General features: G+C 37.8%; 1 protein-coding gene across 1 annotated transcript; it reads left to right on the top strand.

Moving 5' to 3' along the window:
- Positions 1–12,646: 12,646 nt before the first annotated feature.
- Positions 12,647–69,117, top strand: LOC121487423 (histone H2B type 2-E1-like). The gene is made up of 2 exons (XM_041749143.1): positions 12,647–12,724; positions 68,863–69,117. The coding sequence occupies exons 1-2, from the start codon at positions 12,647–12,649 to the stop codon at positions 69,115–69,117; spliced, it is 333 nt and encodes a 110-aa protein (XP_041605077.1).
- The last annotated feature ends 2,972 nt before the right edge of the window (positions 69,118–72,089 follow it).

Below are 72,089 nucleotides of genomic sequence, written 5' to 3'. Positions count from 1 at the left end.
CGAGCCAAGTGATGGCTACATTTGCAGCATTGCAGTGCCCTCCCAGCTTGTTCCTTTGCTTCCATTTTGAACTCATTTGGTCTTTTCTCAACATAACAGCCAAAGTGATCCTTTAAAATATAAAGAAATTATATCATTACTCTTTTCAAAACCCTCTTGCCTTCTTGGTCTTACTCAGAGCAAGCCCCCAAATTCTTACCATGGTGCCAAGACCTTCTATGACCTTGCTTCTTTACACCTCTCACACTGTGATCACCTGCTACCTCTCTTCCCTTAAGTTCCCTCAGCTAGACTACACCGGCCTTCATCCTGTGTCTGAAAAATGCCAAGTATGCGGTGGTCTCAGGGCCTCTGTACATTTTTTCTTTGCCCAGAAGCTTTTCTTCGTATCCAAATTGCTTTTCCCTTTACTTTCTTCAGGTCTCAATTGATCATTCTGTATCTCCTTATCTTACCACTGAATACTTATCACTTTAGAAATATTAAGTATTTAAGTACAATTTATAAAATTAGACTGTTAGCCCCAGTGAGGACTAGGACTTATCTGTTTTTATTAATTGATAGTTTTTTGCGGACCTGGATAGATGCATCATACCTACTAGGAATGATAAATATTAACTGAATAGACAAATGATAAACATTGTGTACATAGAACTATGTGAGCAAGATTAAACACTTAAAGAAAAACAGGAAATTCATCACAATTTCTGGTAAAACTACTCAAAATGACGGAGGGTGGTCTGTTATTTCAATAATCTGAAGAGGGCAGTACATGGCATTTCACCTAATATTTGTTCGGAAATTTATAGTAATTTAATTTTTAGCAAAGACCCTAGCTTCACAGGACAATTAAGCACTTGAAAAAGAAGAGGATTAACATTAGTGAGACTGGAAACCCAAGAGGAACTTAATGATTAAATCAATATCACTGTTTGATCTTGGCCTCCAATCAGCCCATACCTGCCAGTTGACCCCATGGCAATCACGAGGACAGCTTTTGCTTTTGCTCTCACTCCATAAAGGCTAGTCATAGTCCTACACATCGAGAGGTGAGTAGTTTATAGCTGGGAATCGGTTTTTATTGCAATTAGAGTGGAATGAACCTGACAGATTAACTGGATCGGCGGTTTTCAACCATTCTCCCCCCATAGCAAGATACCTGCCAGGTAACATACATCACTCATTTGACTTGGCTGCATTGGTAATAGAGCCCATGGGCTCTGCACAAGTGCAATCACTACCTGAATGCTCTGTCCCCAGAGTCATTTCTTCTATCAATTTACACACTTGCAACAGCCTGGGAACAGTTTCTAGATGCAACCTGTCATTTTTCGAGAAGCAGTCTGAGGCCAACAGAGAATAAACTCACCCATGATTACAGAAATAGGAAATTAGAAAGCTCAGAAGACTAGGAGATCTAAAGGATTGAGAAAGACATTGTGCAAGCCTGGCATTTGTTTCTCTCATGGTGGGAGATGAAATACACAAAGGGGCAGTGGCCAGACCAAATATAAAACTACAACTCTGGCTCACAGCCTGGCACCACCAGCCCAGGAGGCTGACCTGCTATCTACAATAGGAGGCCAAACATAATCACACAATTGATCCAAAAATGGCAAGGACATGATTAATAACAACTTTTTGCCCTTTCTTCCAACTTAGAACCAACCAGTGAAAGTCAAATACGCACCCCTAACCAATCCCATAAGATGCTCTACTCCTATGTAGCCCATACTGACAGCCTCTAATCAGGGCATACCTGAAGCCATCCCTTCTGCCAGAAAATTCTCCCACTCTTCTGCCTGCCTTTGAGTTGCTGCCAAACACAAGTGATGGTGGCTGGCCCTTTGCTTAGGGCAAGTTTTGAATAAATAATCTCTTCTTGTTCTCATGTGAGTGGGCTTCACTTATTTCCACAGCTCTCATGGGTATACAGTATACACTGCCCATTGCTATGGACCCCATTCTTTGACCCCTACTAGAGAAGACACAGAGGCCTGTGTGCTGAGCTGCAACTAGTTTGCCGAGTCTGCACTGACATGGTAAGTCAACAACTGGTCTGGACTCTGCTGTCTTCATATTGAATCTCTCAGCTATTTATTCTCAGCTTGGTACCCAGGTTTTGTTATTGGCTGTCACTTGTTTGGCATCCTTGGTGAAATTCTTTAGCTTTAAACTTAAAAGCAACATAAAAACCCAATGATAACAAACATTCTGAGTAATAAAATCTATGAGACTTGGACAGGACTGAGAAATTAAAGTATGCTTTCATTATTTAATTTCATGTATATAAAATATCACTATGTTAAAAATGGCAATCCAATATTTCTAATGAAATCAGACTAAGATAAATTATATTAAACAGCATCTTGAGGGATGTGTGTATACAGGTGCAGAAGCTAAGTACTAACATCTTTTTTATTCCTAGCTTTATTGAAATATAAATGTCATATAATATTGCATAAGTTGAAGGCGTGCGACATGATGATTTGAAAATATGCATATATTGCAAATAGTTATGACAATGAGTTAGTTAACACTTTCACCACCACATAGTTACCATTTGTGTGTGTGTATGCCGTGAGAACTTTTAAGATTGAACCTCGTAGCAAGTTTCAAGTATATAACACAGTATCGTCATCTGTAGTCACTACGCTGGACATTACATCCCCAGAACTGACTCAACTAATGACTGGAAATTTGTAGCTTTTGACCAACTTGGATCATTCCCCCCTCCCCCTGCAACCCATAACCAGCAATCTACTCTCTGTTTGGACACGTTCAGCTTCCTAAGATTCCACATGTAAGTGAGATCTAGGATTTGCCTTTCTCTGTCTCACATATTTCATTTAGCACAATACCCACAAGTTCCATCCATGCTGTGGCAAATGGCAAGATTTCCTTCTATTTTATGGCTGAATGAGATTCCGTTGTACATATGATGTTACAGTTTCTTTATTCACTCATCTGTCAATTATCACTTAGGTCGTTTGCAAGTCCTACCTGTTGTAAATGAGGACTAACCTGTCTTGAATTCCTACTGGGTCCAGGAACTGCAGTGGTGCTTTATTACACATTATCAAATGACTTTGTCTTTCGTATTTCCATAATTCCACAGTGTGGGATGTGTTTGTTATTTTCAAAAAACTTTGCGTTATTTGAGTAGTATTCTTAGTGTTTTAACACTCTGCTGGAACTGCTGGCAGAGGAATTTTGGCTCACTTGGTGCATTTATTTAAGGCTGGTTCTGGGTAGACACTTTTTCATTCTTCCACGGCCTCTTGCAAGACACTTGCATATGATACACATTTTAGCCATTTGTTTTTCTACGTGGGCAAGAAACAGAAGTTTCTACAAAACATCAAGCTGATACTTTTATTTTTATTTGACCTTATACTAACCCCATGAGGCTAATCTTGTCATCTGTGCTTTAAAGATGAAAACAAGGATTGGAAAGATTAAGTAACTTGACCAAATCACGCAGCTGGTAAGTGGGGGATTCCAGATGTACAAACCTGCTCAGGCTAGCCCCATAGGCAACATACATCCTTTCCGCTTTGCCACACTGTGCATCAAAGCATAAATACACCGTTTGGAAGAGGCAATAATAGGACTTGATGAAATAATGATAACACAGAAAGTGTTCAAAAGAATACAATTTCTTGAGGAGACTTTTGCTATGGTGGAAAAGTCCTGAGATGTTTGCGTCTAGAGCACTCGCTCCAGGTCCTGGCTGCGACAGTAGGAATTCCGCACCGCACCTGCTTCCCTGGTTAATGAAGTGTGTGCTGCCCTCTACTGGCGCAGAGGAAACACGACAGCCCACGCCGTGTGTTGGCTCTGCATGGTTTCTAAAAACCCAAATTGTCAAGTTTCTTTACTTCTGCCCAGTATTAGACATTTTCAGTGGGCCTGGGTTCCTTCTAGTGGATTTCATCCCAGAATCACCTTATGCACTTCAGCTCCTTTCTTCGCTGATCTCACATGGCCGTGCCATTCCTATTCATGTGTTTAAGCTTTAGCAAAGGCATCTAGAAAAATTAAAGCAGTATCTATCTGCCTGTATGTAAATCCGGGAGATTAACAACTGGACATATATGTTAGGGTCAAGGATGCATTAGTCCCTGTTATTTTCTCTTAATATTGCCCTACATTACAGGTGACTGATACACAAACTTTTGAATCCATTGTTCTTTCCCATGCTGTATAAAACAGACTATTGATTCTCGGCAGGGCAACTTTAATATTCAGCCACCCATTTAATCATTCATTCATTAAATAAAGACTCATTAAAGTCTGTTTCGTGCCACCATGCTAGTGGTGGGTGGGGTATAAGTAAGAGTAAGCTATCTCCAGTTCAGTGGTATCGATGGGCATGTGAACAAATAATTGCAGCACAGTTTAAATAATACTATGTTTACAAAGTGCTAGGGGATCTCAGAAAGAATGAATAATTTTTGCATGAGTGTGATGAGGAGGTTTTACAGAGGAGGGTGTGTTCACACTAAAAGATGAGAAAGCATTGACGTGACTAAAAACAAAAAAAAAAAGGAAAATGTTTTCCACTGGAGCAATTCTCATGTGTAATGATGTGAAGATAGAGAAATATGGAAGGCAAAGTCAGAGCACCGAGTTCCATATGTTGATCATGTGGAGTACTCAGAGAGTGGTGTGAGTCTGGGACATACAGGAGGACAGAGTTACAAAGGGGCTAACTTTGCAGGAGGAATCTGGACTAGGTGTTACATGTATTACATATATAGAGGGAAGGAAGGAGGGAAGGTGTGGATGGATCCTACTCTAAATCCATGACTAATGTGCTGGTTCTATCTAGTTCAATAAAGTGAAAATCTGACTACTGCAAGGGAAATTTGTCAATGTAAATACCAATTTCACTCTAGAAAATGCAAGCCTTGGGTGATATTTTCCGAAACCTTACCAATGCCCAAGTTAAGTGGAGAACTACTGAATTCCACTTAACACTATATTATGTCACCATATACAGGCTTAACAAAATTAAACTGAATTTGAGAGACATTTTGCAAGTGTCCCTTGGATAAAAAGAGAAATAACCCACTGTTCACTCCCTTTTTGAAAACATAAAATTCTCCATTATATTTTGTTAGTATGAAACCAGTTTGTGGCTATACTTTATCTACTTTATACCTCTCTGATTTTTTAAAAAATAAAATTTACTTCAGAGTATAAAAGTAATATTTGATATAAAAGATTCAAAAAGGAAAAGTAGCTAAAAATATCCCCTTATATTCTTTTTAAGGAATGTGAAAATGTTCCTTAAAAAAGATTCTCATTTATTTTTTATTTTTTATTTTACTTTTTATTTTTATTTTTTTTAAGATTCTCATTTTTTAAGTATTTGTATTTGTACAGCCCAGGTAGCTAGCAGAACTTTGCTGCTAATAGTTTTCCATGCTACATGCTTTATGGTAAGACTTTAAAATATCTCATCATTTATAAGCCCATATGGCATCTGATTCCAGTAGCACCAATCTTAAGTAAATTTGGTATCCAGACGAACTTTCCAGGGCCATTGTAATTTATTGTAGTGAACTAATAGTTAATACAGGTTTAAAACAATACTACTTTTCACAGTCTGGTGTGGTTACTGCTTTATTTTCTTCACCATTAATTAATTTTCTATTTATAGGGAACCAGTAAAGTTGCTGTGGAAAGTCTGCCGTGTTATTATATTTAGCTAATGAGTTCTTTTAAATTAGTTTTACCTAAACTCTTATTAGAAAACTTTTCAATTAGGCAGCAATATCTTATTGGGTGCTAGGGTGTGGGAGAAAGTGATATGAAGGAAAGCCTCCTGTATTAACCAAAGGACTTACTGAAATTTTGTCAGTAGTAGATTCCTGCTCAAATCCTTCATTCTAAAACCTGTTCTCACTTTCTGCTTCTCTACTACTTTTGATATTAATATATACAAGACCTACTTAGATTCCATAAATGTACAATTTAAAAATAATATCAATTCCAAATTCACTTTTAAATAATCACCATCTATTCTCTTATATGCTGGAAACAAAACAAAAACATCCAGAAACAGGCGAAGAATGATGTGCCTTAATTCTTTTTCCTTTGTCTCTCCAATTATCCAGTAGTAATTCCAGATCCTATATGCTCTTGCTTTTTAAGGGCACTGCCTCCACTGCAGTTGATGTAGCTGAGAAGCTGGCTGGGAAAGCCAACCTAGTAGTCAAATTGGCTCTGCCATTTAGAAATTTGCTTACTGAAAGGCTAGTCTCATAAATACCACCTTTCCCCAGATGGAGCATGCCTCTGTTTCTAAAGCGGGCCTGAGTCAGTAGGTAAAAGCTCATAATTGATCTAAAAACAGGCCCTAAGCTAGATATTCAAATAGGAAGTCCTAGCAAGTGTCACCTGTTCCCGGTGTTGGGTGGAGCTGTATTCATTTTTCCATAAGGAACATTCTCCAACTGCATCACTTGATTAGAATAATATATGCTGCGACAGTTTTCCTTCCAGGAGCTGGGTAAGCATCAGTATTGTCTGAGATCAACCTACCTCTGAAATGAACCAATCCTGTTGTCTCTTTGGCTGATTTTGACTAGCCTTGGTGGTCCTCTGAATGATTGCAGACCCTGGAGATTCTTGGTATTGCTATAGATAAATATTAGACTTATCATTGGAAATGTGCTGTTTTCTTTGAAACTTGAGAAAGAAAAAGTGCTCTCTTGGGATTCCTTTATTTGCAACTCATCACCCCCACCCCAACCATCTGCTTCCACCCTGTTCTTTGCTCTACAAGGCTAATTTCTGTGGATTGTCTCAATCAATCTCCGTGGCTCCTCTTGATTTTCTATTGGATTGGCAGGAATGGGGGTGGGGGCAGGTGAGGAACTGAAAGAAAGAGAAGATCTGGCTTTTATTCCCCTCATCCTCCTGCTCAGCTCCCTCCTGTTGGCAGTGGGTCCCGAGGGGTGTGGCTAGAAGTCTCACCCAGTTCTGGTCACTGTCTCACCTTTTCCCTTCATGCTTGGTAGTGGCAGAAGCTTCCCACGATCTAAAGTTTCCCAGGGCCTTATGGGTTCCCCTCAACTCTGCTAAACCTTTGTAAATAGTCCTGTGGCAGACACACTCTCAGGTGACAAGTCTCTTCCCCCCACACACACAAATGGGTCATGCCCATATGTAATCCCTTCCCCTTGAGCACAAGTGGAACCTATCATTGGTTTCTAATCAATACAACATCTCAAAGGGAATGGAATGTCCCTCCTTAATTAGGTTGTATTATGTGAGGCTCTGCAGGCCTTGAAAAAGCAGCCCCGTTGAGCTGCCCACAGAGAATGGCAGAGAACTATGGGTGGCCTCTAGAACCTGAGGCCAGCCTCTGCTCAGCAGAAAAATGAGGACCTAAAACTCTAAGGGGGCGAATTTTCCCAATAACATGAGGGCACTTAGAAAGGAATCTTTCCCCAGTTCAAGCCCATGTTTCCACCAACACCTGGATTGTGAACTGGTGAGACCTGGAGCAGAGAACCATAGCTGTACCCAGATTCCCGATCCACAGAAACTATGAGATGATACATGCCACCAAATTAATGGCAATTTGTTCTGCAGCAGGAGCAAACGAATGCAAGTCCCTTCATTAGATGCTCTTTTGAGGGTGACATCTGTTTCTGTCCAGGACCCTAAATGCTACAGGTTGACCAGGAGTCAGCAATTATTTTCTGTGAGGGGCCCCAGATAATAAATATCTAAGCTTTGCAGGCCATAAATGATGGTCCTTGTGTATCCTCTCTTTTATATTCCCCCAACTATCTGAAAATGTAGTAGCCATTCTTAGCTCAGGAGTTATACAAAAACAAGCAGTATACTAGATTTGACACAGAAGCTGTATGTAGTTTACTGACCTCTGCATTTGACAAACATGTAGTATCTGAAAGATGTGCGTGTTGCTGTATCCTCATCAAAACCTATTTCCTCTCTACTTCCTGAGCACAAGTCTTGGCCAGACAATATTTCCTCAGCCTATTAAGCATGTGTGTAGCTACATGTGTGAGTTCTGTCCACTGGAATGAGGGTGAAAGTGACATAAAGCCATCAGCGTCTGACCATATAAGTGTCTCCTGCAAGCCTGCACACTCGATGATTCTCTATCCCCTGGATGGAGAGAAAGGGTCCAAGGTCCTACTGATGGAAGTCCCACAAATAGAGGGGCCCCACCTCTCAGCACCAAAGACTGCCTATAGAACACCTGGTTTAACTGGTATATGAATGAGAAATAAAATTTTACTGGGGCTTTAGCCATTGAGATTTGGCAGCCCATTTCTTTGTATATATCTTAAAGCTGAAGGTACCAAGAAGTAGCTTCTGCTATATGTATTTCCTGAAGAGAATGTTCCATAGATCCGTGTCATTGATAAAGAAAACTTTCCCAGTTTTATTTTGTGCAGGTATGGTCTGTGGGAATAAGCAAGAGTAGGAATGACCCAACAGAGTTAGATTGTGGCTCAGAAATACACATCAGATTAATAGAAGAGTCTACATCTAGAGAATGGCAATCCTGTGCCCTTGTTACTACTTTATGGCTCCTCCATTTCTAAGATAGAACTCTCCTCTCTACTGGGCTCCCTCTCAGACAGACTTCCCAGATCTCTGGACCTGCTCCATTTCCACAAAGCAAGGGCAATCATTGTACCCTCCCTCTCTTGGTACCCGCTTCTCCTGTCATCACACACTGGCCACTGGCCACTGGCTACTCCAGCTTACTCTTTACCATGGAAATCCAACCCTTTACATTTCTAACAACCGTCCATGAATAGCTTCTATTAAATGGCATATAATCACCCCCATAAAATGGATATGAATCTTTAAAGTCATTTAAATCTCCTTATTTTAGACCCTTTGAAAGGTAGCTCCTATTCAATGAAATAATTTCTCATGCAGGAAAATTATTGTACTTTGTCTGATTGATTCAGTTGGAATACGGTAGTGGGATTCTTTCTTGAGCTTGTCTTTGCCCTATAATGCAAAATGACTTGGTGGTCTTCGAATTTCTTCTGAGACCGTTGGCTCAGTTATTGACAACAACATCCTTGGGGGGTTGGAATCAATAGGGATACAATACAAAGGGCACACAGCTATTACACGTGGGTTATTGCAGCATACATCTATTTATAGAGAACTTCATCAATATGAATGATTGCCTTAAGCTACCACATTGTCTTTAGTATTCATCAATATAAAGCCTTCAAAGAATTCAAATGCCAAGCATATTAAAGAAGCATGTCTGGAACCCAAACTATTCAAATATAAAAGAGTCAATAGAAGGAGACAAAAGTTTCCTAAATAATTAATTACTAAGATCATTGCTAAAGTAACTGATCTCCTTTTCTCTGTCGCAATACAAAGAATGGTGTCTCTGACACACGAAGGCAAGGGATCCAGCCGAGGCAGTGCTTGTCCAGTAACACTAGGTGGCAGCAGTGGGTTTTTAGCCAAAATGCTCCTTTTTCCAATGGGCAGAAGTTACCATGATTAAGAATTGGGCAATTAATTGAAGAACAAGGACTCTGATCGCAAATGAAGACATGAGTTTTCTTTTAGCACATTTTTAAACAAATAAAAAATATGTCCAAATATTATCAGAGGGTGAGAAAGCAAATTTGCCATCCAAGAGGGTAGGTACTAGGAATGGTGTGATTATAGTGTAGGAAAATTGAATATAACACACATAAAACTTCTTTAAATATTAAAATAAATCTCTTGTAGAAAACAAACTATTCCTTTAGGAGAAGTAGTTTCATAGAAGACCTGCATTTAAAACATTAGCAATTGCTACCGGTTAGACAGTTCTTAGCAATTTGTAATTTAAAAGGGACAGACGTGTCAACATATGATTGATATTTGAAAGGTAACTTGAACTTTTGTTGATTTATTTTCTGTAATGTTACTCAGTATTTTTAACACTCTGGTGCAAATATCTTTTAGCACAAAGGAAACCCATTAATCTTTCTGGAAATAACTAAATTGTGGGTCAATTTTTGAATCAAGGAATAATGCAAGATTAACAATCTGACCTTAGTCTGGCAGAGTTAGAGCAAGAAATTAAGATAGGGTATGTTGTCGGATTCTTCCAAGGTTTTGCTCAGCATTTATATGAATAATTGAAAGCAAGTTCAGACTAATGTTACCAATGAAGGCAGGTTGATAAGGTGGATGGAGGTCTGGATGGAATCTGAGTTTTATTTCTGGCTCTGCCTCTATTTTATTTTGTGACCTTGAGTCAATATTGTAACAATCTTAGATGTCAAATGTTCATTGTTAAATACGTAAAGTGTACATATTGTTTAGATGGATTCTACGTTCTAATCTGGCATTTTAATCAGCAGATTCCAATTTTTTGCCCAATGACCAGTTAGCATATGTATTTATTACATAGTGCAAAGAACTTTGTGTGTGTGTGTGTGTGTGTGTGTGTGTGTGTATGCTAGAGGACTGAACTCATTTTAGACTCACAGCAAAAACAACATAGTCATAAGTGTTCTTCTTATGCAGGACTACACTGTGTATTTATTAATTTATTTTACAAATAGCTCTTGAGAATGTTGTTTGTGCAAGTCACCGTATAATGTTGTAGCCAGATGAAGGAAAAGAGGACAATAACAAGTGATTTTGTTATAACCACAGAGGATTATTTGCATTTTTGTCATTATTTTCTTTATTCTCATTTACAAAATGCAAATCAAGCACCTGTACATGAAATCTACCACAGGGAGCAATTTCACTATATTCATTAGGTCTTGGCTTAGGCTCCACAGAGAGCAAGCACTTTCAATTTTGCTAAAATGGAGAATATCCCTGAGGTGGCCCAAAGAGAGACTGGTAAAATTTAATCTGCTCAGTGTGTCACACAGATTGTACCCCAGACATGCTCAAAAACAGTGAGCTCAATGTGGCAACTTTCAGGTCTTCCTTGATTAGAAATATGTGATGACACCATCAACCAGTAAAATCACAGTTATGACCTGTCATGAAATTAGGGGTGACAGGAGTTTGAGTTTATGGGAGTTTAAAATTCTACATCTGACAACAACCAGCAATTATTGACTACCATATGCTAAGGTCTGTCCTAAGTGCTTCCACAATAGTATCTTGTTTATTCTTCACATGGGAATATGAAATTTGTCTGACTGTTTTATCGACAAGGAAACTAAGATGGGGGAAAGTTAAGAAATTTGCCATGGTAATAAGTGGCAGAACCAGGATTCAAACCCAGGAAATCTTGTTCTAAGAACTTGTTAAACCATCACTTCAGGTAAACGGTCTCAGAGCTGAGTCTCCTGCTGTGTAAGCATCAGGGAGAAAAAAATAATGGGACTTTGTGAGGAATGAATGTGACCAGTATAGCAGTTGTCTTTCAGGTTTGTCAGCCTCAGCACCGCTTTGCCTGTTAGGGAAAAATTGGAGTACTAATGCCCTAGGAGAACCATCAATCTGTAAAAACTCTTCCTGCTTCTCTGAGATCCATAGTGGAAAGGCCTCATGCTCTTTAGTCAATACCACATACTTTAAAAACAAACAAAAATCTCAACAGTTTTTGAAGGACTGTTTCATTATTTTCAGATGAGTCACATCAAAAATATTGTCATTTTCTCTGAAAGAATCGTTTCCCATCTCTCTTTATTACTCATGTCTCTTATTACTAATGTGTCCATAGTCAATACATCAATACTGCTCAGGAAACTTCTATTTGTCTCCTGTTAACTGTTACAAAGGAAGGAAGCACAGATTGTTAAAAAAAATAGCATAAACTACCGCTATTAAAAATTGCCTTCCCCAATACTACTTGGTATTACTTGCAAAAAAAGAATAAATTACATTGGTTAGCTTCTGACAGCATATGTATTCCACAGCTATAAATTGGTTGCATTATATATAATTCTCAAAGGTGTAGGAGAGAGTAATAACAAATTCCCAATTAATGGAGAGGTGCAGACTCATGGGAAACCATGTCATTTGACCAATGATCTCTTCATTGGGGGCAAAATAATCTCTTTGGCTTTCATGTACTGTGGAAGTTACATTTTTCCTTACCTCAACCAAAGCTGAATATCACCAGGGATGATCATTTAATTTCACATTTTATTAAAACACTTAATGCAAAGCCATGTTATAACTGAAGGCAAAACACAGAGCCTGGTGTAAGAAGCTCTTTTTCAGAACATAGTAATGAGAGAATTACCACATTAATCTATGTATAAAGGCCCTTTAGAGATTTTCATGCCTCCTGTGGTTTCATTTTCCATGGAAATGTGGAGTAAGAAGGCTTCAAACACAATTATTCATCGTTAAACATTTCACTTTTATAGGTACTGCTCTGTCAAGATGCCGCTTCCATGGCGACACACGGTGTGACACTTTGTTTCAGCTGGGTTCTTCATACCATACACCAGCAGTGACGCACCTTGATCCTGTGCACACAAAGCTGTCGCTCAGCCAGTGAGTATATCTTGGACAAATGGAGACTCCTCTGTTATATAAAGGGACATCCTCCAAGTAGCAACTCCATTATCCATCCGATAATTGTATCTGATTGATAGATTGTGGCAAATCAGAAGAACTCAGGGTAGGATTCTTATAATGCTGCTCACGAATGGCGGCCACCCAGCCTGGAATATCACTAGCCTCCTCAGCTCTCTTTGAAGTTTCAAAAAGGGGGAAAAGATTAAAGGTGAGACTAAAATTATTTTCATAAGTGTGTCTGCCCCCAGGAGTCTTGCCCTGTTTTCTCTGGTTCCAGAAATCACCCAACCAGATAATGAAGTGAGTTGCAGTAAGATGGAGCTTACCCTGTGAAAAGATGAAGCCGTATTCATCTGAAGCACCCTCCGTATTTTCCTCATCCTGGCAGATGCCTCTAGTTGACCAAGGTTTCAGCACAGGATTGTTATCAAGTCAACAGTCAAGGGTAGTTAAATGGAAAGAGTGTGAGAAGTTCAATGAGAGATGGTTAAAAAATAGAAGAAGAAGAAGCCTATGCAGACATACTTAGCAGCATTCTAAAGTTTTAGGGATATGGTACTAGGATCACTTTAAACACCTTTATAATAGGCTAGAATACTGTCTCCTTAGTAACAAAAGATAGTAGACTTTATATCAGCTAAAGCCAAATACAACCTGCTGTCCAGGCCAGTTACCAAATGGATCTTGTTGCTATTAAAATGATCACCAGGGAGTTCAAGGACTAGGGAGTCATTTGAAATTGCCTTGGAAAACATGTTGAAAGGATTGCCTCAAACCATTTTCCCTGGTGCTTGTTCTTTGTCCCAGTGCTCTAACATACAGTACATGATAAAATATATCCTGTATATTTATAGTGTGTCCAGAAAATGCCAAAGTGCTTAAGGCTCTGACATTGTTTTCATTAGAGATAGATACTTCAGGGAATGTAAATGCCAACTTTTCAAATTTGCTATGAGTAGAAAATCCAAATGGTGCCAGCTTTTAAAAATATGTTGTATTGTGTGAGGCTCTGGACCAGCTGCCTATGAAACAACACGGAGAAAGGCTCTTGTGGAAGATGCAAACAAAAGCACAGGAATGACCGTGGTCATACTTGCCAAGAGCCCGGAACTTGATTATTTAGCTAACCTCATCTTTCTTCAACCTCACCCATGCTAGTTAGTAAATCTGAGAAAGGGAAAATAGACCTACAGATTAGTAACCTTTAACATCACAATATAGCTCTTTCCTTTCCTGGGGCCTTCTTCTCATCCATTTGTACGAACCCGAACCCTCAGGAGAAGTGTTCCTTTATCATTTTTTTTTTTTTTTGGAGTCCTTGTGCACAAGGGGCCACAGCTTCTATGCTGCTAAAAAGTACCAGGCACAGCCTGCCCTCATATCTGTCCTTTGCTTTCCACTGGGAAACCATCACATTAAATCACTATAAGAGCAGGCCAGGCTGTCTGTTTTTGCACCCTCTAGTCCCTCTATCATAGACTCTATAAGAATTCAAGTCAATGCTTTCCAAATCATCCCCTGACTGCCTGTGAATGAAAAGCTTAGAGTCATCCCCCATTCCAGGTAGGAGGCCAGATGACTACAATTTTTCTTTAAGCAGAGAAGATGTAGTTATCCTTTCCTCAGCATGGGAATAATAGAAGGATGATAATACCTACTTCCAGTCATGGCAGAAGATGAGGATGGGCATGATAACGATGCCTCCTAAACCATAAAACAGTGCTTCTGTTGTCTTCAATAAACATGTATATCCCATATAGTTTGTGCCAGGTACTGTGTCAGATATTGGAAGTACAGAGAGGAATAAGAAACAATTCCTGTTGTTTACGGAATTCACAGTTTTCATAAAGGAGCTAGATTTATCAATACCTAAGATGGTACAGGGTTATGAGACCTTTGATGATGGTAGCCATGCAAACAGCATTATTGGAGTCACATAGATGAGGACTCCTACCTAAAACTGGGCAGGTCAAGAAAAGTTTCTGGAGGGGAAGATATCTGAGCTAAAAATTCCATAGTGAATAAAGTTAATCAAAGAAAAGATTTGGATCAGGGAGTGGTATCTGGAGTGGAGACCAGAAGGAGGATGGATTAGTAAAGAAGGAGGAAAGCAGTTCTAGTAGAGGAAGCAGAAGCAGGAGATTAAGTGACAAATTTGGGAGACTTCAAGTAGCCATGCATGTGTGATTATAGAGCGCACTGCAGAGGCAAGTAAGGACAGCCGAGGACGAGAGGCCAGCAGAGAGCTGACCCTGAGGGGCTCTTGGTATGAAAGAAGTTGGTTGCCAAGCTGAAGGTTATGAGGAGCCAGTGAAGAATTCATGTGGAGGAGTAACATGATCTTGCTCATTTTAAAAGATCACACTGCCCTTGAAATGGACTGTGACCCAAGTATAATGGAATTCAGAGGTGAATTGAGGACAAAGAGTGGGGAAAATCTTACATGGCATTTAAAGAGGAAGATACTTTTGATTCCTCTTTTAGCTATTATTTAGCTTAGGATTCTCACATTTTATATACATATTTTTAAGAAAAATATATTCACACTATCATTAATATTTTTAGAAATATCCTTTTTCCCCCTAGAAGGTGAATACATTTAAGCCAGGTATGAGAGAGAAGATTTTGCTTAATATCCTCAGACTTTCTTTTTAATAAAGATTTTATTTTTAACTAACCTTTACATCCAATATGGGGCTCAAACTTACAACTCTGAGATCAAGAGTCATATGCTCTACCAACTGGGCCAGCGACATGCCCCAAGATCCTCAGTCTTTCTAAATCAAATTATTGCTGCTGGAGCCCAGGAGAAATGAGCTATTTGAACCTAAATGTGGAGGAATCAGTTCACTATCCTATGTCTTTCAGGTCTAGGAGGAACTTTGGGGTACTTACACACTACATTCAGTCAAGTTGGTAGATTATGTTGTACTGGCTTCTTGATCAACAGATGTTGAGATTAGTGGCTAGATCTAATTCAAATGGAAACATTTTTCTTTATCGCTTAAATCTTGGCTAACATTCATTGATAACTGTATTAAAAGAATCATGAAAGCAGGTTGTGCCTACATAATCAGCAAATTGCCCATCTAAAGTTTCATTCAGTGAATCTGGCTTTCTTATGCGGCAAACTCAATTGACTTGTCGAGTGATCTGAATTGGCCATCAGAACAATAACAAGTTGCTCTTTTATATCAAGTACACATGGCCTAAGTTTATAGTTTTGCTCTCTAGTACTATCTCATCAAATACAAAATTTATCCATCAACTTAAATATGGTGGTCATAGTAGATATTTGTTGTGTTTTTGGTTAGGCAATACATAGTTTTCTCTTCCTAACTGCATCTCCATTTTCTTTGAGGAATTTATCTTTCCCTCCTTATGTGTCATCTTGGAAGGCTTATAACTTGATTACCTTTTCCTCTTGCTAAGGAAGCTGACAGGGCTTTGGAGGCTCTTTGTGGTAGATTTCTCTCACTGTTCTGTTGGGGAAAAGGAGGTACATCTGTGATCTAATTTGAGCTAATCAATTCTCCCTTCGAGTTTTGGATCTCAGGAGAGGCCCACACTGCTGAAAGGGACAGCTGGAAAAGAATCATTCCAGCTTTGGTGTTAGGTAAGAGCTATTCCCACTTCCAATACCTTCTGTAAGCTCACTCATTCTCATCTGTGCCAAGCCAGTTATTCAACCTTCCCTTTCAGTCCCTGAGCCCCTTCCAATCGTTCTGGTCAAGTCACTCTTGCTTGGGTCAGCTGTATGTGTTTTCTATTCCTTGCCATCAAAGAATCCTAACTGATAGATTGGTAATGAATAATTTGCTTTCACAGAAGCTGACATGCTTTGCTCATGACTCACACAAACTCTAACAATATGCTTCTGAAATATGGAGAAACCAAGGGTATTAACTCCGTTTTAAACAGAAGCAGCTAAAGTACTAAGACATTCAGGATTTGGTTTACGTCATGAAGCTCATCAGAAGCAGAATTAAAAATAAAATAGAGACCTATTGACTCCTAACTATGCCAATAATTAGTGGTGTAACCTTGAGTAAGTTACTTAATCTCTTTGGGCTCCAGTTTCTTCAACTGTAAAATTAGAGGATTGGGTCAGATGATCTCTAAGGCCTCTTCCATCTCTAAGATCATTTGGTTTTTCATCTGGGGTTCTTTTCTAGAGACTTCTGCTCCATGGTCAGAGACCCTAGTCCGTGGACAGAATATATTAGTAGCTGAGATATAATGTTCTTAATAAAATATATTTTAATCATCTGTGAAAGCAAAATACGAGAATAGATTTCTTATTTGCACTTCCATAGGCTCTATGGCTCTCTCTCCCTAATAGCAAAACTGTCCTTCTTTTCCCAAATAGAAATCTGAAACATCCTAAATGTTTATTGTCAAGGGAAAATCACTGAATTTATCAGAACCCAAACTGAGACCTTTTGGCTTTGCTTAGTGGTATATTTATATATTTAAAACAATTTTAAAAAAATAAAACAAACGTATCATGAGGCAAAAGTACGTTGGAGTCAACATTTCACTAATGTTCTCACATATGCTATCTTTTCACTTTCTGAGAGACATCATCCTCATGCTGACCATCTTAATAGCTAGAATTATAGTCTTGTAAATCTCAACTTGGGGAATACTTTTTTCTTTTTTTGAATATATGCTTTTTAAAGTCTTAGGTTGGACAGGATGATGAAACAAACTGCAGTGAAAATTTATATATGATTACATGTGTGTCTTTTTTTTTCTGCTCCCAATAAGAAAAGTGAAGCAAATGAAAAAAGCAAGTGAAGTACAATTGTAAAGTGGGAATATTTAATTGAAGGAATTGTTATCATATATTTGATAATCCATGTCACTTATAAAATAATGAAAGCACAAATGGAAGTTTTCAAATGGCTTTTGATATCATATTCCTCTGATGTTTTGAAGCACTCGGTTGAAGAAAGAATGGCTTCTAATTAGAAGAGAAATAACATCATGAATTGATTTTCTCATTTTTGATGATAATACCCAGAAAATTTCAACCAAATCCTATATAAGCAAAAAAGTACTAAATTAAACTTAAAAATTTATATTTTAAAAACTCAGTCTAAAATATGTTATTTTTTTATAATTAAAAGCTAGTAGTTTTCACAATTTTTTAGTTTGGGCTTGTTATGTCAGAAAAAGCACAGGTTAATACATATATACACGTGTACCTATATATATGTATGTATCATACATGCATACATACACACAATATGAAAGTATATACGAGAAGAGTTAATCCTGTTTTTTTTAATAAAGATTTTATTTGTTTATTCATGAGAGACACAGAGAGAGAGAGAGAGAGAGGCAGAGATACAGGCCGAGGGAGAAGCAGGCCCCATGCAGAGAACCTGATGTGGGACTCCATCCCGGGTCTCCAGGATCACGCCCTGGGCTGAAGGCAGCGCTAAACCGTCGAGCCACCTGGGCTGCCCAAGAGTTAATCCTGTTGATAAGCAATTAATCATTTGAAGCAGGTGTAACTGGCCACCAATGGCCACCATAAGACAGCTATTAAAATTTCAGAAAGTGATTTAAGAAAGCAAACAATGTCCTGCTTATCACTTTTCACATCCAGCTCCACAAGATAAAAAAAAAAAAAAAAAAAAAAGCTTACACATGTTCTGTATTAACTATAGTTGGTCTCAAGCAACAAAGAGCTCAAATTCCAAATTCATTTCCTTGGATAAGAACAGACCACTAGTTTACAGAACTGAAAATTCTAGATGTAAACAGAGCTGTGGACGAAGCTCTATCTAAGGCTCACAGCTTACAGGATGTAATCAGGACTAGCTGCTTCTTTCAAAAGGCTTGCCTTTAACTCTGAATCCACATGCTTATAGATTTAGATTCAGAGGTGAAAAAGACAAATCTCTTCCAGAACCTTCAGTAAAAATACCACTGTGACTTGGTGGCTCTAATTGGGTAACATCCAAGAATGCAGAGATCTGGTTGGCAAGGTTTGGATCACTTGCTTTCCCCTAAACTGAGGGTAGAAGTGGGCATTAACTCCAATGAAAGTACATAGAAAGGTGAGGAGGGGTGGATAAAAGTAATAGAAGAGTAAAGAGATGCTGGAAAAAGAGTAACAAAAAATACTTTCTCCCCACCATGATGTTATTTCTCTCTGCATGAAAAGACAGTGTCTCCAATGCTCAGTACTCAACATACTATTTGGGGCTCTTCTATCTTATTTAAGGATCTCATCCAGTTTCAGTCCTCAGACCTTACCCACAGATTTCCTTTCTGTGGTTTCAGTTATCTGAGGCCAACCACACTCTGGAAGCAGATGATCCCTTTTCTAAGAGATCATTAGGTCAAAAGTAGCCTAATACTCTGTCACAATGTCTACACCATTCACCTCACTTCATCCCTTCGTGCAGTCATTTTACCATCTCATATCATCACAAGATGAAGGCAACATTTTTTTTTCATTTTTTTCTATTTAAATTCTTTTAGCCAACATATTGTACATCATTAGTCTCAGATGTAGTGTTCAACAATTTATCAGTTGCATGTAACACCCAGTGCCCCTCACATCATGTGCCCTCCTTAATGCCCATCACCTAGTTACCCCATCCCCCTACCCAATCCCCTCTAGGAACCCCAGTTTGTTTCTATAGTTAATAGTCTCTCTCCCTCACTGATACCTCCCATTCAGTTTTCTTTCCCTTCCCCTATGATTCTCTGTGCTGTTTCCTATATTCTACATGAGTGAAACCATATGATAATTGTCTTTCTCTGATTGACTTATTTCACTCAGCATAATACCTTCTAGTTCCATCCATATCAATGCAAATAGTATTTATCCTTTCTGATGGGTAAATTTGCATTGTGTATATATATATATATGTGTGTGTGTGTATATATATATATCTTCTTTGCCCATTTATCTGTTAATGGACATCTCAGTTCTTTCCACAGTTTGGCTATTGTGGACATTGCTCTTATGAAAATTGGGGTGCAGGTGCTTCTTTGGATCACTAGATTTCTGTTTTGGGGGTAAATACCTAGCAGTGCAATTGTTGGGTCATAGGGTAGCTCTATTTTCAACTTCTTGAGGAAGCTTCATAACCGTTTTCCAGAGTGGCTGTACCAGCCTGCATTCCTATTAATAGTGTAAGAGGGTTTCCCTTTCTCTACATCCTCACCAACATTTGTTGTTTCCTGTCTTGTTAATTTTAGGCCAGGCAACAATTTTTAAAGTTTTAAAGGCACATTCTGATGCCTCTACAATGTAATTCCAGCCAGGATATTTAACCAAACTTTAAAAATTGCTGTCTGGATCTAAAGAAAAATACAGATTGAAAGTGAAAGGGTGGGAAAGCATTTATCATGCAAATGGAAGTGAAAAAAAAAAAGCTGGGGTAGCTATACTTAGACATTAGAAAAAATAGACTTTAAAACAATGACTGTATTAAGAAATAAAGAAGGACACTGCATAATCATAAAGGGAACAATCCAACAAAAGGATACAACAATTGTAAATATTTATGCACTCGACATGGGACCTCCCAAATAGAGAAGCAGCTATTAACAAACATAAAGGAAGTAATCGGTAATAATATAATAATAGTAGGGGATTTTAACACCCCATTTACATCAACGGTTAGGTCATTCAAACAGAAAATCAACAAGGAAATCAGTGGCTTTGAGAGACACTTTGGACCAGATGGATCAAACAGATATATTCAGAACATTCTATCCTAAAACAGCAGAATACACATTCTTTTCAAGTACACATGTAACATTCTCCAGAATAATTCACATATTAGACCACAAAACAATTTTCAACAAATTCAAAAAGATTCAAGTCATATTAGGCATCTTTTATAACCACAATATTATGAAACTAGAAATCAACCACAGTAAAAGATCTGGAAAGAACATAAATAAGTGGAGGTTAACTAACATGTTACCAAACAATGAATGAGTCAACTAAGAAATTGAAAAGGAAATAAAAAAACACATGAGACAAATGAAAATAAAAATACAACAGTCTAAAATCTTTTAGATACAGCAAAAGCTGTTCTAAGAGGAAGCTTATAGCAATACAAGCCTACCTCAAGAAGCAAGAAAAATGGGTAGCCCAAGCGGTTCAGTGGTTTAGCGCCGCCAGCAACCCAGGCCTGATCCTGCAGACCCAAGATGGAGTCTGACATTAGTCTCCCTGAATGGAGCCTGCTTCTCCCTCTGCCTGTGTCTCTGCCTCTCTCTTTCTCTCTGTGTCTCTCATGAATAAATAAATACAATCTTAAAAAAAAATTCTAAAAAAAAGAAGCAAGAAAAATCTCAAATAAACAGTCTAACCTTACACCTAAAGTAGCTAGAAAAAGAACAAACAAAGCCCAAAACTAGTAGAAGGAAGGAAATAATAAAAATTAGGGCAGAAATAAATTAAATAGAAATTTAAAAACCACAGTAGGTCAATGAAAACAGGAGCTAGTTATTTGAAAAGATCAATGAAATTGATAAACCACAAGCCAAACTCATCAAAAACAAAGCAAAAGAGAAAACAGAGGACTCAAATAAGCAAAATCAGAAATGAAAGAGGAGAAGTAACTACCAAAACCACAGAAATACAAAAGATCATGAGAAAATTTTATGAAAAAGTATACGCCAACAAATTGGACAATGTAGAAGAAATAGATAAATTCCTAGAAACACATAATCTTCCAAAAACTGAATCTGGAAGAAATAGAAAGGCTAAACAGACACATTACCAGCAATGAAATTGAATCAGTAATCAAAAAAACTCCCAAGAAACAAAAGTCAAGCATCAGATGGCCTCACTCATGAATTCTACCAAACATTTGAAAAGGAGTTAATAATACCTATTCTTCTTAAATTATTTCAAAAAAATAGAAGAGGAAACAGAATTTTCAAATCCATTCTACGAAGCCAGTATTACCCTGATACCAAAACCAGAAAAAAACATCACTGAAAAAGAGAACTACAGGCAAATGTTTCTGACGAACATAGATGCAAAATTGCTCAACAAAATATTAGCAAACTAAATCCAACAAAATGTTAAAAAAAAAAAAACATTCACAATGATCAAGTGGAATTATTCCTGGAATGCAACAGTGGTTTGATATTTGCAAACCAACCAGTGTGATACAGCACATCAACAAGAGAAAGGATTAAAAACATGATCATTGTAATAGATGCAGCATTTGGCAAAGTAAAACACCCATTCATGATAAAAGCCCTCAATAAAATAAATTTAGAGGAAACATATCTCAACATAATAAAGGCCATAGATGAAAAACCCACAGCTAACATCATACTCAATGGGCAAAAACTGAGAGCTTGTCCCCCAAGATCAGGAGTAAGATAAGAAATGTGTGGGAAATATCAGAAAGAGAGACAGAACATAAAGACTCCTAACTCTGGGAAACGAACTAGGGGTGGTGGAAGGGGAGGAGGGCGGGGGGTGGGGGTGAATGGGTGACGGGCACTGAGGGGGGCACTTGACGGGATGAGCACTGGGTGTTATTCTGTATGTTGGTAAATTGAACACCAATAAAAAATAAATTTATTAAAAAAAAAGAATGACCACTCTCACTACTTTTATTCAGCATAGTACTGAAAGTTTTAGCCACAGCAATCAGACAAGAAAAGGAAATAAAAGGCATCCAAATTCGTAAGGAAGAAGTAAAACTTTCACTATATGTAGATGACATGCTACACTATATAGAAAACCCTAAAAGACTACACCAAAAAATCTATTAGAACTGATAAATGAATTCAGTAAAGTCACAGGATATAAAATTAATATATAGAAATCTGTTCCATTTTTATACACTAATAATGAAGGAGCAGAAATAGAGATTAAGAAAAAAATCCCACTTATAATTGCACCAAAAAAATAAGATGCCTAGAAATAAATTTGATCAAGGAGGTGAAAGACTTGTCCTCCGGAAACTATAAAACACTGATGAAAGAAATTGAAGATGAAACAAAAACTTGGACAGATATTTCATGCTCATGGATTGGGAGAACATATATTGTTAAAATGTCCATACAGCCCAAAGCAATCTACAGAGTTAATGCAATTCACATCACAATACCAATACCATTTTTCACAGAACTATAACAAATAATCCTAAAGTTTTTATGGCAGCACAAAAGACTCCAAATAGCCAAAGCAATCTTGAAAAAGAAGAACAAAACTGAACAGCCCAGATTTCAAGATATACTACAAAGCTATCATGGGACAGAATAGACAATCTAGAAATAAATCCATGATTATATGGTCAATCTACAACAAAGGAGACAAGAACATGCAATGAGAAACAGACCGTCTCTTCAACAAATGGTTTTGGGAAAACTGGATAGCTACATGCAAAATAATTAAACTGGACCACTTTTTACACCATACACAAAAGTAAATTAAAAATGGATTAAAGACCTAAATGTGAGACCTGATAACCATAAAAAATCCTAGAAGAGAACACAGACAGTAATTTCTCTGTCATTGGCTACAACAGTTTTATAGATGTGGCTCCCAAGGCAAGGGAAACAAAAGCAAAAAATCAACTCTTGGGACTATAGCAAAATGAAAAGGTTTTGCACAGCAAAGGAAACCACTAAAAAAACAGACGACAACCTACTGAATGGGAGAAGATATTTGCAAATTATATATCCAGTAAGAGATTAATATCTAAATATATAAAGAACTTACACAAGTCAACACACGCAAAAAAAACAAATAATCCAATTTAAAAATGAGCAGAAGACACGAACAGACATTTCACCAAAGAAGACATACAGGTGGCCAACAGACACATGAAAAGATTTTCAACATCACCTATCATCAAGGAAATGCAAATCAAAATCACAATGAAACCTCTCTCTCCTTACACCCGTCAAAATGGCTAAAATAAAGAACACAAAAAACAACAAATGTTGGCAAGGATATGGAGAAAAAGGAACCTTCTTGCACTACTGGTGGGAATGCAAACTACTGCAACCACTGTGGAAAACAGTATGGAAGTTCCTCAAAAAAATTTAAAAAAAAATTACTAGAGGATCCAGTAATTCCGCTACTGTATATTTACCCAAAGAATACAAAAACACTCATTTGAAAAGATAGCATATCCTCAGAGTGGACTTGAATAAAGGCACATATCTCTTCATAATTATAGCTATGACATATTAGAAAGTACTTTAAGCCTTTCCTTACATGTTATCACAGATGAGTGGTTCCTTACTCTCCATCTGAATTTGAAGGTGATGATAGCTTTTATGAAGCCTCATCATAAACTGCATCTGAAAAATAAAATTTCCTTTTAGATTAAAACAAACCTAACAAAAAACAGCTGTTCTTTGAAGTAGTATGTTCATAGCCTCGTAGCCTCAGCACATACAAGTCTACTTCTAAAAGCAACATGTGGAAATCGCCCAGGAGAGGTTGCCTGTTATCCACTTGACTAACCACACTTCTCTCAGCATCCTTCATTCCACCATTAAATCAGAAGAGAAAGAAAATAATGATTCAGTGCCTACTTCAGGAAAATATGGAAATTAAGTGACAGCCAAGACTATTCAGAAGTGAGTAAAGTCCCCTTCCTGACACACATCATAATCAACACGAGTTCCACATGGTTTTATATTTAAATATTAAAAAATGAAACCATAAAGCCATTCCCTAAAAGTAAATGTGGGTGTTTATTTACATGGCTCTTTGTAGGAAGATCATTATAAGCACACACAAAAGAAAGAAACCATAATGACAAAGAATAATACATATAAGTGCCTTAAGTATAGGTGTGCATACACACACACACACACACACACACATACACACAACTATTTCTGGGCATTAAAAAGCCATTAAAAAAACGAAGAAAAATTGAGAAATATTGAAAATAAGTAACAGGCAATATGTTAATATTTTCAACTATAAATACCTCTTATAAACGAATGGAAATAAAACAAACATCTTTCAAATTGAACAATTTATAAAAAGGAAATGACCAACAGAAACCGATTAAAGTATTACTAATAATTCAATTTAAGGCAGAAAAGATATAGATTTCTTTCATAAAAACTGGCACCAAAAAAATGCCCAAAGAAGATTCTCAAGTTAGTGTAAAAATTGTGTATTTTCAGGCACTAGTGAGTAGCTTGTTGATATGCACCAAAAGCCTTAAATGTGTGCATAACTCCATGACACAGCCCTTCCGTGTCCCTAAATTTATCACAAAGGTGTTCATGGATGTCTGCCAAAATAGAAATATAAATCAAAACACTGTTGATGATTCTGAAAAACTAGAATTGAACCAAACTGTCCAAAAATAAGTTTTTTGATGTGGACTTTTACCTTATTATTGAAAATTATGTTAAATAACATTAAATTACTTGTTTTTATTTGTCACAAGTATTTCATGCTGTTATTGCTAGAGAGCTTAAAAAAAAAACCTGACAAATACATTTGATCCTGATACAGTTCTGTGAAATGAGGCAGTTCCTATAATTAGCCTTATTTTGCAGAGAAGAAAACTAAGCCCCTGAGCAATTATTGACAGGTCCAAGATCATAGAGCAGGTACATGGTGGAGCTGGTCCATCTGACCATGCAATATCCTTTGAACTGATTACATTCTATTTATGTTTTGGCTAGTAGCATATTTTAATTCCCGGGATTACAGTGTTCATGTTAGGCTGACAAAATATGATGTAGTAAACTACATTTCTTCCAAATTGTGTCCTTCTGCTCGAGAGCTGCATTTCAGTACCCATCATTCTATGAGGGCTCAAGGAAACAAAATCAGCCTTGGGAGCATTTCACCATAAAAGCCACTTTGGAGGATAGGCCGACCCCACTTTATATCATCCTTGCATAGTGCTCATTCAGGATCAATCCCTTCCTCTCTGAATGACTTTCTGGTATATACAGATAAAGCAGCCCATTCCAATACACCCATAGTACACACACACACACACACACACACACACACACACACACATATATATATATATATATATACATGCCTCCTCCCCCACGCGCTTTGAGTGCTATCTCATGCTCTGAGCCAAAGAATGAGAGCAGCAGCAGACTGTTTTGCACATTCTTGGCCAGTGAGTTTTAGTGCAAATTCTCTCGGCCAGTAACCATTCTAAAGTGCTATTCAGAACTGACTGTTCCGTACCATGAATGATTACATATTTTGCCCTGACCTCAATTGCTGCCACGTATTTTATCTTTGGCCAGTTTTGACACACCTAAAGCTGATAGAGGATGAGCAAATGTTACAGTGCCAGCTCTGTCCCCAAAGAACCAAAGATGAGTATCTCTCTACATGTTAAAATGACAGGATACGTGTGGATACGTGTGGATACACTGGGTGGGGGTGTGCGTGGGATGGCACATAGCTCCGGGTAGAGAAAACAGATGGCAAAGACTAGCAGACAATGAAGGACTGATGGTAATTCGTTGACACTACGGAGGACAGCATACACATCGCTGTGACCTGTGACACTTAACCAAAATTGGTTGGATGGGAAGGGGAAGCTTATGACTTCGGGAAATGGAGAGGAAAGGAAAAGTAGTTGTTAATGTAAGATGACTAGAGCACATGCTGATCTGGTTGCTCTTCCATTTCCCATTTCCATTTTCTTGACGGGATCCACTCCCCAATTCCATTTTCTAAGAGTGTATTGGGTTTTCGATATTGAAAAGCAGGGAATCCAACTCAAATATTTTCACCAACATGAATTTAGATACCTCTTAGTCTCATAATGACCTAACAGTAAAGAGACTAAAGCCCTAGGTTAGTGATCTTAGGCTGACCTAGTTAGCCCTAGGTTAGTGCAGACTTGCCTCCATTACTGATCAGGCTAATGTGTGAGAAACCTCTTCATCTTTTTTAGTTACACTTCACAGGCTAACCAAGAAGGATGGTTTCAAGAGTTTGGCCTTTTCCACAGTGGTGTTTCTCAAACTTCTCTTTCTCAGAATCAGTCCCTAAGTGTCATGAAAGGAAAACAAGTTAAGTTTCCTCTGGCTAACAAAAGTTCAGGAAAACCTGAGTTCAGGGATGCCTGGCTCAGGAGTGTACATCTCCATCTCAGGGTCATGAGTTTGAACCCCATGTTGGGTGCAGAGATTACTTTTTAAAAATTTTAAATTAAAAAACCACCCGAGTTAAATAACATTCCTGCATGTTCTTCAATCCCAGATCATTCAACAACTTATCTCTGCAAATATATCTTAGCATTTCCAAAAGGGGGCTATAATATGATGTAATGATTCCCAAAAAGAATTGACTATAAGGGCCCTGTTTCACAGAGCACACATGCCATCTCCTGGAGCTGCAGCTCTGCAGGACACACTTGGGAGAATGAGCTGCAGGGCAAGATCAACAAGCTTCTGATCTGGGGTCTTACTGTTGCCTCATCTTTTTTTTTTTTTCCTCACTTAGCTCTCTCATGGCAAATTGTTAGGGAAAGAATTCCACCAAGTGGTAGTTTATCTGTTTACAAGTTCCCCCACGTGGGACGCATGGGTGGCTCAGTGGGTAGAGTGTCTGCCTTTGGCCCAGGGCATGATTCTAAAGTCCCAGGGATTGAGTCCCACCTCAGGCTTTCTGCATGGAGCCTGCTTTTTCCTCTGCCTATGTCTCTGCCTCTCTCTCTCTCTCTCTGTGTGTCTCTAATGAATAAATAAACAAAATCTTAAAAAAAAAAAAAGTTCCCCCATGTAATTTGAGTGTCACAGATTTTCTTAAAAGTTTGTTTTTTCACTAAAAGACAATACATACTGATCAGAAAAAGCTTTTAATGTGAGAAAAGTAGAGAGGATTATGAACATGTATAATCCCCCACCAAAGGAAAGTTGTTTGCATTTTAGTTTGAATTTTTATTCTTTTTTTTAAATTCTTATTTGTCATTATAAAAAATTATACTAAAAATCATGACACTTTTTTAAAAAAGATTCTATTCATTTATTCATGAGAGAGAGAGAGAGGCAGAGACACAGGCAGAGGGAGAAGCAGGCTCCCTGCAGGAATCCCGATGTGGGACTCGATCCTGGGACTTTAGGATCATGCCCTGAGCCAAAGGCAGACGCTCAACCACTGAGCCACCCAGGCATCCCTAATTTTGTATCTTTATTGCAACTTCCTATCATATCATTATGAAGTTTCAGTGAGATTACAAATTTATGCAAATGAAATAGAATAAAATGCAAACTATTAACATAAACTCATGTGGTCCTCTGTCTTGACTCCTGCTTGCAGCTGAAAGATTGAACCCTTCTTCTCTTTTTTTTAATGACACTCTGGGGACATTTGTGTTCTTGCTGGTTCCTACCAAGTTTAATTCTTGATTTTCTGTGCCCCAGGATTATAGCATATCTGCTATTCTTGTGAAGTGAAATTCTGGTATCTTTATTAGTATCACGCTGTCATTGTACCATTGAAAATAATCCAAAATTGGAATTATTAGTGTTTTGAAATCAAGGTAAACAATTTGATTATTTAATGTATATGAAAAGAAAGAAAGCCCACACATTTGGAGTGCTACATGCCTACAGATGAGAGTAGATTATGGTGTTGAAGATGGTCTGTAATTCTCACTGCAGCTCAAAGATATTTCAAATAAGTAGAATATAAATGTTACAGTTTTGATATAGATTCATGCAGTTTATCTATTTATGATACAACTCAAGGAATGACAAACTACAGGTCATTTCTGAAACTAAAACTACAGTTCCTCTCAACAAAAACACTAAAGTCCCTTTAAAAAGACCAAACTAAACATATAAAAAGATTTTCCAAAAGATCTCTTCAAAGATTTCTAACAAGAAATAGGATTATTAGAAGAGTCAGAAGAAAATATTTGGAGTTAGCACAAAAATCCCTTATCATTTTATTCATTAGGGGACAGTCAGAACAAACTTGGTGTGAAAAATTTGTGTACATTAATCTTTGGTACAAAATAATGACAGCACTAATGAACTTTGATTTTTAGTAACTAGACTACATCATGTGACCTTTGACATTTTTAGGATTAATTAAAATTTTTTCATTGTGTGAGGTTATTAGCTTGTTTTCAAGCAAGAACTTCCCACTAATAATTTTATCAGCTAATCGTTTATGTTAGAAGGATGATGCTTGTTTGACTTTTGAATTTATGAATGTGTGAGTTAGCTGATATCATAATATATTTATAGATTTTTATTTTTGAAATTATTATTTAGCTTTATGGATTTTATTTTGTAAAATCTCAACTTATTTATTTTTATTTTTTGCAAAATACTAGTAGGTCAATATTATGTAAAATAGATGAAAGACTAGGGTGTCCTTTCATTTCCAGTATTGCATTCACTAATCACTTCTTTGGGTCTCTTGTCAAATGTCACCATCTAGAAAAGCCTTTCCTTGAGGTGAATGGCGGCTCAGTCTGTTAAGCATCCTACTCTTGGTTTCAGCTCAGGTCATGATCTCAAGGTCACGATCTGGTGGTGGTGAGATCGAGCCCCAGGTCAGGCTCCATGCTAAGCCAAGAATCTGCTTCTGATTCTCTTTCTCTCCCTCTGTCCCTCCCATTCATGTGTCCTCATGCTTTTTCTCTCTCACTCAAATAAATAAATAAATAAGAAAGGCAGAACATGCTCCCACACCAGACCCTCTCAGTACCTTGTATTGCTGAATTTTCCTACCACTTAGATATTGTTCTGAAGTAATATTATTATTAATATATGAATAATTGTTAATAATTATTATATAATATATTAATAGTATTAATTATATTAATATGATATATTGTAAGATAATAATTGTTAATATATAAATAATATTATTATTTATTTGTTTACCTGATATTATGTATCTTCCCTCAAAGGCATAGAAGCTCTCTGCGAAAAGAGTTTCCTGTCTGTGGCTTGATATTATAGAAAAGTGTCTTTTTTTTTAATAAATTAATTTTTTATTGGTGTTCAATTTACCAACATACAGAATAACACCCAGTGCTCATCCCGTCAAGTGCCCCCCTCAGTGCCCATCACCCGTTCACCCCCACCCCCTACCCTCCTCCCCCTCCACCACCCCTAGTTCATTTCCCAGAGTTAGGAGTCTTTTTTTTTTTTTTTTTTTTTTTTTTTTTTGAGTTAGGAGTCTTTATGTTCTGTCTCCCTTTCTGATATTTTCCACACATTTCTTCTCCCTTCCCTTATATTCCCTTTCACTATTATTTATATTCCCCAAATGAATGAGAACATACACTGTTTGTCCTTCTCCAATTGACTTACTTCACTCAGCATAATACCCTCCAGTTCCATCCACGTTGAAGCAAATGGTGGGTATTTGTCGTTTCTAATGGCTGAGTAATATTCCATTGTATACATAAACCACATCTTGTATACATAAACCGCATCTATAGAGAAGTGTCTTGCACATGGTAAGGGATTAGAAAATATTTATTAAAAAAAGAAAATATTTATTCAATGAATGTGGTAATAAATGAAGAGCTGCAGATTCCAGTCTTTGAATAGATAATAATTAATAATGATGATGACATAAATTGCTGTGATTTGGGGATTATTAGTATTGACACTGAGATGAGTATTTTTGTTTTTTTTTTAAATCTAATACTGTTTATTTAAGATCAGATCCCATTTTTTAAATTCCTGGGTCAAAGTCAATGACTCTTCTAAAGTGATTGGGAATCCATTTCAAAATATCCATTCAGGAAGGTTACACCAATTTACATTTGAATTAGTGATTCATTCTTTGTCTACTGTTTGGCTTTCAAACTTCTATGCATTGGCTTCTGTCTCCACTAGTAGTGGCCTCTCCCTACTTGCTTTCTTCTAAATGATGGTATTAGATCTCTTTTTCCACTAAAAGCCAAATGCTCTTCCTGACAAAAAAAAAGATTTGAGACTACAACTTCAAGTGTGATTGTTATTTCCTTAGGTTCTCTCCATAAGGTCATGGTCAGTGATCGTAAAAATTAAGCACAAAATTTACTGAAAATTATCAATTTCTTCCAATATGCACTTGTAATTATTGCTACAAACAAAAGCCAGATTTCCTTTATAGGATGGACTTGAAGTTAGTATTTTCATCTAGTTTATATACTAGCAAATTCTTTTACAGTAATTTATATAATGTCTAACATTTTGAATTTTGCCAATATACAAAGAAAACAATCCTCTTTAGGTTTTGTTAACAAGTTGTTTGTCAAAATCTGTATGTGTGCAAGATGGCGAAGGCAAGTTGTTTTTCTTTCTTCTTCATTTTTTTAAATACCTGCTTTTATTTTTTTGTGGCTAATTAAATGTGGAGTACTGTGTATACATCTGAAAGGTAGCACCTTTAGCTCTGCAGGCTTTTATCCCAGACATCTGATAATAATTACCGCATAAATAAATTCATAATACCAGGCAGTTAGAAGCAGTCTAATTGCAACAATTAATTTGTAGACTTACCTAATTAAATTTCCCTGGCCAGAATGTGTTGTCTGCATACATCAAAGTTTACAAAGGAGGAGTAACAGAGCAGAATAAAAAATGACAGTGTCCCTAATGGAGTCCCTTGAGAGGGACTTCTAAGGTTAAAATAAAAATCTATCAATGCTGAACAAGAAAATATGCAGTTCAGCTGAAATGATGAATGGTTCTGCTAACCTTCATGCAAAATGATCCTGACACATATTATTATTGAAATAGAAATGAGCATATCTTTGTCTACCTTATTGCTTTTACAAAGTGGATGAAATGGTCTGGGAGTCTGAAAACTCTTTTTATGTTGTACTTGGGAACATTAAGACAATCCTGATCTCTTTCTTCCTCTTGAGAGTCAATAGCTACTTGTTTATCTGTTTTCTTGCTTGCTTGTAGAATTGAGTAATTGTGTGAATGCGTGGTGAGAAGAGAAAACTGCATAGCAGGCATCTTTGGCTGGCACAAAGGTGTTTGCCCTGCCACTGAGGAACACAGGAAAATTCAAGTTTTCCGGCCTTGTCTGTGACAGATGGGGAAAAAAACGACAATTATAATGCCACACTATTTCTTAAAAAGAGATAAATAAAAATAATTTAGTGGCTGAGAGGAAATAGTATGGATCAGCTTAACTTGGAAATAACCTTATCAAAGTTCTCAGTAATTCCCATTCCTTTTGTATTTATTTATTTATTTACTTACTTACTTATTTATTTATGCAAAAGCCTTTGCTTTTCTTTTTCTTTTTATCATCCACAAAGGAAGCTAATTCTCCTTTTAATCCTGGTATTTATTAACATGTAAGGAATGCTCAATTTCAACCTGATAGGTCAGCTATTCTATTTATATCTTGTTAAGTGCCCTCCTGGTCCTGCTTCCCCACTGTTGGGCATCTCTACCTCCTGCTGCCCTCTCTCCCTACTCCCAGTCCATGGCTGGCAATGATTAACACCTTAACACCTACTGTATGAATGCCCTGCCCTTTGCGAGTTCCTGAACTAACCTGGAGGTGGGCAGGTTGACTTTTCAGGGGCCCCAGTTCTCATCACCCTGTCAGTGGTGAGGGGTAAAGAAAGTCTTCCTGTGGTTTTCAGCCTTAGCATACAATTGTTGCCCCTAAGCAACAAGCTGTGACTTGTGAGAAGTGGAAATAGGTTTTCTTACTAAAATAAAATATAAATTAATTTAAAAATGGGCAAGGACATCATTAATAAAAAATATTATAAAATTGTAGTGGGAGATAAAGCCTTCATTTTAGACACTATGTCTTTTATTCTGTCTTGACCTGTTTCTGGAATTGTAGGTAGAAACAAAATCAGACATGACAGGATACATATGAGTTTTCTTATTGAAATGTATGTGGAAGTTTTAACATCAAACAAAAGAATAGCTAACACCACAAGAAAATTTAGAAACTGTGTCAGAGTGCAAAGTATGTTATAATATGTTAATTAATTCTAATACTTTAATTACTTAATAATAAGATGAACTGCTATATGTTAACTGGTTGTGGGATGCCCTTTTCTGTAGAACAATGTAAATTCTTAACCTTGAGGTAGAGGCATTTACAAGGAAATTTGTTTACATCAAACCTTTTATTGATGTCATCATCAGTTCTTTATTTTCTCTTCCATTTTTAAACCCATAGGAGCCTTTCAATGCCAAATGAAACACTTCCCACAAAATTGTAATAGACTTCTCTCCAGTCCCTCCAAGAAAGTGTAATTCCAACAGTTTTGTCTAGAAATATTTCCTTTGCTTAGATTAGACTAGGCTCTATTTATGTCTCATACTGAACGTGGAGTGACGATGTGGTGAACAAAGATGTGTGGATATAGAGTAAGAAAACCAGAAAATTCCTCGGTTAGTTTTTAGTCAGAATGTTAGTTTGACTTCACTGTTTTATTTTACATGTAGATTCTCAGTTAGTTGTACTCAAATTCAACTGTGAGGGTAATGTCATATCATGTAAAATACAGTTGATCTTTGATCCTCTGTAATAATGGATTATTACCACCCTTTGTAAAATTAGAAAATTAGAGGCTTTCAATCTCTGTACCTATGACATATTATTTGATTTATATATCTGATTCAAATAAATTTGACTTTGAAATGTGCCTGCTACCAAAAAGGGTCTACATAGAGAATTCAGGTCAAAATAAAGTAAAAGTAAATCCTATCTTCTGATATGAATTAAATGAGAAACTCTCAGAAAGATAGGAGAAAAGAAAGATAATGAAGTTTGGGTAATGGAATTAACCAGGAAAGAACTCCTCCCCCATGTTGACCTCTCTCTGAACATTCTCTCCCTTTGGCTTCTGTGACACCATACCCTCACTCTCTGTTTATTCTCAGTAAACTTCACTGGCTCATTGCATTTTACTTGGATCTCTTCAAGCTTTTTCCCAGCCTCCTTTTTCTCCTTTTATATTCCAGTAGGAGGTGTCTGAATGAGCAGCATCAACATTACCTGACACTTGTTAAAATTGCAGGCCTCACCCATGAATCTCAAGTGTATGTACTAAGTCAGAAACTCTGGAAGTGGGACTCAGCAACAATTTAAGTTTTAACAAACCCTCTAGGTGGTTCCTAATACACACCCAAGTTTAAGACCCTTTACTGTGTTCTCCTCTGAGGTTTTCTGATCCACAATTAGGGCCTTCAGGTGATGTACATACTGTGGGAGGTTGTAGTTTTTAAAGATAGCCATAAATGTATCCCTTGTCATATCAACCCTTCTAGAATCTTGCTACCATCCCATTAACAGGTAGAATTAAATTACCCTTCTCTGAAATCTGGGTAGAATTGTGACTTGGTTGTAAACCAGTAGTATGCAATGGGATGGATTCTGAGTAACTTCCAAGGGTAAGACATACAAAATGATGTCTTCTGTCTTGTTTAACTAGAACACCCACGGTGGGGGATCTCTAGTCACCAACTCAAAAGTCTAACCTTTCTGAGGCAGCCAGGCTACAGGGTATCCAGTCCCAGAGAAAGACTGTCCATTCCAGTGGCAGTCTTAGACTTCAACCTCTTCTTTCTTGGGCACCAGACCATGAGCACATGAGCCCACAGATGATTCTAGTTCACATTTGTCTAGTTGCCCTCCTGCCTTCAAGCCCTCTGAGCTGTGGCTTAGCATCATGGAACAGAGGCAAGCCATTTCTGCTATGCCTTTTCTGTGTTCTGACTCATAAATCTAAGAGCATACTAAAATGATTCATCCTTTCCCTTAAGTTTGGGAAAACTTACATAGAGATAGTAACTGGAACATATAGTATATACAAATTTATATCTCCATTTAAAAATTCTGTTTGAGGTCCAGACATAGAAATGGAATTGCTAACCTGGCAACTTCACTTGGAAGTTCACAGGCATCTTAAATTACATAGAAAAAAAAATGACAGGAATCAATGAGTTAAAAAACAGAAAAATAAAGCTATTATTACTTAATAAATCTAAACCCTTATTCATTACAAAATAGATAAATCTCTAACCAATTGAACTTTTATCAAAGAAGAAAGCAAAAACATAAGGAGGGAGGATTAGCCAGCAAATGAGGAAAAAGAAGTTAAAAACAATAGGAGACTTATTTCCATCACTCTATGTAAATAAATTTGAAAATATATGTGAAATGTTTAAGTTTCTGGGAAAATACAATTTATCAAAGTTTACTTCAATAGAAGATCTAAATTCTGGGTATAAATCTAGGGAGAGAAATTCTCTCCTGATAAGTTTTTGTATAAGATTTAGAGATAGTCATAAAACAGTTCTTACACACACACACACACACACACACACACACACACAAATGAGCCTGAGGACCATATGGCTTCATGGGATAATGCTTCCAAACCTTGCAAAGTTGGTTATTCTTAACCATTATTTCACCTTTCCAGAGCACTGCAATAGTTAAGAAGAATCTCCAAGACCTTCTTATGCAACAAGTTTAAATTGATACCAAAACTAACAAAGAATATACAAAAATACTGTAGCACAATCTCATTTGAGAATACCAATGAAAAACAAATCAATTAGCAAGAGAATCCAACATCCTTGTAAAAATAATATATCATATCATGACCGGTGGAGTTAATCCTATGGAATAACTCTCAGAGAAAAAGGCATAGGATTATGTCTAGAGACAACAAGAAATAGTATGTATCTTAAAATTCCATTCATATTCATGATTAAAAAAAAACACTGAAAATGGAGATTGGTATTTTCCTATATATATGTATTATTTGTGTATAAATCACATCTACTTTACAGAGAACTTCTCTATGGGGCTTCTCCCTTGCTTTAAGTATAAAAATCAGTATCTTTAACATGGATTGAATATTGGTGGCTCTCCAAAATTCAGCTGTTGGTATCTTGACCCTCAGTGTGATGGTTCTAGGAGGTGGGACTTTGAGAGGTCACTAGGACCTGAGGGTGGAGCTCTTGTGATGGGACTGGTGCCCTTACAAAAAGAGACACAAGAGCTTGCTCTCTCTCTCTCTCTCTCTGCTGTCTTCCATGTGAGGGCACAGCAAGAACATGGGCAAGAGGGTCTGTAAACTAGGCAGAGTGTCTTCACCAGACCTGAATCTGCCAGCACCTTGATCTTGAACTTCCCAGCCTGTAGAGCTGTGAGAAATAAAGGTTTATTGTTTAAGCCACCCAGACTATGGCAATTTTTTATAGCAGCCCACACTGCCTAAGACACGTGGCCTTCCTATCTGTGAGTATGCTGGCGTTGACTGCATCTCTTGCTTCATTGCTTACAAACTTACCTTCTCACTTTCCAGAGTCTAGCCATGAAAGACTGAGAGAAGTATCAGTTTTGTTTGTTTTTGAAAGAGAGAAAGAGATGGTGGGGTAGGTGGGGAGGGGCAGAAGGAGAGGGAAAGAGAGAATCTCAACCTGGGCATGGAGCTGGACACTGGGCTCGATCTTACAACCCTGAGATCATGACCTGAGCCAAAATCAAGAGTCAAATGCTTAACTGACTGAGCCATCCAGGTGCCCTAAATTTCTTGAACTTCTATTTTCTCACCATCTCTGCTGCTTAGAATGCTCTCATCTCTCTTCTTTTGATTAATTTGTATATATTCTTCTGATTTTATCTGCAGGATCACTTTCCCAAAAATTCCTTCCCAGACTCCCATGACTAGATCAGACTCCCTGCCCCAACCCTATACACTATCTTGATGCCACATAATTTCCTTCAGAGCACATATGGGACCACATATGGCAGCACATAATTTATTTGTTCACTGTTAGCTGTGCTGCATGACAGCAGGAGCATGTTGGGTTATTTCTCACCACAGCTTCAGCACTAGTGCAGTGCCCAATATGGAGTAAGTATTCTGAAATATCTTCGGAAGAATTGACCTGATGGACTTCTAGGGATGCTGAGACAGTCATGATATAGTCCCACACCCCTTAGACTTAGAGAGAAATGAGATTTGAGTTTCTTCTGTGTCCTAGCTATGGATTTTAATTCTCAGAATCTTATTTTTTTTCCATTTAAGATGATACTTCACAAGGTGGTCTTAAACAGTAAAGAACCGATGTATGTTTGAGCCGTTAGCAAATTTTAGGACAATATGCAAAAAAATGATTCTATTGTTCTTGAAAATTTCAGGGTGTTCTTAATATTACACTATGATGTAATTTTATGGAACCACGTGAGACTTATAGATATGGAGGACATTATGCAATGCAAAAGTTTACAGGCATCTAGGCATTTCAGAGTGAATTAGTGGAAAGACCATAGACCTCTCCCCTGTCTGAACCTGAGCTCTGCTGCTCTGAGACTTTCTGACTTCGGGACTCCTGGCTGAGCCTCATATGTGTAAAGGAGAATAGTAGATATCCATGAAAACAGTGGAAGCTTAGCACAAAGGAGACAACAGTAAGTTTCCTTTTCCCTTCATATTTTAATACGGTGTGTGTGTGTGTGTGTGTGTGTGTGTGTGTGTGTGTGCGCGTGTGTGTGTGTGTGTGTGTGCGCGCGCGCGCGCACATGAGTACACAACTGTAAACATCAGGGATTACTGGTTTTTCTAGCTTGGAATTAATTGTGGTATTTTGAACACGAGACAAAAGGAACAAATTTCAAGATACAAAAAATTCAGAGGCCAATTGCAATGGCTTTTCTATTGGGTTTTGTTTTCTACCCCAAACAAAATTAATTACATTGTCTACATTGGCTTCAGCCCTCTGCCTGATTTTTCTCTTTTGTTATTCTTTCCTTTTTCTATCTAAATATCCTGGCAGAGCTTACCTCTCTACCATGCCCACCATTTTTGCTCACAATTAATGTCTGTTTAAAACAGGAAAGTTGTTTGATGCTTTAAAAAAATCTATTTTGTAGCAGAAAAGATTGGCAGCATTGAGAGTCTGGCATAAACATTGAGAGTCTGTCATAAACCCATTATCACATTTGAGGTAGGTTTTGCCTCTATTTTTAAAAGTGGTGACTTCAGAGAGGAGGTGTCTTTAGAGACAAACTCCTCGTAGGAACTTCAGTAAACATTACAGTTCTACTGGTGGCAATTTGTGAATTTATTCTGGGGGAAGATTACACACAGATCTCGAAGTGACATACCTAATTACAACAGTACATGCTAATTCTATGCATTTCCTGTGGGGAAAAAAAATCATCAGTTGTAGAAGTGAATGATAGGAGTCATATCAGATCCATAAGGGGAACTTAATTGAATCTTCCAGAGCATTAGACTAATAGTTTGGCATAAATACCCACTGAAATACTCTCAAATATTCTGGCAGAAATACACTGAAATATACTAGACCGATTTGGGGGTCTATCATATGCCTTTCCTGAAAAACAGGTATTCCCCTCTTCCCTCTACAAAGCTGTAGCAAATGGTCTCAGGGATCAGTAGGCCACTCTGAACTCCTGCCATCAAAATGGACAGGGCCACAGAGTCAGCCTCCATCGAGTCCTGGCTACTGTTTTCTTGTGCAGACTGAGAGGTATATTCTGATTTCTACCATCTCCCCTGCAGGTCATAACAGGAGAAAACAGGGCAAAAAGTGGGTGAGTCAGGCCAGTCCTTAAAGGCTTATCTCTGCTTAAAATTTGGTTGAAATGAACACTTGGACTTTGCTGGGATTACCTTTTTACTTTGTTCCATTATCAGATAAACAAATATGCAGTGCACATAAATAATATGCATACAAATTTCCCCAAGGCCTCCCTTGGATCTCAGGGAAAGATGCTCAGATTTCCATGGTCTCAGGCACTCGCATGGAATGAGGACTTCTCCTGATCAAGAGTCGAGACCCACTTTAAAACAATTTTAAAGTGAAGGAGGAGGTGATCCAGTGGATCTATATCCCCCAACCTCACCTGTACTTAGCATCTGTGTTCTGGGTATATCGCCTCCTGCCCTACCATGGGTATGAACTTCTGCAATGAATTTTCTTCCTGCATAATCAACCCTCTTTGAAGTTTTATTGCAGCAGGCATGGCCATGCCCCTAACCCAGAGAAATAGAATATTCCGCGGATAACAAGGGAGGTAGACATGCAGATGGGATAGACTCTTGGAGTATTAATCTATAACCTACCTCCTGTGATTAAAAAAAATCATTGAGGAAGTCCCTCTCCATCAGTCATCAGGAAATGATGGAATAATAATATGAAACAGAAGAAAGGGTACAATTTCAGGGCACGTGTACTGTAATTGGAAGAAAAGGACAAGGTAATACAGCTGATAGAGAGTTCGCTACTCTGCCTCTCTGTGGCTCATCCAAAAAGCACCAGCTAATTGTGCCATTTAAGTGACCACTTGGTTAGGATTGCATCTGAATGTTAATGTTTTCTTTATTCAAAAAGCCTTGGGCATTCATCAACCAGTGGCATCTTGCTTTTCCTTTTCACAAGCTCTCTTTTGACTACAAGTGTGTACAACATTTATTAATTCATCTACTCTATTCAGATACATCTGAAGCCAGTATATCCTTTCCCCCTTTGCTTTTAAATGAAAAGAAACTAAAATTGAAAAGAAATCTTTCATCTCACTACTTCTGTCTCGGATGTGAGAGCAAAACCTTGAATAGCTTTTCTGCTACTCCTCACTTCTTGTGGAGTTGTTGGGTAGGTTTTCCTACAAAGCAAGGCAATGTATTTTGCTTTTAGGGAATAAAGAAAGATTTTTTAAAATACCATTCATCATCAAGTAGATTTCCATTAGCACAGTGGTCAGTTTCATTACATGGTATGAATACCTCTATTATGTGCTGGAAGCGTTCATTGTCCTTTCAAAAATATATTGAAAATAATTTGATGTCAATTTCCATGGTGATAGAAGAGAAGAACATCACTTGGAACCATAACAAGCACCTATATCTGAATTATTGTGAAGCACTGAGATGGTCCCTTTGTGTCAAGAGTTCTCTGGTTTGTTGTTATTGTTTCATTATCTGAGAAGAAAAAAAACCCTTCAAAAATGTAGGGCAATTATTAAATCTCATCCTCTTTTATATTTTGTTGGCCAACCAATGTTTTGTGTGTGTGAGATAATGCGTTAAAAGAAGCATTCTAATTCTGCTTTTGTGAAGATTTTAAGAATGAATCTCTGAGTGCAAAAGGGTTTAATATAAGGCATCAAAACCTAAGATTCTCTTTGTATTGCCGAATGCCACTATATAATCCTTTCTCATTGTTTATGAATCACAGAAACTATTGGCAAAGGACTATATGGATGTACATTCCTGGTTCTTCTCTTTTATCCAGTTTTTATCTACTTGGTTTTACATCTTAAACCGATACGAGACTGAATCTTAGGAGTGCAGTACCTTGTGAGGAATGTACTTAACCTGGTTGCCTTCTCTGGGTTCCAGAATCAGGCCAACCATGTTAGATGGAAGCCTCTCAGTCTAGATAGATTCTACATCATATTTTGAAGAACTTTAGAGAGTCTGACTTCAAACAAGAGTCATAGAATTAGTTCAACATGAATGAGCTCACACTATGAGTTTACCACGTGTTTAAGCTTATTGAATAGAACACTCAATTGATATACCTGCGCTGGCCTAGTTAAATCCCAATTACTTGACACAAAAGAACTCATGGAGACCCCAAAGGCTGTAGACAGATATTTCTAAGGCTTTTGAGTTCATCCTGTTCCTGTTCAAGTTCTCTGCTTTCATTATCCTGTTACTACATCCTGCCTGCCTATATCCCACACCAGTTTCTATGAAAAAGGACCTCTTGCTCTTATATCTGGACTTTAAATGTGATTTTCAGAAATTCATTAATCTCCCTTCCTGCAATGATCTCTTTTTTCTTACACATCTGGGGAGTTTCAACTTTGTGCTACACTCCTTCCAAACACTGCTAGCCTTAGTTACCGAGAAAGTTCTAGAGATGGCTTTCTCTTTGTTGGCCAGCAGCCCTTTTACATCTTACCTGAAGTTATAGAAGGTACTTTCTTGCCTTTAAATTTTCTCCAAATTGGGTATGACTTAGAAAGGATTGTAAAATCAAAGAGGGATTGTGATCTTATGGTCACCCCCCGGCTCTGGGATTTATTTCCACTTAATTGACCCAGGTAATGGATCAGTTTGCTGTCTTAAGCATGATGCCCTTGTTCTGTGTTATGATATGTGGGGTGTGGATAGAGTTAGAACTTTCTCCAATCAACACTAAGAGAGAGAAAAAGAAAGAGAGAGGGGAAGTTGGAGGTGGAGGAGGAAGGGGAAAGGGAGAGAAAGGGAAGGGATGACAGGAGGGAGGGGAAGGGAAGAATATAGCAAACTTTACTGCAGACTTAGAAGACAGAAGAAGTTCACATTGTAGAAATTTAAAAACTTGAGGTTGTATATTAAATATACTACTTAGAAGGTCTTTAATCTACCCTACCCTTTGAGAGTTTTCCTTAATCACTCATTGTTTATTTTCTGTTGATTCTTTCTTCCTCTGCCCCCTCATCTCCTGTCTTCAGTTTCCTGGGAATCCTCCCATCCACATTCTTCTCAGTCCATGTATTTGGCAGAACATTTTGATCTAATCTTCGCTTCTACATTCAAACTCGATCCCAAGATCTCCCAAGGCTACCACAGCGTTCAGGTGAATGTAAGGACCCTCTCCTCCATTAATAACAACAAAGAGGGGGATCCCTGGGTGGCGCAGCGGTTTGGCGCCTGCCTTTGGCCCAGGGCGCGATCCTGGAGACCCGGGATCGAATCCCACATCAGGCTCCCGGTGCATGGAGCCTGCTTCTCCCTCTGCCTGTGTCTCTGCCTCTCTCTCTCTCTCTGTGACTATCATAAATAAATAAATTAAAAAAAACAACAACAACAACAAAGAGGCCTGGCAAAGAACTTCAGATTTCATTTCATAGGAATAGAGTTCTAATTTTATATCTCATTTTCCCTCCATTATACTGGGTTGGAGTATCATTATCATTTACATTGATATGGCTAAATCTGCATTGTCATATTCAATTTATGGCATTTTATTTTAAAAAACTGACTAAACTGGGTTAGAGGAAATGAAAGTCCTTAAAAATAGAATGTAAGAGAAAATTGTAGTAACTGGGATGCATTAATCTGAAGAAAAAAACACAACTGAGCAAGTAGGGAAAATTAGTGAGCAATATTCTATTAGAGATATTTCTACAGAAAGTGCTTTAATGTACTTACCTATCTCTTCTTAAAGTGTGAAGATATTAATCACATTCACTAACCTATTGTTACATAAGCTGTTAGGTGGTACTTGTTACAATGAATTCAAATGAGGTGACCGGTTACAAATGGAAATAAAACCTTATGGCAAGAGCAGAGTTTACCAACATCTATAACGCTTTCCTTTCCAAAAAGTTATATAGAATCGTTCATTAACAAAGAAATTCTTATATGACCTTTGAAGGAACGAACAAAAGAAGCTGCCTATGAATTTTATATTCGGCTCTTTAGGATAAGCAGCTGCTGAAATTCATCCAAAAAGTTTGCCATGAATGTGTACGTGACTAAGCTTCCAGCGTAATACAGATTTCGTAATTTGGGTTCTCTTGAGATGGATATTTGATGACATGATCATGGGTTCAATTTCACAATTATCCCAAGAGAAATGCTGATCGGCATCAAACTTATTTTAGGAAAGGGAAGGTAATCCACTGTGTGTGTCTTGGGCACCTGCCAATTATTCTGTCAGAGGCCAAATTGCTTCAGACAGCTGTCTTGGCCTTCCAAAGCATTTTGAGCCCTGCACTGGCCATTCCTCGCTACTGATCATTACCTCTGGCAGAGATTATGCAGGAACAGACATGACCTCAGGGCAGGCTCATTCCTACTGACACCTGAGGTTGTGGAAGAGCAAGTCTACTTCACTGTTGGGTCACTATTAGAACCCAAGTAACTATGGAGTCACTCTGACTATAACAATGAACATGCAATTTTTATTTATTGGCAACATTGTGCCACACATGGAAAGCAGACTTCAATGGTTTTACCAAAATGGATTTCTTTGGACATACACCTCTTCTTCATTTACTCAGGTCATTCATATCGCATTAACAACTATACTCATTAATGAACTTAATTTGAATATGGTTAGAGAAGTTTAGTGGAGAATCTTGTATTTGTTAAAAAATAATTTTAAACCTCTCTAAAAGCGAAGACAATAAGGTCTTTAAATAAGACTACTGTACTCTTACTAGAAATTCTCGTCTAAAGGACTTTGGGGAAGTACCCTGGAGACAACATTCATCCTTTCATGAAGTAGTTCCTGAGTATATACTTTGTATCAGACAATTTTATACAGTGATGAATAAGGAAGCTAGGTGATAGTCTTTATGGAGCTAATTGTTTCTGGGAGAGGCAGCCAACAAAACCAGTTAAAGATGGAGACAAAATATTCAAGTTTAACAAGTCCTATGAAGGGAAAAAACAAGGAATTGAGACAGAGAAGAGCAGAGGGTACATTTCTCCTGAGACCCAAAGGAATAAAAAGGGAGATGTGTGGTGAGCTGGACCAAAAAAACTAGAAGAAGATTGGAATAAGATGAGTTAAAGAGAAAAACAGGGATGAAGTCATGCATGGATTTATAGGCCAACTCAAGAAGTTGGATTATATGATAAATACAATGGAAAGTCCAGTGAAAGCTTTTGTCTCTTAACAATATCATCCAACTTTTGTTTCAACAAATGCCATTTTTCCCATCTATGAGTAGAAAAGTTTGGAGGGAAGGGAAGGGAAGGGAATAAGAAAAGAAGTGGTGAGACCATTTGAGAGTCTGTTATATGAATCCAGGAGAGAGAAAATGACTGGGTGATTTAAGATGGTGGCTGCAGCCATATTTTTTTGAGGTAGAATGTGGAGAAATGACCAATGCATTGCATGCAGGGAGCAATAAAGAATAAAGATGACTCTTGGTTTCTGCTACAGTAATGTGGCAGAAAATGGAAACAGGAAGACCTGTGCCTTATTTTGGAAGCAGTAGTTTTACCAAGGATGCTGACCCGTCTGTAGGCTACACTTGAGCATATTTCTTGCTCAGACACCAAGGATGACAGTGGACCCTAGAAGGGCATGGGAATCTGGTGAGGAGTGCCTTTCCAGTGAGGCCTGGATAACAGAGCTTCAGGGATTATTGGCTTTAATTTAGATGGGAATGACATCTCTATCCTTGACCTGACCCTAGTCAGGCTCCTCTCAGTCCTCAAGCCTCCAATGTTGGACTCTGTCTGTGGCCCCTTTAGTTCAGTTTTACCAAAAATCATGCTGGGTCAGTTTAGATAAAATCACCCATAGGCATAATTGGTATCTATTCCATAGGTGCCTTGGTATCTATTCCTCTGGCCTGCCTTTGGCAAGAATCCTAATGCATCATTCTAGCTAGAGTCCTGCTAGCTAATGTTTCCTCTGAGTAAACCACTCCCCCAACTCTGCTCCTTGGCTAGAAATCTCCCCCCACCATCATCCTTGTGTTAGAAGTTGAACCACATCCCTTTCCCAACTACTGCAACACACGCTCCCCTCCTGAGGTCCCCTGAATAAGTTGATCCTTTTTCAGCAAGTGTTATGAGTAATGTTTTTGTTTTTTTTTTCTTTAACAGTGGAGAAAAAATAAATAAAAGAAAGCAGGTCTGGGAAGAATGAGAAAGGGTGGCAAGAGCTAACATGCTGGCAAACAAAAAGTGAGTGGATGTATTTAAATGCAGGAAGAGGTGAGCTGAAACAAGCTGACAAAATTTCATTTCTAGAGGGCACCCAGTGACATAGCACACAGGACCAAACCACAGCATCTCCTCTCACACATCTGCTCTTGCTCTGTTTCTTAGAAGAAGGGAAAAATCTGCTCCAGGGACCTTTCCTTTCCCTTCCTCCCAGTCTTACAAATTGTTTCCTGCTAAAAGAAGACTTCTGTTAAAACTCCCCACCCTGGCAACAATTTGGTGGAAATGGAAACACATGGTAACATTTGTTTACCAGAGTCAGCACCTGTTTTTGTGTCTTCTTAAAAGAACCTGAATTGGATGCGTCCATATCTGGGAGGAAAATAACCCAGCTCTTCTCGAGACATATAGCATGTTCATTATTATTGTCATTTCAATGACACCAAATTTGAATTATGCCTAAAGTTCTTGATGATTTTGAATGCAATATTTCAGTGTCGTGTAAAGCAGACCAATCTGAAACCTTAAAAAAACAACAAATCTATTAAGGGGTATATGTAATATAAATCCAGACTACTCTAGATCTTGATTGAGTGTGATGTTTTCATTCCAGATTTAATCCCTCAAGGATTCCAATATTAAACTGAACACAGGGGATCTCTGGGTGGCTCAGCGGTTTGGCACCTGCCTTTGGCCCAGGGCACGATCCTGGAGTCCCGGGATCAAGTCCTGCATCGGGCTCCCAGCATGGAGCCTGCTTCTCCCTCTGCCTGTGTCTCTGCCTCTCTCTTTCTTTCTCGGTCTATCATAAAAAATAAAAATAAAAATAAAAAAATAAAAATCTTAAAAAAAATAAAAAATAAACTGAACACAGGCTTGGCTTGATTTTCACTGTGCATCTCTGACAATGGTTAATGCATTGACAACTTAAAATCCATGCAGATTATTTTAGCATCATTTATTCCTTGAATTAGATGTTTTTGAGTATATTGGTCAATATTAATTCCTTAAGCAGTTTTACTGTGTATGCATTTCTCATACTCGTATGCATCCAGAAGAGACTTTAAAAACATATGACTCAGGTAAAGTGGGCTCTAGCTCCTCTGTGATACTCTTCATTTTGCTCCTGGATATTGGTGGCAATCTGTCCCGAGAGGTGAACAAGACCAGAATGCAGGATATGACTTCAGTGTCTTTGGGCCCTGACATTAGATTCGTCATCTAGAAGTCTAATAGGGGTTAAGAGTCTCTCGGCCAAAGGGACATTGGTATTGGAATTGTCTGTGTCTCGATGACAGTTTGATCAAGTCATTTCATCAGGCGGACTACTGAAGTTGCACAAGAAGACTCATTCACATAATGCAGTCACAGCCATCAATAAATTCTCCAGGGTTTTGTGCACTTGAATAGCAATAATATCCAACCACAACATTTATCATCAGGCCCAAAGTACTTATCAAGCATGAGTATTACTTTATCACTGAATCAGGATGAGCCTGTAAATTAAACTTAAAAAAAGAGGGGGAGCATCTTTGTCCTTTGGGTCTTGAACAGAAAGAAAAGGCTTTCTCATAATAATCTGTAGCCAAATCAGTGCTTCCAAGTAAACAGAAGACAGGACTTTTGTAGATGACAGAACATAGTTAGGTCTCTGAAACAAATTTGTAAAAATACAAGTGTTAGTTCTAGGATCTATTTTTCAGCTTTTCAGTTTTAGAACTCAAAGCAAACTACAGTAATGATATTTGAAACTCTCCCAGACTCTGATACCTTGAGGTCTTCCTATCCTGTCTGTATGTTTCTTTTAACGGGAAACAGCCCTAAAACACAAAGCACAGCACAAGCGCTCTCTAAACATTCAAAAACCTCTCTCACAAGGAATATGGAAAAGAAATTGGACGATGATAAGCAAAATTAGAACCAGGTGCCGATAGAATCTGGGAAAATGCGAATATACTTTTAACCCACTTATCCCACACCTCTTGTCAAGTATTTTTCATAGTAGATTTTAGTTCTATCCTGAAAAAGCCTTACTCCCCCTGTTCATAATTTATGTTGTATACTTTGTTTCTCTTCTATGTTTATAGAATCTTTATACTTAAATTTCTTGTCTATCCTTTGGCTTTATGGCTTTTAACATCATAACTTTTTTTAAAAGATTTTATTTATTCATGAGAGACACAGAGAGAATGAGAGGCAGAGACACAGGCAGAGGGAGAAGCAGGCTCCATCCAGGGAGTCTGATGTGAGTCTTGATCCCGGGTCTCCTGGGCTGAAGGCAGGCACTAAACCGCTGAGCCACCCAGGGATCCCCATAACTTTTTATTTTGACAGTCAACTGAATAGTCTTGTGTTGAGGTGGGGAGACAGTGAAGCATGTGTGGAGGTAGGTGAAAACATATTGTTACCTTTTAAGCCTCACTGTAAACGTGATCACGTATGATGGGAGTCTGCTGGCTATTTGAAATTATCAGTGGTGGTGATTTCTTGTTCTCGCAGAACACCAACATGGAATTGCTTCTCAAATCCTAAAAGCAAACATAGAATAGCATCTCGTACATGCTGTGTTTGAAAATTCTTCCCCACTAGCTGAGTTGCAATTTATTTTTTCTGCAAGCTGAGTTTCTACCACAATTGTATGGATTAGTCTGCCTGGGCAGAAAGTCTCACATTCCTCTTCATTCCTGTTGTTTACTTATAGGGATCTGCCAAGAGGAGACGCAGGTTGCATTCATGAATGGCAAAAAATAAGTTAATTAGATGCTTGGGGAAATAATTATGTAAATATACTTGAAGCATTCCATACATGGGCTATAAAATAAGACAACAGAGCCACTCCTGGATTTGGACCTCTGAGCAGAATCAAATTGCAGGACTCATTTTTAAGGAAAAATTGTAAATATGTAGTTTTAAAATTTAAAGCTGTGACCATCTTATACAGTTATATGATGTTTGAAGGTGTTTTAAATCATTTACCATAATCAAGGCTTTTCCAACTTTTCTGACTTAGCAACAGAGAAAAGTAAATATGAGTCCTTGAGTAATTCAGAGTATAGACTGTTGCTCCCTGATCCAGGCATGAAATTTCTTTGAAGTCCTGTGATTTCCTATAAATATTCATGAACATTTTGCATTCTATACATGTAATATACATGTTCATGCCAATACAAAAGTAATATGTCCCCATCTCCTCGAATAAAGTGATACTGGAAGATATACCAGGTTTCTTCTGTGTCCTCTGGTACCTGCGATAGTTCTGCCAATATCAGGGCGCCCCCATGGTTAAGAGACATGCACGGATCTGGCTGGCTTGTCACAACAGTATTCTAGGAAGGCAGCTCTTGTTATCCCTGGTTTACAAGGGCCGAACTGAGGCTCAGAAATTTTAAGTAACCTGATACAGGTAAGCTGGGCTCTCCCGATGATTCCAAGCCCCATTGCTTTGGTTGTGCCACTGGGCTGCCTAAATAAATAAACTTCAATCCTCCCTGATCTCAATGGAGCCCCAAATTAAACCTCTTCTGTCGGTTCCTCCCTGCTTCTCCAACCCCTCACCCCAGCCCAAGAATTTTAGACGTTATGTAAGACCGGTATTTTTCAGCTGGCCTGTTGTTGCTGCAAATAAGCATTGAAAAATGTCACCAACTGTGGGTCATTTTCTGGGTGAGGAGCATGAATAAAAAGAAGCATGCAGACATGGGCCTTTCTTTTTCCAATTCAGTCACGTTCTAAATCACTCACTTGGTCCCTCCCTCCTTCATCCTGCAGGTATACACACATTCACCAAAATTATAGGCACTGTGGTCTACGCATTGTGTTGTGAGATTTTGTTGCCATCCACAAAGCACAGTTTAGTTGTTCTCTCTTCTTCATTTGCTTATATCTCTTTCGTAGACCCATGTGTGGGATAGAGAACTAAGTATAGAAGATGCAAATAGCTCTTTCATTGAGGTATATCCAGACTTTTCTGGATACAGAGGAGATCTATCCAAATAACAATGATCATATCAGGGAAGACTTCAGGGAAAAGTGCTCAGGGAGCTGAAATTTGATGGATGAGTTGGAGTTGGCTAAACTAGCTGTGGTGTGCACAAAGGGGGTGGGGGCAGGGAGGGAAAGAGGGACAAAATAGTTTCTTCATGTAGCTACTTCTAATTCCACAGTGTTCATCAAAAGAATGAGTGAAAGTGGTCCAGCCTCTATTAACAAGAGCCCCCAAATGAAACTGCGATGTCTACCATGGATGTGAGGAGAATGTCAAGTATTTGTTATACTAGCCCTATTCTCAACAGATTGTTAGAAATAGGGGGGAAAAAAAACCAGGAAAATTCAAGTCTAATGATTGTGATTTGTGGTAAGCACGGAAAGAAGTAAATCTGATAGATTACAACACTGGAAATGTATTGCAGAAGTAATAGGAGGAAGTTACACATTTGTTCATATCTTCTGTGTATTCTTATCTCTTCTCATTTAATGGAAGGAAGATATAATTTTATTTTTCCCATTACATTCTAAAAATGTTATTGTTCTTATTTGCACATTTATTTATCTATTTGCTGCCTTGGTAAAAAAAAAATGCCACTTTTCTTATGTATACGAAGCATTTTGAGAAACCTGATACGGAAACACTCTGATCTATTTGTTAATGTATTATACATAAGGACGATTTGAATCTATTTTATCTAAACCTGTACCATCTATTCAACTTTGAGTTTGCATAAAATACATATTTCTATTGCCCTTAGAATGTATGGCATTTTATCAAAAGTGACCTGTGTGCTCCTGTGTATTTCTCCTGGAACGATGCCTCCTGGGTTTCCCGTAACAAAGAACCTCAAGCTTCTGAGGAGAAGTTAATGTTCTTTCTTTTGAAGACTGTGAGTTTGTGAGATCACACACCAGGTAACTGAAACCCGAAACATCATAAAGGTGTTTTCAAAACTCAGGCATTCTGTGAATGAGACATGAAATGAATTTCATACGCATCAGCTCCCCAGAGCCTTGTCACAATAGATAAGGCCAAATCGAAGGATGCGGCATTACTTCTTGTGGGCTACTGAGCAGCAGAGTTAATAACTGAATCATAATTTCACTCCAGGACATAGAAGCCGCAACATCCTGTCCTCTTTTGATCCCTTTATCCATAATATCAAAAGTAGAAATATTTTTAAATCAGACCAGATGATGAAAACACCTATATGTACTCTCCTATAATTTGGTTTAAACTCTTATTCAAAATTCTTTCCTTTAGGTGGGCTTCTCCAATTAATCCCATCATCTGATTACTTAAATATTTCACTTATGTGCTGCATTGATGGTGTTAATGATCCTAATTATTCACACCCCACCCCCACCCCAGCCCATATCCACATCCTCTGCAATGTGACGCAGCAGTCCTTAGTATTCATGGAGTCTATTTCCCTTACCCCTGATTCTGAGTTGGACCATGTGACTTGATTTGGCCAGTGCAAATTCACAGCTGTGATGAAAGTCAAGGTTTTTAAAAGTGCCTGCCATTTCCATCTTATCTTTGCCCCTCTGACTTTCCATGAGAACGTGTCTAGGTTAGCCTGGCCCAGGTGTCCCTATTACCCCAGCTGACAGCCAGCCAACCACCAGACATCATTATTCTGGAAGTCAGCCACAGATGACTGCAGACACATGACCAATCCTGCCGAGCCCAGTCCACATTTACTGAAGGCTCATGAGTTACATCATGTTTACTACCTGATGATACCAAGATTTTGTGCTTGGTACCCAGCTGTATTGTGATAACATTTACTCATAACAATTTCTATTGTTTCTTTATATTTATATTATGCTTTATAATTTATAGTATCCACATATATATATTTATTTTATGCTTTTGTCATATGTACTAAACCTACTCCAGTATCCTTCCGTTTTATCCTCCCCCACTTAAGGAACTTTCCCTTTGAGAGCTTAAAAGAGGCTACCCCATGGCCCTTTATCCCCATCTGCCAACATGACTATTTGGACTAAGGTTGTATCTCCGTCTCAAGGACAGACAAGCCATTGGCTGGCTGGTAGCTAACCAGATTCCTTATCTAATCTGAAGAAAAGAATTTGAATAAAGGCAGAGGTGCTTCCTAACTGGGGCAGTGACAAGGGTGGCATCTGTGCTGGAGCATGTGCCCAGTTATTTTGTAGTGAGATGGAGCAGTTTGTGAAAGAGAAGTCAATATGCTGAAGGAAGCATAGATGACAGACCCTGTGAAGGATGGAAAGAATAACCTTGCTCATTATTGCTCTCTGGTCCTCAGCCCTGGTTCCATGGGAATAACCATGAGTCCTACCTCTGATCTAAGAGATTTCCTTTCAGTCACCAGCCAGACTTCACCCCCCGCTCTTTCTTTAATAAACTCTATTTTTTAGAACAGTTTTAGATATACAGAAAAATTACAAAGATAGTACAGAGAGTGCCTACACATCATGAACCCAAATTTCCCCATTATTAACACCTTACATTAATGTGGTACTTGCGTTACAGTGAATGAACCATATCAATATAATATTACTAACTTAAAGTCCACACTTTATTCAGATTTTCTTAGTTTTTGACCCAGTGTTAGAAACTGTTTCAGATCCCATTGAAACCACCACATCACATTTGATTGTCCTGTCTCTTTAGACTCCTCTTGACTGACAGTTTCTCAGATTTTCTTTATTTTGAACAACTCTAACAATTTTGAGGAGGGTGGCTCAGGTATTTTGTAGAATGTGTCCTCACTGGGATTTGTCTGTTATTTTCATGATTACACTAGGGTCATGTGTTTTTGAGAGGGAGATCACAGGGATAAAATGCCATTGCCATCATATCTTATCAAAGATACCTGCTATCAAATGACTCAGTGCTGATGACATTGACCTTGGTCACTGGGTAAGGCAATGTTTGTCAGGCTTCCCCAATGTAAAGTTACTCTTTTTCTGCTCTGTTCATGCCGTGACTTTTAGGAGGTGTCCACATTTTGAGCAGCCACATTTAAAGAGCAGGGAATTATGCTCCTTCTCCTTGATGGCAGAGTATCTACATATATTATCTGGACTCTTTCTGCATGGGAGACTTGTCTTATTTATTCAATCATTTATTTATATCCATACAATGGATATAAAGAGAGAGTCATGGATATTTATTTTACCCTTGTGATTATAACCCAGTTCTATGCTATTTATTTTATTGCCCATATTTTTTTCATCTTTGGCCAGTAGGAGCTTTTCAGCTGACTCTTGTGTCCTTTTGACATTTGTGGGTTTTGTTTTGCTTTCAGCACTTCCTTACTTTCTGGAAGTACAAGAAACTTTCCCTTACCACCTTTTATTGGTGGTAATTTGGGAAGGTCTTCATTACTTGTGTTCAGCAAGCTTGAACACAGGTTCAAGAACATAAGTTTACTTAGGTTCTGAGTTTCATGATGTTTCTATGAACTTGTTTTCCTTTATTTAGTCATACCCCACCCAGGATGCATGTGGGCATTTGTTCTCTGTATGAGTACGTCCATGTGTGGCTATCAAGTGAGGAGGCTGGCAGGAGGGTAAGAATTATGGTGAGAGATAAAAATAAGAGGTAAGAAATACTGGCTTCTAGAACACCCAAAAGAAAAGTCAATGAAGGACCAAGCTCTTCTTGCTTTGTTTCATGTGTTTGTCAAAAGAGAATATAGATATGTGTTGTCATAATTTTTAAACTATATTTTAGCTTTATATTAAGTCTAACTTTAAAACTACCCATACTTACTTCTTTGGCAATATCATGAACAAGCAAAAACATGTTAAAAATATGCCAAAATATCAATAGGATGGTATCTCTTTGTCAGAATGAGTGGAGCAGAAGCTATTTCAGAAATATTTAATCCACAGAGAGCCCAGAAGGAGAAAATTCACATGTAAGAATAATAGTAGGGCAGCCCGGGTGGCTCAGCGGTTTAGCACCGCCTTCAGCCCAGGGCCTGATCCTGGAGACCTGGGATTGAGTCCCACGTCGGGCTCCCTGCATGGAGCCTGCTTCTTCCTCTGCCTGTGTCTCTGCCTCTCTCTCTCTGTGTGTCTCTCATGAATAAATAATTAAAAACTTAAAAAAATAATAATAATAGATATTATATGCTTTTTTCCTGCTAAATGGTTTGTTGAACTGTTAATTTTAATACTCAGAACAGAATGTCATCACAATGGTGACATCAGTATTCCTGACTTCAGTTGCCCTCATAAGAAGAACAAATAACCACTATCCATAAACAAGACACTATTGTGAAAATCCCAAAACCTGAATATGAGGCTAAAATACACCTGGGCCAGAGACTGAGAAGGACCACATTAGAAGGGTAAAAAGAGTGGTTTCATATTGACCACATTGCCCACCCCCAAGGCAGTATAGCCCCTCAAGGAGGAAACACCCCTGGGCCAAGACACCCCTGGGCTTATGGTTTCCTCCAGTAGGAAAAGAGAGCCCAAGGTGGATATCCAGCTTTCCCAGCATTACAGGGTGCTTTCCAGGAGGCACACTCAGGTCTCACTTCTTGGGGTTCAATGGGAGAATCTATAAGTCTCACCCACAGGGGGTCAGAGATGAAGAAGGAGGACAGGGCTTATAGAACCAGCACTCAGATCTTGGCAGACTGAACTTCTACTTAGAGTTGCTCCTGAGCAGATATTCCAGCTACTGGTTCTGCCCATCTGTAAAACGATGCCATTGGCCCTGTCTAGCTAAGGAGTTCAATTGCTAGTGAACTGCCTGGTTTGAATCCCCAGCCAACAAGCCATATCAGCCATGGAGCTCATTCTATAGCCCATCTGGGCAAGGAAGCAGGCTGAAAACCCACCCAATTGCTAAGCATAACCTCTAGCCCTGTCCCAGTAGAAGCTTGACCATAGATGCCCATTACCAAGGAGCACATGCTATAGTTTTCCTGGACAGGTGAGCAAGATCACAGACCTGCTCAACTGCTGAGCATAGCATCTAGTGTCCTTTCACCAAGAAGCCTAGCCAGAGAATCTGAATGGGAAGAAGCCCATTCTACAGGCTGCTCAGATAGAGAGCCAAGTCAAAAGCCTTATCTAACTCTTGACCATAGCATCTGGACCCACATAACCAGGGAGCCTAGACAGAGACAGTGGACAATCTCAAATCTCAGCCACAGAACCTAGCCTACAACCCTGCCAGCAGCAGATTTCACCTTATAGCTCTGTCAAACTGCTGAATACAACCTGAGCACCCCTAACCAAAGAGCATAGACAGTGACCCCACCCTAATGCAGAGCATGGTCTTTAGCCCCACCCAACTATGGGGTATAGAGGCCCTGCCTAAACAGAGAGCCCAATCTATGATCTCATGCAATATCAGAACAAAGCCAATGGCCTCCCAATCACCAAGACTAGCCTGTGGGCTGAAAGCCTTAGCTAGAGCAATCAGGCACAAAAAAAGAAATAAAAAACATCCAAATTGGAATAGAACAAGTAGAATTGTCTTTACTTGCAGATGACATGATCTTATATATAGAAAACCCTAAAGACTCCAACAAAAACTATTGAAACTAATAAATGAATTCAGTAAAGTCACAGGATACAAAGTAACATATAAAAATCCGTTGTGTTTCTTTAAGCTAAAAACAACCTACCTGAAAAAGAAGCGAAGGAAACAATCCCATTTACAATAGCATCAAAACCAATATTGTACTTAGGAATAAATTTAACCAATGAGATGAAAGATCGGAATAAATTTAACCAATGAGATGAAAGATCTCTACACTGAAAACAGTAAGACATAGATGAAAGAAACTGAAGAAAATATAAATAAATGGAAATATAGTCTGTGGGTTATGGATTAGAATTAATATTGTTAAAATGTCCAGACTATCCAACATCATCTATAGATTCAATGCAATCTGGCTCAAATTTCCAAGGACATTGTTCACAGAAATAGAAAACTTAGCTTAAAATTCATATAGAACCATAAGGGACCTTGAGTCATAAAGCCATCCTAAGAAAGAACAAAGCCAGAGATATCACACTTCTTGATTTCAAACTATACAAGAAAGCTGTAGTGATAAAAACAGAATGGTACTGGAATAAGAAAAGACACACAGGCCAATGCAGCAGAATTAAAAGCATAGAAATATATGCACGCATGTACCATCAATTGATACTTGACATTGTTGCTGAGAATACTCAATGGAGAAATACAATTTCTTCACTGAGTGGTGGGTATAAAATCTGGATATCCACATTAAGAAATAAAACTGGATCCCTATCTTATACAACTCACAAAAATTATCATGATTTAGAAAAAGAATTAAATGAAGTACTTAAAATTACAAAACTTTTAGAATAAAACATAGTAAAAAAAATCTTAACATTTGTCTTGGCAATGTTTTTTTGGTTGTGACACTAAAAGCACAAACAACATAAGCAAAGTTATTCAAATAGAACATCAAACTAAAAAGCTTCTGCACAGCAAAAGAAATTATCAACAAAATAAAAAGGTAAACTAGGGAGTGGAAGAAAATATTTGCAAACCATATATTTAATAAGGGGTTAATATCTAAAATATACAAGGAATTCATATAACTCTAGCAATAAAACAAAGATTCCAATTAAAAAATAAGCATAGGATCTGAATAGACACTTTTCTGAAGAAAATACTCAAATACTCAACAGGTACATGAAAAGGTGTTCAACATCACTAATTATCAGGGAAATGCAAAGTAAAAGCAAAATGAGATATCTCATTCCTGTTAGAACACTTATTTTCTAAAAGATAAGACATAAGAAATACTGGAGAGAATATAGAGAAAAAAGATCCTTTATGTGCTCTTGGTGGGAATATAAGTTAGTATAACCACTAAGGAAAATGGTATCAAGTTTCTTCAAAAACTTAAAAATTGAACTACCATATAATCCAGCAATCTTCTGTGTATGTACCCAAAGGAAATGAAATCACTATCTTGAGGAGATATTTGTACACCCATATTTATTGCAGTGCTATTCACGATAACTAAGATATGGAACTAGCCTAAATGTCTTTCAATAAATAAATGGATAAAGAAAATGTGGTGTGTGTATATATATATATATGTATATATATATATACACACACACACACATATATACACATACACATACATATACATATATGTGTGTGTGTATATATGTATATACATATAGTATATATATAGTGGAATATTATTCAGCCATAAAAAGAAAGAAATCCTGCTATTTGCAAAAACATAGATGAAACTGGAGGGCATCATGCTAAGTGAAATAAGTCAGAGAGAAATCAATACTTTTGTGGAATCTTAAAAAAATATTTCATAGAAACAGAGTAGATTCTTAGTTGCCATGGCAGGAGTTTGAAGGAAGTGGATGAAAATGGTCAAAGGGTACAAACTTCCCATTATAAATAGATGAATAAGTTCTGAGGATCTAAGGTACAGCACAGTGACTATGCTTAATAATACTGTATTATGTACCTGGAAGTCTCTAAGACAGTTGATCTTAAAAATTCTCACTCCTCGCAAATACAAAAATGATAATTATGTGAGGTGATGGTTGTGTTAACTAACACTATGGTAATCATTTTGCTATATATATATATATATTATATATATATATATATATATATATATAAATTAATCATGTTGTACACCTTAAACTTACACAGTGTTGGGGCACCAGGATGGCTCAGTTGGTTAAGTGTCCAACTCTTGATTTCAGCTCAGGTCATGATTTCAGGATCCTCAGATTGAGCTGCATCTCAGGCTCATGCTCAGCCAGGAGTCTCCTGGATTCTCTTCTCCTTCTGCCTCTATCTCTGCTCATGTGCTCAATCTCCCTCTCTCCAAAATAAATATAAAAATCTTAAAAACCACCACCACCACCACAATAACAACAACAACAGAAACTTACACAGTGTTATATGTCAACCATATCTTAATAAAGCTGGAAAAAAAAAACAGAACAACTCTGTTAAATAGATGGTGTCATTCTACTCCTTACAGAGAATCTTATACTCAGGAAGATTAAGCAATGGTCCAAGGTCATACCATTAATGAGTGAGCAATCGTGATTTGGGCTCAGATTTTTGACTCTAAAATCCATGCCCTTGAATCCTATATTTATTACCTCATAACAAAAACTAGTCGTGGAGTGGGGAGAGAAAGAAAGAAAGAGAAAGAGAGAGAGATTATATCTAGTTTCAAAGAGGAAGAAGTCAACAGGGTGATCTGAAGAATCCCTTAAGGAGACAAATTACCTGGAGAAGTGAACATTGCCAAAACTTCCCAAATAGTTTCTGATAATAGTGTTGTCTTATATATATTTTGTAGTGTCCTGTCTACAATAGAACAAACCTGCACAAACCTCACCTACAGTGAGAAACCAATTTCAAAATGCACAGGCTGTATCCTGAGCATTGACAAGTTGTAATTAACTAGAGTGGACCAGGTAATAATTAGTATGGCCTTTTCATTGCTGTCTATTCCAGTGATAGTAAGAAAGTAAGGATACAAAATAAGGAAAAGATTGATCAAATTTGAAGGTTGAAAATTACTCCAAATACTATGGAGCTATTTTGACTAATCTGGACTAGAACATAACTCTCTTGATCTCAGGTCATTGGCCTTTTCTCTAAAATACATGGTCTCCAATAGAAGTATTGCTGGTTATACTTATTACCACTGGAGCCCTCCCTTCCCTGCCACGGTTCTAGGATAATTATAGATATCAGTTTGAGTCACAAAATTTTAGTATAATCTACTTCATCATAATGTTTACCTTATGGCACCATTCTGCCCCAAATACAAAACCCTTGCAATCTCCTTTCAATTCTATAACGATGATAATTTACATTACATAATGAAGAGCCACAGTATTTAACTTTTTACTAAACACTGCAAAGGGAACTTCTAAGATTGCTCTAAAAAGGGAATGAGAGAGAATTCTCTTCCTCTCTAGTTTCCTTGTGTTAGAAGTGGAGAAAGAACAACAACAAAAATTTCTTATTAATAACCTGAACAAAGATGGGCTATGTACCAATGTTATTTCTTGGTTTATGACATAATGCTTGACCCTTAAATTCATAACCATGGGTAATGTAGTCTCTGGTATTCCAAGATTTGATTGAGAACAACACTGCTGGTGATGAATCAAGTGAAATGGCTATGTTCTCATTACCTAACCCCGATAGGAGAAGTTCCCATATAAACTACCATAGAGATGGTGTCTAAATCTAGTTGAAAAAACAGAGTTATCTTTGGGATTTAATCTAAGAATGTGATAACAAAAATCATTTAAAAATTGTTCCGTATTTATTTAGAGATCATGACAAATATTCACTCTTTGGTATTAATTTTGGTATCTTTAAGAATGCCCCTAAGAAAAATCCTCTGGATAAGATAAAAACCAAGAATTTATACCATTAAATCTTCTATGTAGAGTACAATGCAAGTTTCTTGGGGAAAAACTCTGTATCTTGCATTCATGGTTTTCCTTGCAATAAAGGACAGAGGTTGTCAGAATAAATTATGAATATATTTTGAATGAAAGCTCATATTTTTTTCTTTCAGCAAATTTTGTCTTTCCTAGTTAATTTCACTGAGTTTTTTTCTTTCAATTTACTTTATTTGGTGTCAGCAAAGTAGAAAGGGAGCTATACTTCCTTTGAGTTTATTGAGTCTATTTTTTCTACTTACCCTGTAACAGAAAAAAATATTTCAAAAAATTGAATAAAGTCAGGAAATACTTATTAGACAACTATTATATATATTATATTGTAACAATCAAAATGGCGGTGGCCTTCCCCTTACCTATACTGCTTTCTTCCTCTCTCAGAATCTCCAATTTTTATATAGTTGGGTTTTTGTTTGTTTTTGTTTTTGTTTTGAGAGAGAGCATGTGCATGTGGGTGAGTGGGGCGGGGAGGCAAAGGGAAAGGGAGAGGAAGAGAGAGAGTCCTTAAGTAGGCTCCACGCCCAGCATGAGTCCAAGGTAGAGCTTCACCTCACAACCCTGAGATCATAACCTTGAGCCAGAATCAAGAGTCAGAGGCTTAACCAACTGAGCTACTCATGTGTCCCTAATAATCTCTAATCTTTAAAGCATTCCTCTAGTTTCAGAGTCTCTTGTCTCTTGCAAGGTCTGACTCCTTAAGAGTTTTATTTCTTCCTGATTTTTATAAGAACACATCAAAACCATCGAATAGCATGGCATCAGAGGTCAACTGCTTCTAAGATATTGAATGTTTTACTGGGGCTAAAGAACAGTAGACATTTGATAAATCCTCAGCTGGCGATAATTTATTAGCAAAATAAACAATTATCAATAAGTAGAATGATTTAAAAAGAGAAAACTTTAAACTTCTTTGCATGAGTCTAGGAATTGTCAGAAGAAAGAGTGTGTTGGTTCTATTACTCAAGTTAATTTTGTTTTCTTTTTTCATCAGCTCCTCTTCTCATTTCCTCTTCCTTTCTCCTTCAGAGATGGTCTGGGACAAAATTACGAAGGAAGCAACACTTTACTCTTGCACCACAACACCCCCTCTCTTGCTGCCTTTCTCCTTTCCTGACTGTTCTTCAGAGCCTATATTCCATTTTAAAAGGGACTTAACAACAACTGGAATCTCCAAGAAAGCTATATTGCCCGATTGTTAATGCAATTAACAATTGAAGAGCTAATTCAATAGCTTAATCTACACAGAAAGCACATTTATGCTGATGGCATATAAAATCACATTTTCCATTATAAATGTAGTAGTCTAATTTGTATTATGTTATATTCTTTTTTTTTTATTATGTTATATTCTTTGAAGATTTATCTATTTATGAGGAGGAGGAGGCAGAGGAGGAGGAGGAGGAGGAGGAGAGAGGGAGAGAGAGAGAGAGAGAGAGGGAGAGAGAGAGAGAGAGAGAGAGAGAGAGAGAGAGAGAGAATGAATGACCAGGGGGAAAGATTTATGCACATTACCTTTTTCTGTCCTTCTAACTCATCTGTGGAGTAGTCTTCTTAACTGAGAATTGGAGGAATGTTTACCCATAATCCTAAAGCTGGGAAATGGAAGAGCTGTGATTCAAACCCAGATTACTGTGACATGAAAACACTATTCCATATATCACATTTACATGCTCATCAGGGCCTGTTGTTGATGGCATACATTCATTTGTTCACTCAACAAATATTTAATTGAGCATCTACTAAATATATTAAGCAAGTACTTTGCAGTCTATCCTCTATCTCATTTAACCATCTTGACCACTAGAAGTACTTTTCTTTATTACCATTGTACAGATAAGAAATTGACAAAGAGGATGTGACTTATAGAGATCTTATGACTAGTAAATGACCTAGCCTTGTGAGAGAGGGAGAGAATCTTCAAGGGAGAGAATTTTCAGGCAGACTACTTGCTCATCATGGAGCCCAACATGGATCTCAATCTCACAACCCTGAGAACGGTGACCTGAGCCAAATTCAAGAGTCAGATGCTCAACTGACTAAGCCACTCAGGTGCCCCTGTATTACGATATTCTTAAATAATAGAAAAGATAAACACTGACCAGTCTCTTTTGTTGGCTTCTTTTCCAATTTCTCACTGTGTAAGAATAACCCAGGAATTTGCCCTTGATTCTTTTTCATTTTTCTTCTCTATCTTGTCTCATTACCATTAGCTCTGTCCAACAGAATTTTCTGTAATGATGGAAAGGCTCTTTGTGCTATTCAACATGGTACTCACTAGCCCCATTGGCTATTAGGAACTTGAAATGTGACTAGTGTGCCTAAGAAATTAAATGTTTACTTTAAATTTTAACTCATTTTAATTTAGAGCTATGTGTGGTTACTGGCTACTATATTGGACAGTGCAGCTGGATGGACTCATCTTGGCCTATGGCTTTGAAAACCACTCTTATGCCAATTTTACACCCAAGTTTTATCCCAAATGTTATCACTTATTTTTGCCATCACCTTGGCTACCTTAGTCTGAGCAACCATTGTTATTTTTAACAGAGCATTTTTAACTAGTCTTCCTGCTGCTATTTTGCCCTCCCTAACAGTATATTCTCCACAGGGTTACCACCTAAAACATGGGTCATAGGTATGCTATCACTCCCCTGCTCAAAACCCATGTAATAGTTTTACATTGTTACTATACAAATTGCTACAAATTCAGTGTCTTAAAACCACACAAATTTATTATCTTATATTTATGAAAGTCAGAATCCTGACATGAGTCTCAGTAGGCTATGATCTAGGTGCTGGTAGGGCTATATTACTCTCTGGAATCTCTAGAAAAGAATCCACTTCCCTGTCTTTTCCAGTTTCTAGAATCTATCCATATTTCCTAATTTGTGACTTATGTCCTCCATATTCAAGGCCAGTCACATATCATCATTCTGACCCAGCTTCCATCATCACATCTCTTTCATTGACCATAGTCAAGAAAAGTTGTTTGAGTTTAAGATCTCATGTAATCAGATTGGATCTGCCCAAGTAATCTGGGATAATCCTCTTTTTTCAAGATGCTTACTTTAATCATATCTACAAAGACTTTTTTTTTCCATTTAAGAACACATATTCACAGGTTCTCGGGATTTGAGTGTGGATATCAACGGTTGGGGCATAATTTTGATCACCACCACCTTCTGAACACTTCTGTAATCTAAACACTTTTCATAATCTGGCCCTTCTCTACCACTTTGAACTTTTTTCTGCTACCCTACCCTGTTCTTACTCCAGTCTTGCTGGTTCACAATGCTTGAATTTTCAATATTTCCTTCTCAGAAACTTTCTCTTAGCTTTTTTTTTATTTTTATTTTTGATTTATTTATTCATGAGAGACACAGAGAGAGAGAAAGACAGAGACATAGTCAGAGGGAGAAGCAGGCCCCATGTAGGGAGCCCAATGTGGGACTTGTTCCCAGAACCACGGGGATCATACCCTGAGCCTGAGGCAGACACTCAACCACTGAGTCACTCGGGTGTCCTATCTTTTAGCTTTATCTTTCTTTTCAAACATTTCCTTGAACTGTTCCATGCATCATCAGGGATTTACTCAATTGTCACTTCCTTAGAGATACATTCCCTGACCATCTTGACTAAAAACATGAAAAACAACCCCCTCACTCAGATCAAACTCTGTAGACTTAGCTTTTATTATTGTTCTTCAAAGAACTTATAATTCTCTGAAATTATATTAATTAGCAGTGTTTGTATTTGTATATAAGTGTAAGCTGTGATAAAAAGGAACCCTATATTTTAAACTATTGTTGAATTCCTAGCATCTACAACAGTGCAGATGCTCAACACATATTTGTTAAATAAATGGATAATTGAATAATGTTGATATATATATTTTCATAAAAGATGTTGATTTGATGGGGTGCCTGGGTGGCTTAGTTCATCGATTCTGACTCTTGAATTTGGCTTAGGTCATGATCTCAGGGTTGTGAGATTGAACCTTATGTCAGGCTCAGTAGTGGGCCTGGAGTCTGCTTAAGACTTTCTCCCTCTGCCTCTCTCCCTCCTCTACCTCTGGGCTGTTTATGACATGCCAGTGACTTTGAACATTACATAAACTTAAAGAATGAAAAGCCCAGTGATTTCTCTTGGTCCTTGCTGACAGGGAAGTATTTTAAAAATGCTTTTAGATTCTGCCCTAAAACTTCTCCTAGCATATAAAAGGCAAAGATTGGAAACCATGAGTCAAGTTCATAGTGTGATTAGAAAAATTTTGAAAAGAAGTCCATATAATCTCTAGTTATTCATCTCATAAAACCTGGCATATTTAGACCTTGTAACCTATTATATCTAATATGAAGAATTAGATCTGGATAAAAAGAAGGAACTATTTAATAACTGCAAAGTTCTGCATTGTACTCCACTAAAGGTTACCAAAATTTAATAACTCTGTGATTTTCAGCCAGAAAGTTAAATCTCTGAGTTCTCATATCCATCATTGTAAAGGAATTTCTACTTTTAGGGAGTTATTATAAAAATCACATGTGAAAATACTTTGAAAACTGTATGATGTATGATGATGATATCTACCAATTTATTATAAGCTTGTCTTCTGGTTTATTTGTTGTCTTGTTATCTGACTCCAAACTTTCCAAAGTCATTGGCTGAAGATGATGGTGGATTGCCAACCCAGCTAGGGATATGAAAAGAGCTGCTGGAAATGCACTCTATTTCCAATTTATGGATTATACCAGTAGGTGAAGATGTGGGAAGAATAAAGGCAGAAAACCCTGATAGGAGGGCATTGTAAAAAGGCCACTTTAGAGGAAATGGATCCTCTGGAACTGAGATGATGAGGATGTCAGGAGTCAGGAGGAGGAGCTGCATTTATGAAGAGGTAATGAGTTCAATCTTAGCTATGCTCAAGACCTTGAAAGCAGAATCTCAGAGTCATTTCTGATTTATTCATCTCTATAGCCATTTAAAGCCATTTGCCAAGACCTGAATGGTTGTCCTTCTCAATACCTTGCAAAAATCATCGTTTTTTTTTTCATTTTTGTTGCCAAGACCTTCATCATTTCTAGGCTGACAATTGCCATAGGCTCTTCTCTGGTCTGTCTGCCTTCACTCTCAGTCCTTTCAATTTTCTCAGCCAGACTATTGGCATTTAAGTTGTTAAGCATAGAAAAATACATTCTTCCTCACTCAACTCCCAAATCACAAGCATTTAAAGCCTATTGATCTGCCTTTGTTTGGGCCAAGTAACCAAAGGAGTTTCACTTGGGGAGGGGACTGCTATATGCTGGGCTAAATCACTTTTTCAATTCAAATTTTGCATGAAGACTATAGGGTCCCTTGTGATTCCTGTTAAGAGGGCACATCAAGAAAGTAAATGGTTATTCTGATATCATTGCAAAGCCTTCAGGGAAGCGATGTTTGGATACTTTGAAATGTGTAAATAAGATTCACCAAGCATCAGCTCTTGGTTTAAGTAAAGTTAAACAGAACACCTGTTCATGAAAAGTTCACATAAACTTCATATAACAATGTTCACATTTGGCTAAAATGGTTTTTAAAGTTCTACTGAGGAAAAAAACACACATAGAACATTCTGGCAAATTCTAGAAGGATTAAAAAGTGTCACCTAATACCGCAATGATAGTTGGATATGTATTGTGAATAGTTGCAGAGAGAGCATAGTAATTACAGTTTGATTGTGAAATAAAAACGGAATCAGATGAAGGCTCCTGAAGGGATATATCACTGGCAGTAAAGAACGTACTTAAAATTCTACCAGTTGGCAATTTCACAGACTCCTACATAGAATGCCTAAAATCTTTGATTCTTTTTAAATGCATAGGCCCTTTATAAAGTGAATTGTCTTGATTTCTTCCTATGATTTATAAAATCCAGCAGTCTTCACTGGTAAAATTATGAACAAATAAGGGGATTGAAGGTCATTTCAATCACTATCTTGCAAGATATGCCTGCATGCTCTTGACCTTTGAGCATTAAAACAATGGTTAAGCATCACAAATTTGAAGGTCATTAGCTGGGTTGGATTTATGAATTAAATAATATTGAAAGAAAGTGAAAACCTGTCAGTAACTGTGAGGTACTCTATGAGTAAAGTTGGGAGATGATTAAAGAGTAAAATCTCACATAAGTGTGTTTACATATAACATATTATATATATATAGTGTGTGTGTGTGTGTGTGTGTGTGCAGAGAGAAAGAAAAGGAGAGGGAGAGAAGGAGAGGGGAGGGAAGAGAAAAAAAGTTTATTAATATAACTGAAGGGAGGGAAAAGTCAGGATACTGACGTGGTGCTTGTTCAGTAGAAATGCGTGGTGCGCTGACAGGAGAGCAAAAGTTCAGGTAGGGTTTAGTCAGAATCAGTATCATGGTCACTCTGTTATTTCTGAGACTTTCCAGCCTCCCTCTAGGCTCTTGGATATCATATTCCCTATGTGGGAATGTTACACACAACTTGGCCAACCAAAATCTTTGGGTCTTAGATAAATTACCTTAATTTTGTCATTTATTTAATCAGATTTGAAAACTTGGGGTACAAGGGTGGCTTAGTTGGTTAAGTGTACATCTCTTGATTTTGGTTCAGATCATGATCTTGAGGTCTGTGTTGGGCTCCACGCTGGGAATGGAGCCTATTTACAATTCTCTCTCTGCCCCATCTCTCTCAAAAAAGAAAAGAAAAGAAAGAAAAGAAAAGAAAAGAAAAGAAAAGAAAAGAAAAGAAAAGAAAAGAAAAGAAAAATTGAAGTCTTATGTAATAGCTCCTTCATAGCAATAGAGTTGGGGATTGTTTCTTTTTCAAAGGTGTGGGGATTTATGGTACACTATCCATGGAAAATGCATCATCCCCATTGTATACGTAGAGCAATGAGCACACGGCATTTTTGTTAGTTGTTTTTTTTATTTATCTTTCCTGACTACACTGTTAACTCCTTGAGAGCAAGAACTGCCTTATTTATCTTTATAATTCCAATAGTGTCCAATGCCTGACTTATAAAAGATGCTCAATATATGATTATTGAATTCAAGGAATCTTAGATTTTATCAAAAGGTTTTATGATAGCCCAAGAATCAGTTTTATCTGGAAATTACTTAGTGTAGTACGTTCAAATGCAAATTTTTATGCAAAACTATTAGCAAACCAACAGCAAATATTGTTTTAAATAAAATTTTATAGCGCAAAATTTCTTCTCAAAAAGAGCTCCAGGGCAGCCCGGGTAGCTCAGTGGTTTAGTGCCGCCTTCGACCCAGGGCCTGACCCTGCAGACCCAGGATTGAGTCCCACATCAGGCTCCCTGCATGGAGCCTGCTTCTCCTTCTGCTTGTGTCTCTGCCTCTCTTTCTATCTCTCTGTGTCTCTCATGAATAAATAAATAAAATCTTTAAAAAAAAGAAAAGAAAAAGAGCTCCATGACAGGAGGACACAAAAGCAGTTTAGGGATAGACTACATGGTGAAAAAGACTTGTGATGACTGCTTTCAAGTGCAGCTGAGGGAGCACCGGGCTAGCTTTGGTTCATCAGTGTACAACTCTTGATCTTCGGGTCATGCCTTTGAACCCGGAGTTGGGAGTGGAGCCTACTTAAATAAAGTTAAGTGTGGCTGCTTATTGAAACTGAAAACAAAATAAAACAGAAGAAACTGGAAACTCTTCTCCTCAAATCCAGACATCCTAGACATAATACAACTTTCTAGTCATTACAATAAGGAAACCATGAGGCAACAGTATTTGCTTTGAAGAATCCTTTCTAGGAAATCCTGCCAAGCCTTTAAGCATGATGAAGTATGAACCAGAATAACTCAAGGAAGGGAAACTTGGAGAAGGGTGGGAAAAAAGTATGGAGAGTTTGGTAAGAAAACAATGTCATTTGATTGGCAACAGCGTAGTTGTGATTTTCCTCAAAGCCACAGGACACAGAGCATGTATTTACTTCCGGCTCTCTTGGTCTCTTTCCTCAAACTTCACTCCGCTAGGCACCTCCAAAGGCCCAGAGAAAAGCTGAAGTGTTATACATGGAAGCAGAAGTATTTTTAAGTACTGCGAGGGAGCAACACAGCTTGCCTTCCCCACAACAAGGCAGAAAGAGTTGAACTTTAAATCAAGCTCCGGGTGGTGGTGCACAGGCTGGCTGTGTGCAATGCCCCAAGGGGTGGAAGATCAATTCGGCTTTGCTGAGCCATGTCAGCAGTGGCTGTCTTTAAGATGCTGACGTGTCTCTGGTTGACAGTTTGAAGAAATTTAACTGCTTTGATAAGGTTAAAGGGGGCAACCAACCACGAATAGAAAACCAAACACAAGTCTGCTTAGAAGCTTGATTGCCTGCTGGAAACGAGGTGTCAACCTGCAACATTAGCAACACCCATTACCTCCTTTACATTTTAAAAAAGGGAGGAGGGGATGACAAAGAAAAAAAATCAAAACAAAGAAAAGGAAAAAAAAAAGAAAAAGAAAAATATCTCTTAATAACTAGCCCACCAATTTAGAATATTTTTCACCCTGGCTGAGACTGCAAAAAAAAAAAAAAAAAAAAAAAAGTTTGGCTACTGCCAGTTAAAGGCACATTAATGTCTACTGTTTGTCAGTCCTTAGAGAAGTGTAATAGCACCAATTAAAAATTCACATAGGATCACAGAAAGAATAACAGCTTTTATGAATCCGTGGGGAAAAATAACAAAGTTTGTAGTTTCTTTAGAAAATAAAAAAATCTAAAACAGTTGCTGCTGATGTTCATACAACAGAAAAATAAATGAATCCAATAAGATGTAGTGATACGTACCTAAATATAACCTATACTCTCATTGATAAAAATTAAATGAGAAGTGTTAAATTTATGCCTTAATGTTGATCATGGCCATTTAGCTTCAGTTGTAAGTGATTTAACTTAGTAATCTGGCAGAGAACCCAGCTTATTAAAGAGGGTATCAAAATATTCCTCAGAAGCCCACGAGAGCTGTTTCATGAAAGAATAAAATATCTGGTTGAATATATTTGCTCACTTTAAAAAAAATGACATTAGATTTGCCACTCTTAGGATCGAAATATCTACTTTGTAAAGGTTTTCTGGTGGAGTTAATCACAAAGCATGACCTTCCAATTTTTGCTTGTAATATTCACGGATGAATGAATCATTGATTACTTGAAATCATACAAACCGAGCACTCATTATGTACTTGTTATTGTTCAGGTTCTAGGGATGCATCAATGAAGAAAAAGTAAGTATTCTCCTTCTTTCAGGAGCTTACAATGGAAGGAAAGGGCTGTAGATAGGAGAAAGTAAACGAAACTAGTAAGTAAATATCTGGTGTGTTAGAAGATGAGACTCTATAGAAGAAAAAGAGTGTCCTCCTTTTCTAGGGGAAGAAGGTGTGATGCTGTTGCACCATTAAATAGAGCGGTCACCAAAAGCTTCATTAAGAAGGAGACATTTAAATTCAAGCTAGAAAATAAGACGCTGTATGTGGCAGGTGGCAGGGGGTGGTGGTTGGGGGGCAGGAACAGTTCGTACAAGGCTCTAAGGCAGGACAATGGGTCTGGAGTGTTCGAAGAAAGCAAGGAATCAAGTTGACAAGAAAAGGATGGAAATGGAGAAAAGTAGGAAGTTGGTTGAGAGAGAGAATGAGGAGCCAGATTGCAGAGGATTTGTAGGATCTTTGAAAGGACTGATTTATTCTGACAAGTTATGAGTCATTAGAGGATCTTGACCAGAGATGTGACATGGTCTGACTTACGTGTTCAAAAGATGACTCATCAGGGAGTGAGGAAGAGCATAGAAGCAAGGCAACCATTTAGAAGGCTATTTCAGTAATTCAGGAGAGCTGGCTCAGACCCGGGGTGGTAGAAATGAAGGTATTGAGAAGTAGTGAGATTCTGGATATATTTTGTTTAACTTTTTATTTTAATCTAATTTCTTAGCCCAACAGGAATTTGCAAAAGCGAACTGAGAATACCAGTATACTCCTCGCTCAGCTTCCCCTAAAGAGCAATGACCAAAGTCAAGAAATTGACATTGTTGCTATGCTGTTGATTAAACTCCAGACCCCATTCAAATGTCACCATTTTTCAAATTTTTTAAAGATTTTATTTATTTATTCATGAGAGGCAGAGACAGAGAGAGAGAGAGAGAGAGAGAGAGAGTCAGAGACACAGGCAGAGGGAGAAGCAGGCTCCATGCAGGGAGCCTGACGTGGGACTCGATCCCGAGACTCCAGGATCATGCCCTGAGCTGAAGGCAGGGGCCAAACCACTGAGCCACCCAGGGATCCCTTAAATGTGTTTTCTATGGTCCAGGATACCATCCAGGATGCCACCTGCATTTACTTGTTATTCTTCTAAGTCTACCATCTGTGACAGTTCTTAGTCCTTCTTCTCTTTTATAATCTCTTTTTTGAAGAGTCCTTGAGCACTTGTTTTGATGAATGTCTTTTAGTTTGGATCTAATGTTTTCTCATGATTGGAGTGAGTTTATGGACTTTTGTCAGGAATATCACAGAAATGACACCTACCTCTGGTGCACATATCAAGTGGTTCAGGACATTGGTGTGTCTTAATTAGTGGTGACATTCACTTCAATCACTTGGATGTGGTGGTGCTTTCCAGATTTCTCCACCATGAAGTGAATACTTTCAAACAAACTAAATCTGTTTCTCCTCAAACATCTGTCCACCAATTTTCGTAGCCATTGGTGGTTCTAGTCTGCAAAAATTACTACTGCGGTGTTTGTCTGATAATGATTTTTTTTGTCTTATGCACTTACTAATTCAAATTCTATAGTAAGGAAGAACTGTCTTTTCTTCTTTACATATTTATTGGCCCTATTTTTTATTTACACACTCATGAAAATTTATGTTTATTCCATTGGTTAAGATCCAATGCTGTTATTATTTATTTTGTGCCAAATTGTTCCACTTTGACTCCTGGGAGCTTTCTCAGGTTGGCAGCTCTGTTCTTTCTACACTCCTGCATTCCTGTTTAATCACTTCCTTATTTCTGGTACAGCAAGGTACTTCAGCCTCATCTTCTATTTTCCCCTACCCCACCCTGCAATCAACCACTTCTGCAATGAACCCTGGTTTCTTTTATTAGAAAATAGTATTTAAAAACCATGATCAGGGCCCTAGGTAAGCTGATGTGCTCATGGCACAGGGCACATAAGTAATAACATCAGCATCATTCTGGATCATGAAGTTTTTCTCAGAGCAAAGGCAAAGACAAGATTCTGTGGTTATTTCTATCAGTCTTATGATACAAAGCAGGTGCACCCGGACATCCGCATCTCTTCCAAGGCCATGAGCATCATGAACTCATTTGTGAACGATGTGTTTGAACGGCTGGCTGGCGAGGCTGCCCGGCTGGCCCAGTACTCGGGCCGGACCACACTGACATCCCGGGAGGTCCAGACAGTGGTGCATCTGCTGCTGCCCGGAGAGCTGGCCAAGCATGCTGTATCTGAGGGCACCAAGGCCGTCACCAAGTACACCAGCTCCAAGTGACCCAGGGCCTTCCATTAATAAAGAGTAAGCTGCTTCCCCCCCCCAAAAAAAGACATTTTCAGTCTCTCCTGATTTTTTTGTTTTTCTTTTCTCCCCTTCCCCCGCCTCTAATTTTTATTTTTGATTTACTCTAATTTTTATTTTAACTTCTATTGGCATTTTTTTCATTCAGGTTTATCTCTGTTTTTTGTCTTCAAGGTATGTTGGTCTCTTCTGCCCCCAGGTCCACTGCCTTTCAGAGAGAATCCTTTTTAAACATATAGAAGGTAATAAAAAATCAGGTTTTCTGTTTATATCTGTCAGCTAAAAAATCTGCTATGGTAATAAACAGCCCTCAAATTGCAATGCTTTAAATCAACAATTTCTATTTCTTGCTCAAGTTGCATGTTTATGATGGGTTGGTTGAGATTTGCATCATGTCCTCTTTGCTCCAGAACCCTAACTGATGGAACAGCCTCTATTCAATCTCATGAAAGAAGGAAGAGACGCAGTGAGCTGTACTCAGAAGGGCCTAACTTAACTTCAGCATGAATTTCATTAGTTTAAGCTGGTCATGTGAATGGGACTAACATCAATGAAGAAAAGAAATTGAATCCCCCACCAGGGAAGAGAGATGCTTCCAAGGGAGTGGGAGATATAGGGAATTAGATAGTTGTAAGTGGACAGAAATCCAAATCCGATCTACCACCCTCTTCCTCTTGCCTGTATGCTGTCTGAAAAGAACGCTGTTCTAGCATTGTAGGCTTTGCTGCCCTTGCTAGTTTTTTCATAGGATGCTTTCTAGCTAATAACACCAGGCCTTCTTGATTAGCTAGTCCCCTTCTTAAATGAAGTCCTGGATAGGATAGGTATTATTGATGACAGAGTTCCAGCCACATGTTGTGATTACAACCTCAGGTTGCTTTGCGTCCATTCATATCTTCTCAACTTGAGGATAGAGGGTCATCAGTTTGTAACGCCATTTTTCTAGCCTCAAAAATCCCCTGAGTTTCTTCCAGTGTCTATGCAGTTAATTACATGGCAGTCTTTGGAACACAAAGGTTAGGGCAACAAAGGGATGGACTCACAGAACTAGACATATTTACTTGCAAGCACACTTTAAGCTATTCTTCAATCTTATTCTTAAATTAAACCTAGTGAAACTGGTAGAAAAGTATCACCTTTAGCAAGGTGGAATTAAACTCAGAAAAATACTATTAAACAAGTTTAATCAAATCTCAGTTATTTTTTTGTCTACAAGACAGTTTTGATAACACATAATAGAAAAAAATGTGGTATTTCAAAACATGTCACATGCTGGAAAGCTTTTTAGGCATTTGAACAGTGACAAAGAATAGGTTCTGTATTCCTCTGTTTCCTGAGACTAGTATAAAAATCCATCTGTATTCCATTTATTCATCAAAAATATTTGTTGATGCCCAATTCTGTTCAGGGTTTTGTGTGAGAAGTCTTTAGGTTCCCTGAATGGGCTTGCAGTCTAGTGGTGAGATAAATAATTGTTAAGTAATTAATTTTATTAAGTTAAATATTTTATTTAATTGTTAAATAATGAGCTACAATTATGAGGAAGATGCTTAGGCTACTAGTCTAGTGCATAAAAGGGAAATTTGGTGGTACACAAATTGCTTATGGGTGACCGTCAATAAGAAACTTACAAGGTTAAATCAAAACAGTAAAAGATTAAGAGTTTGCTATGAACACTTTATGACACACAGAAAGAATTCAGAGCAGTTGTTAAATTACATCAGGATCCATTGTAAAAGTGGCAGTCATAGGCATGCATTTCTGATGGTGTGTTACACAAAAGGTAGGGCTCAGTTAGTACTCAACAATGCTAGCACAACATCTGTGGGGGGGAAATGTCTTTCTGATATTTAAGGTAGATGAGTTAAACATCTGGAAATTTTTTGAGTTTGCTTTGTCACTAAGCCTCTTATTCAAATTATTCAAAAGTTTATAGAGTTAGGAATGTTTCCTGAGGAGCTGTATATTATAGTAGAAATTTCTATTTCTAGGAAAGTTGTTAATTAATTTGGTTACCTTAAGCAAATAACAACCCCTCTGGGTGTCATTTTTCTCAGCTCTAAAATGAGAGATCGAACTGGATGATCTAAGTTTCCTTCTAGCCATGCTTGCTAAGTGCTTCAAATGATTGAAGCAGATTGAAAGGCAGTGCATATTATAATACACACGTACCTGGAGGACTCCACCCTTCAGCAAACCAGACATCTGTGCCATTTAATGGTTTTTCCCACTTTTATTCTCACTATAATCCATCTGACATTATTAAGGCAATTAGGCACCTATATAAAACAAACCACTAGTTTAATTATACTGATATTTAGATGTAAACTTTGTTTTGAGCAAAAAAATGTCCAAAGAATCAATACAACAGAAAGTGATACTGGTATGTAAAATTGTGTGTACACACAAACATACACACACATAGTGTATTGTATCTATCATATTGTATAAGTGTATTGTATCTAAAATTGTGTCTACATATGTAGTGATCCTATATATCTATTTTTAGTGATCCTATACTTTTTTACCAATAAGAATTCTGAGAGTTCCTGTTGTAAATAAAAATAAATGTTTGTTTTTTTGCTACGACTATCAGGTCAGTAACATAATTTCACACTTTTTAATTTGTATATAGTCATTTTCATACACCACTAAGCCCTGGTTTTTTTTTTTTGTGACCATCTGTGGGGTGCTCAGACATTTCTATCAATCATGTTAACAGATGCTGTTCAATCAGAATTCTTGGCTCTCTTCCCTGATTTTTTGGATCCAATGAAGGGCCAGTTAGGGGTTTTGGAAGCAGTGCTTCAGCTTCTAGAAGATGTGCTTGTCCATGTAAGGCAGTGACCGAATGCCCCATGGTATTTATCAGTCAGGTTTTCCCACCCATCTGGGTGCCCCAAACCTGTGGCTTAGATGGACCTTCAGAGTTCAGTCCCAGGCCACCC

The sequence above is a fragment of the Vulpes lagopus genome, chromosome 1, assembly GCF_018345385.1.
Source record: "Vulpes lagopus strain Blue_001 chromosome 1, ASM1834538v1, whole genome shotgun sequence".
Taxonomy (NCBI): domain Eukaryota; kingdom Metazoa; phylum Chordata; class Mammalia; order Carnivora; family Canidae; genus Vulpes; species Vulpes lagopus.
Note: the sequence above shows the minus strand (reverse complement) of the source record. Positions and strands in the feature narration are given on the sequence as shown.

Excerpts from the sequence above, each read along its gene's own strand:
- LOC121487423 (XM_041749143.1), top strand. The coding sequence starts at position 12,647 with ATGGCGGCCACCCAGCCTGGAATATCACTAGCCTCCTCAGCTCTCTTT. Across the intron at positions 12,725-68,862 it reads AAAGGGGGAAAAGATTAAAG|TCTTATGATACAAAGCAGGT; the intron begins GTGAGACTAAAA and ends TATTTCTATCAG.